Source organism: Saccoglossus kowalevskii, chromosome 7, assembly GCF_978046115.1.
Source record: "Saccoglossus kowalevskii chromosome 7, keSacKowa6.1, whole genome shotgun sequence".
NCBI classification, from domain to species: domain Eukaryota; kingdom Metazoa; phylum Hemichordata; class Enteropneusta; family Harrimaniidae; genus Saccoglossus; species Saccoglossus kowalevskii.
In genome coordinates, this window is record NC_140647.1 from 22,521,205 (window position 1) to 22,593,293 (window position 72,089).

At 36.7% G+C, this 72,089-nt stretch overlaps 2 protein-coding genes across 2 annotated transcripts in view; one reads left to right on the forward strand and one right to left on the reverse strand.

Moving 5' to 3' along the window:
- The first annotated feature begins 23,399 nt into the window (after positions 1–23,399).
- LOC100376780 (adenylate cyclase type 5-like) lies at positions 23,400–58,470 on the forward strand. Its single transcript, XM_085501311.1, has 18 exons — positions 23,400–23,561; positions 24,032–24,153; positions 25,992–26,103; positions 31,145–31,272; positions 34,302–34,460; positions 35,442–35,586; positions 36,293–36,346; positions 37,623–37,810; positions 39,463–39,619; positions 39,788–39,885; positions 44,416–44,500; positions 45,245–45,361; positions 45,625–45,786; positions 47,389–47,564; positions 51,917–52,049; positions 53,237–53,500; positions 53,654–53,858; positions 54,143–58,470. Exons 1-18 carry the CDS (start codon positions 23,400–23,402, stop codon positions 54,397–54,399), a joined length of 2,724 nt encoding a protein of 907 aa, XP_085357437.1. The 3' UTR covers positions 54,400–58,470.
- Positions 58,471–68,047: 9,577 nt separating this feature from the next.
- The window catches only part of LOC102807910 (uncharacterized), a 4,170-nt gene continuing 128 nt past the window's right edge, over positions 68,048–72,089 (reverse strand). Inside the window, exons 1-7 of the mRNA XM_006819035.1 lie at positions 72,066–72,089; positions 71,049–71,139; positions 69,498–69,622; positions 69,158–69,245; positions 68,990–69,072; positions 68,312–68,438; positions 68,048–68,116 (exon numbers count right to left, since the gene is read on the reverse strand). The exon at positions 72,066–72,089 is cut by the window's right edge and continues 128 nt beyond it. Coding sequence (XP_006819098.1) covers positions 68,048–68,116; positions 68,312–68,438; positions 68,990–69,072; positions 69,158–69,245; positions 69,498–69,622; positions 71,049–71,139; positions 72,066–72,089 — 607 coding nt within the window. The remainder of the gene's footprint in view (positions 68,117–68,311; positions 68,439–68,989; positions 69,073–69,157; positions 69,246–69,497; positions 69,623–71,048; positions 71,140–72,065) is intronic.

Consider the following 72,089-nt stretch of genomic DNA (forward strand, 5'->3'; position numbering starts at 1 on the left):
ACATGTGTATCATATTTTGTGTGTGTGTTATGCTGTTTATTCCACAGTCCCTCAACACTATATTAGAAAGGCTTTTAGCGGCCCTGACAGAAGTCGTTGCGATCGTCGTGGATGGCTGCGACTGCGACGATGCCTCCGACTCAGATTTGTCTACGTCTCCTTTCATGTACTCGGTAGCAACATAATCTGGTTCTTCTTCCAATATATCATTCCAATCGATGTCACTGTCGTCGAAATTTAAAAAATCCTCCCACATCTCGTTAAAATAAGTATCGTCTCTCACGTTGAAGTGAAAATCAAAACAAAGTGCATACGCATGCGTAGCAGTGAATCGAAAAGGCTTCTGGGTAAAAGTGATGTCATACCCTATGCTAATTTTATGTTAATAAGCTAAGTAGGCTTGTGCTCACACTCGGTTGTTGGATTAACGAATAAACAACGAATAAACAATTTTACGAAGGCGAAACGCGCATTGAGACAAAAGAAGTATTAACGTTTCCCAACCGGGTGTTGAGGGACTGTGTTTATTCCTGATGATCTTTAGCGTAACCCCAACACATACGTCTGCATGGTAACCTAGCAATAAGCGTGCAATGTACCTAGCCTTTGTTTTGCATGGACACTTCTCTTCTCAGTGAATGGCGATACATGTATACACAGGAAGTATGTTTTGAGAAATGCAGTACTGGTATTTGCTCTATTAGAAGCACATCTCTAACAGAATGTAAACCGAAAATAATAATTGTTGTATACTGAATCATTGAAATATTACTTAATTTGGCCATAGAAACTTATCTGTAATTCATGTAGCTCCTGTGTTGCTAATAGAACAAATACTCTGTGGAATCAGCGTGACAGTCTAATTTTACCACTTGTATTACTATTAGGATCTAAACATTCACATCTTAAAATACAGGAAATAGTTTTCTCAGAAACAGATCATATTCAAGTCTTGGAAGGATAAGTCAACTCTTGATTATAGAAATTTCAATGGGTCGCTTCTCTTATATGTATGTCTAGTAGCGATAAAGGAATGTGTGCATACGTCAAGAGGTAGACAGTTATGTGATTGATCCATCACTCAGTACTGTTATTTGTATTTTACTTCAACAAGTCTGCTTGCTTCACTTCATCACACAATGTCACTTTTAAGGTTAATATTGTTAATGTTTTATTTACTTTAATGCAACTGTTACATGTAAATGTAATTAATAGTGGTTACCCTGAATAGTATATTTTTTTTTCTTTCTATGTAGATTATTTCAGTTTTGTAGAATTGTTTTCCTTTGAAATTTTTTTTTTCAATTATGACATCAACTACAGAAATTCTTAATATTACTTAGTGTGCCAAATATTTGCAGTTTCTATCAGAAATAGAATTGTCTTGAACCAAAATGTCCGTTTATCTTGACAGTTCTGGTCTCGCTAAGTTTATACTTGATATATACTGCTGATTGCCTGGTTGTTATTCACGATAGTCCTTGGTGTGACGATGACGATGTTCTCATAAATCACAGATTGTCACGAGCGATGAAATAGTCATCTTTACAGCTTGATTTGTTTTGTCAATACTATTCGAGCCTTGTGTTTATCTTTTGTTGTATTCTTATGTCTTCGTCATCGGTGATGCACCATATCCTGGGTTTCCTATCACTGGGCATTGCTGATACTGCGTTAACTCGGCCCTTTAGTTCAACAACTGATTTCTTCTCTACTCGCGCTGTTACCTAATACTGACTGCACATGAACCACTGCGGCCCATCATTGACTGATTCTTGTTAACTACTGTAAACAGCTTTTGTTGACTGCTTGTAGACTTTTATCTTGCGTTTCACTGACAGCGTGCGTACTGAGTGCATACGTGTACTGTCTACGTGTGACCAAGCTCGCATTTATATAGTTACATGTACATATACTCGAAATGTTTGGAGAATATTATGACATTATCCTACTACTTTTCTATGGACAGTGACTGGCTGCCAGTTTATCTATCCTGAATGTTCTAACACATAACACAATATGCTAAAAATACAGTAAATAAATTATTCAGACAAAATGGAAATAAAATTAAATTTTTTACACCATGCAGGCAACACTTTTGTTGTGATGTTGCAACATCGCATTAGCGAATGTTTTATTTTCTAACTGCGATCAGTTGCATGAACTGACGTCAGTTTATGTATTATCATCACTAAAATTCAATGTTGATGTCAACAAATCGACACGGCTGTATATCAGTGACATCATTTACTGTAGAACCCTGGGATGGCATCACTGTGCTGAACTTACTGAATCACACGCTCGTTGGGCGGTTTATTCTCATTGCAGGAACTTTAATGGTGTTGTAGTCTAGCCATACAAAATTACTTTCTATGCAATCTCTGTCTGTGCCATCTGCGTCATAACTGTGCGGCTGTGGTCACCCACCAGGCTCTGGGAGTAATGATGTCACTGTGTATAACATCTCTATTGCCGACATGGTACCCAGTGAGAAAATTGAATTCTTGTGATGAGACGGCTTTTCTGTTGTTACAATTACACAGTACGACTCCCTGACATAAATAGGCCACTCTTAACTTTTGCAATCGAGAGAGTGCATGGGCTTTCAAAAACAGTTTGCGATGATGCAATAATTTTACTTGACTGTTTTCAAATTGTCTTGATTATCATGTTTCTAAAAATGCATTACTGTATTTGTTCTAATACATTTAGAATCATACTTAAACCAAACATTGCATTTATTGTGAATTGGATCATTAGCATATGACTAGCGTGTATTTTGACCCTGGACACGCACGTTATTTTCGTAAGCACATGTCCACTAATGGAGCAAATATCTATATACATACATGTATTCGCTATACAAAAGTAAATAACATAATTTTCGCTCAACTAGGCAGTTCATGTGTGAGTACCTTAACCTGATGGCATTTATTATAACATTTCTCTTTTGTAGCCGAGTAAGTCAGTTGTGGTTTCAACAGGAAAGAAAATGGAGCTGTTTGGTGTCAAATGTATGAAAATCTTCCTTAATACCCAAAGATAACATACAAAAGGCTGAATAATGCTAAATATGAGAGCATGTACTTCATCACGTACGGCACAATGCTTGTTGATAATCTGATTAAAACATTTTGGTCATTAACTTCAATGTGAACTTGTTGTCATGGCAGCAGTTAGATGAGTATTATGATTACCATGGTCACCATGGAAGCAAGATGAAATTTTGATTTCTTACCTTTGTGGTAGAATTTTAACTTTCAGTCATTTTTCAGTCATTTAGCGTAGTATTCCATGTTTAGTTGTTGTATTTACAATACAGAATTACTATAAACAAAAGATGAGTTCCCGTGTTATGTGTAAAATCATTATGTCAAATCATTATGACAAAAACAGGACAAACAAAGGTCATAGCGTTAGGGTGGCGTCAAACATCGCGTAGGATTTGACAAATTCAGAACTAAAGTTGAGGTATTTCCACGCCTAATAATGTGCTTTTAATACACATATGATAATGTTCAATTTTGATGACACAAGAATATTTTAACGCAATAATAGGCATACGACATTAAACTATTGAAAAGTGAAATATAAAATGTTCTCGTTGTGTCTCGTGTCATCTGTGCCTTTCGTACATTATGCAAGATCTTGCTGTGAACAGAAAATCACTAATTGGGAGAGCATTACTGTGAATTAGTATAATAATTGATAGTATCATAAACACAAGGATCCTGGGAAGGAAAATCTAATGGCGCTCATGAGGACGAAGTTCGTGAAAGTGATAGAGACTCTGTGTCAGAAAAAAAATTTACTGCTACAAGATTTCACGATTTTCACTGACGCATGAAAAATAAAATAGTATTGCTACACATGTTACAACTCAACCGTGATGTGTTTTGATGTTGCTCTTACAATTGTTCATGACAACTGATTGGCAACTATATATTTTCTGTACTTACATGTATCATTTTTTTTAGCTGTCATTCCGATGAGAATGAGTAACCAGAAAAACATCGCACATTGCAATGGTTGACAATTAAACAGCGCAAACTTGACGCATCACACTTGTCGAACAATCTCTGAATTTCCTTCTAATTTTATGTCATGAAATGTTATTGTTATTCTGACATTGTTTGATGAGACATGTTGTAGTTTTGTATTTGTAGTAATTGCAAGTCACACTGACCTTGTACATGTGATCATTCATAGTATTAAACTGAGTTACATGTACATTGTGGCGGTAATCATATTAGTATATTGTAGTAATTAACCGAGTCACACTCACATTGTACCAGTGCTCGTATTTGTATTTTTAGTAACCGAGTCACACTCACATTGTACCAGTGCTCGTATTTGTATTTTTAGTAACCAAGTCACACTCACTATGTACCAGTACTCATATTTGTAACCGACTCACACTCACATTGTACAGTACACGTATTTGTAGTAACTGAGTCACACGCGCATTTTACCAGTACACGTATTTGTAGTAACAGCCACACTCACTTTTTACCAGTACTTGTATTTGTAGTAACAGCCACACTCACATTGTACCAGTATACGTATTTGTAGTAACTGAGTCACACGCGCATTTTACCAGTACACGTATTTGTAGTAACAGCTACACTCACATTGTACCAGTACTTGTATTTGTAGTATCCGAGTCACACTCACATTGTACCAGTATACGTATTTGTAGTAACAGCCACACTCACATTGTACCAGTATACGTATTTGTAGGAACTGAGTCACACACGCATTTTACCAGTACACGTATTTGTAGTAACAGCCACACTCACATTTTACCAGTACTTGTATTTGTAGTAACAGCCACACTCACATTGTACCAGTACACGTATTTGTAGTAACAGCCACACTCACATTGTACCAGTATACGTATTTGTAGGAACTGAGTCACATGCGCATTTTACCAGTACTTGTATTTGTAGTAACAGCCACACTCACATTGTACCAGTACTTGTATTTGTAGTAACAGCCACACTCACATTGTACCAGTATACGTATTTGTAGTAACAGCCACACTCACATTGTACCAGTATACGTATTTGTAGGAACTGAGTCACATGCGCATTTTACCAGTACACGTATTTGTAGTAACAGCCACACTCACATTTTACCAGTACTTGTATTTGTAGTAACAGCCACACTCACATTGTACCAGTACTTGTATTTGTAGTAACAGCCACACTCACATTGTACCAGTATACGTATTTGTAGTAACAGCCACACTCACATTGTACCAGTATACGTATTTGTAGGAACTGAGTCACACGCGCATTTTACCAGTACACGTATTTGTAGTAACAGCTACACTCACATTGTACCAGTACTTGTATTTGTAGTAACAGCTACACTCACATTGTACCAGTATATGTATTTGTAGTAACTGAGTCACACACTCATTTTACCAGTATACGTATTTGTATTTTTAGTAACCAAGTCACACTCACTATGTACCAGTACTCATATTTGTAACCGACTCACACTCACATTGTACAGTACACGTATTTGTAGTAACCGAGTCACACTCACATTGTACCAGTACTTGTATTTGTAGTAACTGAGTCAGACGCGCATTTTACCAGTACTCGTATTTGCAGTAACCGAGTCATACTCATATTGTACCAAATACACGTATTTGTAGTAACAGAGTCACTCTCACATTGTACCAGTACACGTACATGTATATGTGCCAGTACGTATATTTGTAGTACCACCTACCACTCACCTATCCATAGAGTTCTACATGTATGCTGTCACTTGAGCAACATACTGACCAATAGCATGGCAGCAGCTAATCTCAAACTCTGACAACAAACATGTTGGTTTTTGCCAGTCGCTGGTAATTATTCAGTCAGAAAATATACTGTAATGCATTAAATATTCAATGGCTTTTAATAAAAGTAAAATCCTAAATTAAATCTAGATGGAGATGTAAAACAACAATACAACTCATCGTTTTCTTGACAAATTTGTGAATATGCTCAAAACATCAAAATAGTGAAATTAAATGTCGGTGAAAATAAATGGTTTTACATTACTTTCAATACTTAATGTGTGTCTTTGATTAAATACATTGTACTGTGAGAAAGAGCCGGCTGTGTATGTCATTTAGCATGTCAAGAACACTGTGTGAAATTTATACAAGACAACAAAAAGCGTGACTACTTATACGGCGCATTGTTGCTCTAGTAATCATATTCTAATGTTTAATTGTGGAATTGTGAATAGTAGTTGTTCCCATTGGTAATTTGGGTCTACCTAGGGAAATTAGCTAAATTACAGTGCAATGTCTCTTCAATAAATTACATAATCTTCATTGAAATTTATTCACTTCAGAGATATACGTACATTCGTGCGTGTTATATCATTTACTCAACAAAAATACAGAAATGTATCCATACCTTCTTTTATTCGTAGCTATTATGTATATGTTTAGCGCATGATTTTGTTTACAGATTTATAATCTGCCTATAATTAATTATTTTAGTAGTCATCAGTATTCATTCAGCTTTCAAATAATATTTGAAAATAACAATAATGTCAATTTAATAATGATTCTTTTTTGCTTTCAACAAGTACGTTGTAGAAATCATGTAATTTTTTTTTACCCTATTTTCCTGAGAAAATTTTGTATACATATTCTTGCGACAGCAGTAATGAAAATATACTCAAAACAAATGAATCATGCTATTCTATGCTATGTACCTCAATTCTTCAAACAGTTTATGGAGGGAGGTCCCATATCGCAGGGTTTCCAAGAAAAAACAAAACAAAAAACATCACTGTGAGCTTTAGTGAAATGAACCTGAATCATTGAGAAAAGTACATACATGTATTACTTGAAATTGTATACCTCCGCAATTTCAACGGTAGCATTCATTTTCTCATGATTACAATAGCTTTCGTAAATTTTATCTGATCTTTAATATTAATGTATATAAAGGTAGTCTAAGAACACTTTAAGTTAAAGAGATAAGAATATATGACATATTTGTTTGTATTCAATCCCAATGCTCATGAGAAATCACAAAAAACACTTACTCTTGAAATAAAGTGCTGAAGCTGTGAAAGAAATGGTTATCGGGTGAAGGTTTGTCTCAGGTTGTTTACGAGTGTCCTTGTGTAAACTCTGTGGATATAGTGTGTGTATTGCATGCTTCATTGAGAATCAGATGTCTGATAAGCCTCGGTTTTCTCAATCGAACCTTATCAAGGCTACTGCTAAGAGAGTCAACGTCTTTCTGTGGCGATATTGATCAGAATATAAAGTGGGAATGATGATAGAACTCACCTGGGAGTATGAGTTGTACACCTCACAAATTACACATGTTGTAGATCTGTCTTTTGGCAAAGTATAAAATAGATGTAGCCACAGTGGCTAGTACATAGTACTACATTGTTTTGCTTTATACCTAATTAACTATGTGTTTAATATCCACGTCAGAAACTGGGAGAAGAATTAAGCTTTATGAAAAATCTGGAAATATTTTAGATTCATGTAACAAATATACTTGATATTACCGGTATACAAAATATGCAGTCAGTGTTGTTTTATGAAATCATATCTAGGTGTAATGTAATGTAATGATATAATGTTTTTTCATGTGTTTACTTTTATGTGGGTGATATGCATGTGTAACATGCTTTTTAATTGATGTCTATTCATGGGAATAATAATTCATGGTTCAAAATTACTTTTATAATTAGCCTTGCTGTCATTGAAGATTACAAAGCGGATCATATAGGTGATTATCCGTCTTGGTCCGTCTTTCCATCCATCTGTCTGTCTTCTTGAAAACTGTCTGCCTGATTGCTTTGATGTGTAGGTACCTTGAGTGGGTTTCCTGTAGATTTGTTCATTTCGTGATGATATCATTGATTATCTATTTTGGGTAAAAAATGCTATTTTCAACCTCTTCTTGAAAACTACCAGTACAGCTCGATTGCTTTGATACTTAGTACATGGGCGGATTCTGTCAGATTTGTTAGTTTTGTGATGATATTTTAAACTCTCTATTTTTAGCCAATGTTTTTGTCATAGTGGTTTAAAAAGACTATTTTCGACAGCTCAAACACTTGGTATGTAGTGTTCATGGATTTACCTCCATGAGCTTTGTAACAAGATGATAACAATTGTTATTGCCTTGGCAACAACCAAATAAACTATTGTGGTTGTGGTATGACAAAACATTGTGGGAACATTATTAACTATTAGCAAATACAAATGTAGTAAATATCTCATTGTACAGAACATTATTAAATGTGTTTTGAAGAAGACACTACAAAGACAGTGGAGCCAATTTGACTGTAAGATCGTTGACATTATTTGTTGCACACAAATCGTAATAGGCAACTGATGAAGGGTTTAGCGGAACACTCTCAGAAAGATAACTTGGAGATATTATGATCAATTTTGCCTACTCTATTTATTCCTGTGGATTAGATGGAATGCTCTTGGGTGTGGGTATTTTGGCATAATGTTTTATCCATTAATAATTACAAAAAAAACACACATGTCCTTCTGTGTAATAATTGTGATTCATGAGTTAAATCATGTACTGTGACCTGACGAATTGATGTGATATAAACAATTGAATGTCAGTATTTATTGTGAGCGTGATTATAATTTTGTTGACTACCTAGTGCAAACGTGGCTCTAGTACATGTAAGTGTTGGAGCTGTTAACAAGGCTTTATATGGCAAACAGTATACTGTAAAGGGGTTAATTATTTACTGGGTTTTAATTTTATTTTGCCTACTGGAAAATACGCTAAATTAAAACCCAGTGAGTATGTAAAATTTAGCATAGAACACATTATCTGAATGATAAAACCATGAATTTAAGTAAATGCCTGAAATAGTAAATTAGCAAAATTTAAACCCAGTGAAAATTAATCATTTTACAGCATATATATAATGAATTCCCTGTAGCATGCAGGATATTTGTTATTTTTAAAAACCCCACAAATTTCATCATTTCAAATGGTCTTAAATTATTATACTATGAAAATTGGTAGCAGTGAATATAAAATCTTTTACAGCAAAGTTCAAGTTCAGAAAATTTATATATCCCTTGAGATGATTGTGGGAAACACGAATTGTTTGTCTTAGCTATCTCTGAGATGATACAGTGTGTTGCTCATTTGCATATTAAAATAAACCATGAAGCCAAATGCAAATGCTTGTACCATCACATGTGCGTGTGTAATAACAGAAATTCGAAGAAGGATTTTATTTAAGTTATGAGAGACTGTTGTTTCACACTAAGTAGAACGAAGATGTCAGTTGAAGATTATAAGGCACGTTGGAGGTGAAAGATCATCGAGAACCAAAAATCCTGATGTGGCTGTCAGATTGAACTGTTGACATAGTGCGGTACTCATGTCTTTGCACCTTAGGTGAAAATACTTGCTTTTAGCAAACAAAAAAATTGGATTCAGGGCTTGAAAAATATACTGAGATGAGGTTGAGATTTAATCCTTGTTTCTTCTGTTTTGGGTCAGTAATTCCAGGTCTAGAGATTGGAAATAGCTTCAGGGAGTCCATCAAGATGCATACTGTAATCACAATAACCCAACTAAGCAATCAGAAATTGCTTAATTTCTTTTTCATTGACTTTTTTGCTGTAAGACGATTGTTGCATAAATGTATATAATTTGATGGAAAAGGTGTCTCTGTTTCATCAAGAGTACTTAACGTGGCATTTCGCTGATGGGATGTTGTTTACGCCTGTTCTAGCTTCTATGTTGCGGATTCTGCAACTCAGCGCGGGGGGGGGGGGGGGGGGGGGTTGTTGTTATGCATTACTATTAAAGTGGGTGAAAGTTGGCTTGCTTTCTAGACCCCTATTACCAACCATATGGTACACACTAACGTACCAGACATTTATAGCAAAATTATACAGTCTCAATTTGGAGAAATAAATCTGATTTTATTCTGAATGTGTTGCTGTAAATTCTTTCTTACTGTTTATATAAAATGGCTACCTATTCTAATTACTTTGATATTTTATACGTTGACACCTTGAGTGGACCTCAGTCGGATTCATTCATTTTGTGAACCCCCAAAATAATATATAAATGAGAGGTCATACGAAAATACTTGCTCTGTGGATGTGGGGGCAAACGTGTTTTGTGCAATTATGGATTACAATTACGCTTTTTCACAATAACAGACTTGTTAAATGTAATACTTATTTATATGTATTTGTATGGTAATTTGCAAAACATCTATTATATTACACTCCATGGAATTTTGATAAAATCTATAGAATTCTGTAGAATTGACTTAAAAATCTTCAGATAATTTTCGTAATGGTTAGCATGGGGAAGGGTTGATAATAACTGCTTTGGTGAACATAATTTCTACTGTATTTTGTACATAGGTAATATGTTGATTTGCATAGTTTGTACCGACATGGCAATCTTGTACAGTGGAAACTGTTGCCTCCATGTGAAACCATTACAACTGTGAAAACTGGTTTTGTGATATCACTATGCTGTAGTCAGTAAAAAACCATGAGTGACAGACTGTATCACTATATCTGTTGCTGCTAAAACCGATGTCGACAATCACTGTGCTCATACTCTAGAAATACCTAGAAAATCGTCCAAATAATTTTCGCTTTCTAAGCCTGAAATCATCAAGTTTTTTTAGCTCCGCTGTCGACTTTGTCGAGCGGAGCTTATCATATGAGTGATTGTCCGTCGTCGTCCGTCGTCGTCGTCCATCGTCGTCCGTCGTCCGTGTCAATGTTTTACTTTTTCGACTTCTTCTTGAAAACTACAAGCCTAAATGCTTTGATACTTGGTGTATATGTACCTTGGGTAGACCTCTCTTAGGTTTGTTCATTTCATGTTGATATCTTTAATTCTCTAATTTTGGTGAATATTTTTGTCATTTTTGGTAAAAACTGATATTTTCGACTTCTTGTTAAAAACCGCAAGTGCAATTGCTTTGATATTACATCTATAGGTACTACATGTGGACCTCTCTCAGATTTGTTAATTTTGTAATGATATCTTTAATTCTTTAATTTTGGTGATTATTTTTGTCATTTTTGGTAAAAACTGATATTTTCGACTTCTTGTTAAAAACCGCAAGTCCAATTGCTTTGATACTACATATATAGGTACTACATGTGGACCTCTCTCAGATTTGTTCATTTCGTGATGATATCTTCAATTCTCTAATTTTGGTGAATATTTTTGTCATTTTTGGTAAAAACTGATATTTTCGACTTCTTGTTAAAAACCGCAAGTGCAATTGCTTTGATATTACATATATAGGTACTACATGTGGACCTCTCTCAGATTTGTTCATTTCGTGATGATATCTTCAATTCTCTAATTTTGGTGAATATTTTTGTCATTTTTGGTAAAAACTGATATTTTCGACTTCTTGTTAAAAACCGCAAGTGCAATTGCTTTGATATTACATATATAGGTACTACATGTGGACCTCTCTCAGATTTGTTCATTTTGTAATGATATCTTTAATTCTCTAATTTTGGTGAATATTTTTGTCATTTTTGGTAAAAACTGATATTTTCGACTTCTTGTTAAAAACCGCAAGTGCAAATGCTTTGATATTACATATATAGGTACTACATGTGGACCTCTCTCAGATTTGTTCATTTTGTAATGATATCTTTAATTCTCTAATTTTGGTGAATATTTTTGTCATTTTTGGTAAAAACTGATATTTTCGACTTCTTGTTAAAAACCGCAAGTCCAATTGCTTTGATACTACATATATATGTACTACATGTGGACCTCTCTCAGATTTGTTTATTTCGTGATGATATCTTCAATTCTCTAATTTTGGTGAATATTTTTGTCATTTTTGGTAAAAAGTGATCTTTTTGACTTCTTGTTAAAAACCGCAAGTCCGATTGCTTTGATATTACATATATAGGTACTACATGTGGACCTCTCTCAGATTTGTTCATTTTGTGATGATATCTTCAATTCTCTAATTTTGGTGAATATTTTTGTCATTTTTGGTAAAAAGTGATATTTTCGACTTCTTGTTGAAAACTGTAAGTCCGATTGCTTTGATATTACATATATAGGTACTACATGTGGACCTCTCTCAGATTTGTTCGTTTTGTGATGATATCTTCAATTCTCTAATTAATTTATTTTGGTGAATATTTTTGTAATTTTTGGTAAAAAGTGATATTTTCGACTTCTTGTTAAAAACTGTAAGTCCGATTGCTTTGATACTATTCATATTGTTCATTTTCTAATGATGTCTTCAGTTCTTTAATTGAAATGTGCATTGCTAACAGCGGAGCTATCTCAGCCGATAGGCTGCTTGTTTTCTTGATGTGCTATCCAAGTGGAGAAAAAGCATGTCGAGCGACATTAACTCACAAACTGAATCAGTGAAATCCGTTCACACTTAATTTGGTCTAGAATGGTGCTAATTTACGCAATGAGGTGTGCATATTTATCTTAAAAATGAATCAAAATTTGTGATAATGATTTTAACTGGTATGCTAAGATAAGTATAGCTAATTATGCTACAATTACGACTGGTTTGGTAATTTAGCACATATTGTATTGTTGATAAGGAGGGATTTGAAAAAAAACGTGCCGATTTGGTAACTTGAGGGTTAATCCATTATGTATAGCTACAACAAGCTGTACACAAAACTGTTAATAGCGTTACATCATTAGAAATAGGCTTTGACAGACTTTGAATATCCCATCAGCAAATTTAAATATTTTGATACATGTATGTATAGACCACACTGATGAATATTTGCATTTGAGTGCTGAGAATATATAAAATTCAAACATTTCTGCCGTTCTAGAATCAGATGTAGATTTCATTCATACTTGGTATATATATATACACGTACATAAAACGTCATGGATCCATGAAGAGTGCCATTTTGTTCTATGGTTCAAAATAATGTTTCAGCGCATGTACTTGTATAAGAAATCAACATTTGGCAGGAAGAATAGTTCATTTTACATTCAAACACATTACTTCAGTGATTTTACTTTCAAATTATCATCTCAACTTCATTAGAATAATCTTTGCCTTGTACAATTTAATTTTAACTCTGATGAGCCAGTTGTACCATAAACCGTAATTGGCAAATCTGCGCTCCCTCGACATTAGATGTTACTTATGATAAATTTACTTACGATTATAAATTGGCAGACACATAATCTGTTGAGGAGAGATTCATGGTTCTTATTCGAATGCAGTCGAGCTGAACGTTTACATCTTGTGAATTTATTATACCTGACAAATAGATTCTTTTTTCTTTGTGTTTTAATTCCATTATCCACTTTCGCACAGTCTTACAAATCAGTTTTTACGACAGTTAATTTGCCCAAAATATATTGTTGCTATCGTGTACTTTGATAACACTTACTAGTAAGTACTTAGAGGTGAACAGAGTACATGTAATCAACCTGTATTGACTCGACTTTGCTTCCGCTAAAATAATTTAATCCAAGGTGGTTTATACTATGTTAAACCAACCTATTTAGCCGCTTGGCAAATAGCAAGATAATACAGCATTATGGAAAATTGTAATATTTTTTGGAACTCATACATGTACATGCACGTTATATTATATTTATATATTTTGTTTTTCCGTATTTTTCTAATTTGAATTAGTTTTTTTGTAGATTACAGATAAATAATTTGCTGATGAACGAGGCATTATAAATTTGTTGTCTCCAAATCTAAAAGTAATTTGCATTTTATGGCTTACGAATGGTTTAGTGGAAGCCTTACTATTCTTAAAGGTGACATCAATAAATCTCTAGTGGAACACATATTTCTTTCTCTGAACAAAACACACCTGGATGGCTAAACTGTCTTGTTTTTCCTTGAATACCCTGCCTGGTAACATTATGAGGAATCTAGTAAGCATACCATGCAATAATTTTCCAAATCACATCTACCTAGTCCTGTTTGATCATAAAGTTTTGACATGCATGTATTATAATTTTGGATTAAGTCATACATGCACTTTCTGAGCTGATTATAATTATAGTTTACTGGTACATGTACCTAGGACTGTCTCAGCGAATGGATTTAAATTAATAAAACATCAGTGAAATAACTAACTACATGTAACCTTAACTACGGGTATGAACTTGGTTAAATACATATATATTTTGGGTGGATACCAAACTGTATTCAGTATGTAGTCCGGTTGTGTTAAAAAGTTCAGAATATGATAGAATTGAATAATATCTCTGGTACGTCCTCTCATATGAGCAAGTTACAAAAAGCAATTCACACTCAACGTTTTCAATGGTATTTGAAGTAATGTAACACCAGCTGCTCCAAAACTATGGCATTAATTTTGAATCAAGATTATATTAAGTATGTATACCTCAAGACTGGATTCGACCAATGCTGCATGGCAGGAGTGGAAGCGTGCTGAAGAGGGTAAATTATGACTTGTGATCGAGAACAAAAAATACTGACTTCATTTCATCAGAGATATTTTTTTTTTTTTTGAATTAGCGAGGAGATTATATCAGAATGAGTGTTCCAAGTATTTGCCTTTAATGTTAATAAATCAGTATGATACATATTGCTTATCATCTTTGCTCTGAAGCTTGGATCAATATCCCCTAGTCATGTGATCATAGTTCCTCATTTGAGGATTACCGGTATAGTATTATATACTGTTTATAAACGTGTGTTTCATTTAAAAGTAAATAACGATTGTTACAGGCAATGTTCTTTTGGATTAGAAATGAAAGGGGGTATAAAATTTATTTTGTTTTAGTTGTATTAATTGCTCTTCATTTAAATGTTGATATAACTTCATACGTCCATCATAACTTGCAGTTGCCAGGTGCAAATAAACTTAAATCTGTTTTCTTTATCTTTCTTTGGTTCTCTTTAACCTTGCTTTAAAATCCAATAAGGCACCTGGTTGTCTGTGTTATTGAAAACCTAATGAACATTTCATTGGCTTGCTTGTAGGCTTGTTTAATTTTAGGTTTTAATCTTCATTAATGCGTATTTTGTATCATGGAAATGGCATTGCATGTTAATGTCCTGAAAGGCCAAAGTCATTTCCTGATTAAATAAGAACAAATAGGTTTTTATTGATTTAAAATTCATTTAACATAGATAGTCTGAATCTAATAGCCATCTGATTGGCTGAAGCAAGGTCTTACTTATATCTGGGACTATTATAAAACCTGTGTCCTGGCTGGAAACTGAATAAACTGGCTCTGTGAGAATGTGTGTGACATCAGCATCGTTGCATTCGTCAGAATTATCACGCGATTTGGTGTTTTAAGAAAAACATGGCTCCTTATCACCCTTTGCAATAGTAGTATAATCAGAATTAGAAATTAGAAATTATAGTAGTATAATTAGAATTAGAAATTTACACACAGCAATGTGTAATAAAAAAAATATTTTGTGGCATATTTTTTGTATATGCATGCATGTTATTAGGAGGTTGTAAATTGTTTGTAAATGGTACGTTCATGTGTTTGGTAGTAGATATAAAACCTCTATTAGGAAAATTATCGTATTTGGAGCAGATAATCTTCGCTTTATGCACGGTTATTATTTCTCACCAAATATGTTTATGCCTAAGATTTAATGGTTCTATGAAGACAAACTTTAATCAAAAAAAGTCACTGACACTTTGTCTTCTAATAGCCCAGAGAAATTGTTACTGGTACTTTTTATAATTTTCACTGACACGCGAAATTTGTGTAAATTTGTTATTTGCGAAATCAAAGTAGTGCACAGTATATGTGGAACAAATATGAATTTCAGATGTTAGCATCCATTTGTGTCATCTTTTTTGCAACTGTATTATCCTTTTCACTACCAGACTTTCTTGCCCAAATTTGTCTGCACTTTTTTTTTTTAAATTCTTCAATATTTCTGGAAATGAACTCTAATTTTGGAGCCAACCGACAAAATTTGAGTCAATTTTCAGTTTTTACTTAAAAAAATTGGCTATTTTTGTCCCAATCTTCTGAAGGATAAAGTGCAGACTATAAACAAGACTATTTTGTGAATTTGTGATGAGAAGTGAACACTGGTGATGAAAAGGTTAATTCAATATTGATGAATTAGGTATGTTTGTATTGTATCACATACATAATTTAATAATTTATCATTACCAGCTTAGCCTGAGGGTATGGTTTTTTACCAAGTGCTTTCATTTTAGCCTGAATTAGCAGAACAATATGATCTTAATAGCTAGCAACAAATTACAGGGTATGAACTAGTAATCAGAACATTGAGATTAAGATTGGCCATTAGCTTTCAATATAGCTCCTATCTACTACTTAAAGGACCACTTGAAAGCTGTTTTGTTTGTAAATACACCCGATTCATTTATTTCCACTTGTGCTGGATAAAAGCGTCACTGATGTGCTAAGTACTCACTTTGACAAGTTTGCATCATACCTCATTCTTCTTGTACACAACTGATAAATATTGATTATACTCACTTTAAAGATCAAGATACAAAGCATGCTTTAATCGCCGATCGTCATATTGAACATTGGTTTTGCATCAATTTAAACCATTTAAGAACTGATCAGATGTTATGCAGTGGTTAATGGTGTCATGTGGTGTATGTCACTTGTATTGACAAGCAGTGCAGTCATTGGTTAATGATGTCATGTGGTATATGTCACTTGTATTGACAAGCAGTGCAGTCATTGGTTAATGATGTCATGTGGTATATGTCACTTGTATTGACAAGCAGTTTGGTCATTGGTTAATGATGTCATGTGGTATATGTCACTTGTATTGACAAGCAGTGTAGTCATTGGTTAATGATGGCATGTGGTATATGTCACTTGTATTGACAAGCAGTATGGTCATTGGTTAATGATGTCATGTGGTATATGTCACTTGTATTGACAAGCAGTGCAGTCATTGGTTAATGATGTCATGTGGTATATGTCACTTGTATTGACAAGCAGTATGGTCATTGGTTAATGATGGCATGTGGTATATGTCACTTGTATTGACAAGCAGTGCAGTCATTGGTTAATGATGGCATGTGGTATATGTCACTTGTATTGACAAGCAGTATGGTCATTGGTTAATGATGTCATGTGGTATATGTCACTTGTATTGACAAGCAGTGCAGTCATTGGTTAATGATGTCATGTGGTATATGTCACTTGTATTGACAAGCAGTGCAGTCATTGGTTAATGATGTCATGTGGTATATGTCACTTGTATTGACAAGCAGTATGGTCATTGGTTAATGATGGCATGTGGTATATGTCACTTGTATTGACAAGCAGTGCAGTCATTGGTTAATGATGGCATGTGGTATATGTCACTTGTATTGACAAGCAGTATGGTCATTGGTTAATGATGGCATGTGGTATATGTCACTTGTATTGACAAGCAGTGCAGTCATTGGTTAATGATGGCATGTGGTATATGTCACTTGTATTGACAAGCAGTATGGTCATTGGTTAATGATGTCATGTGGTATATGTCACTTGTATTGACAAGCAGTACAGTCATTGGTTAATGATGTCATGTGGTATATGTCACTTGTATTGACAAGCAGTATGGTCATTGGTTAATGATGTCATGTGGTACTGTAAAGGGGGTAATTATTCACTGGGTTTTAATTTAGCTTATTTCGCTGACTGGAAAATGCGCTAAATTAAAACACAGTGAATATGTAAAATTTAGCATAGAACACATTATCTAAATGATGAAACCGTGAATTTAAAACCCACTGAATATGCCTGAAATGGTAAATCAGTGAAATTTAAACCCAGTGAAAATTAGTCATTTTACAGTATATGCCACTTGTATTGACAAGCAGTATGGTCATTGGTTAATGATGGCATGTGGTATATGTCACTTGTATTGACAAGCAGTATGGTCATTGGTTAATGATGTCATGTGGTATATGTCACTTGTATTGACAAGCAGTATGGTCATTGGTTAATGATGGCATGTGGTATATGTCACTTGTATTGACAAGCAGTGCTGTCATTGGTTAATGATGTCATGTGGTATATGTCACTTGTATTGACAAGCAGTATGGTCATTGGTTAATGATGGCATGTGGTATATGTCACTTGTATTGACAAGCAGTGTAGTCATTGGTTAATGATGGCATGTGGTATATGTCACTTGTATTGACAAGCAGTATGGTCATTGGTTAATGATGTCATGTGGTATATGTCACTTGTATTGACAAGCAGTGCAGTCATTGGTTAATGATGGCATGTGGTATATGTCACTTGTATTGACAAGCAGTATGGTCATTGGTTAATGATGACATGTGGTATATGTCACTTGTATTGACAAGCAGTATAGTCATTGGTTAATGATGGCATGTGGTATATGTCACTTGTATTGACAAGCAGTACAGTCATTGGTTAATGATGTCATGTGGTATATGTCACTTGTATTGACAAGCAGTATAGTCATTGGTTAATGATGACATGTGGTATATGTCACTTGTATTGACAAGCAGTATGGTCATTGGTTAATGATGGCATGTGGTATATGTCACTTGTATTGACAAGCAGTACAGTCATTGGTTAATGATGTCATGTGGTATATGTCACTTGTATTGACAAGCAGTGCAGTCATTGGTTAATGATGGCATGTGGTATATGTCACTTGTATTGACAAGCAGTATGGTCATTGGTTAATGATGTCATGTGGTATATGTCACTTGTATTGACAAGCAGTGCAGTCATTGGTTAATGATGGCATGTGGTATATGTCACTTGTATTGACAAGCAGTATGGTCATTGGTTAATGATGACATGTGGTATATGTCACTTGTATTGACAAGCAGTATAGTCATTGGTTAATGATGGCATGTGGTATATGTCACTTGTATTGACAAGCAGTACAGTCATTGGTTAATGATGTCATGTGGTATATGTCACTTGTATTGACAAGCAGTGCAGTCATTGGTTAATGATGGCATGTGGTATATGTCACTTGTATTGACAAGCAGTATGGTCATTGGTTAATGATGTCATGTGGTATATGTCACTTGTATTGACAAGCAGTGCAGTCATTGGTTAATGATGGCATGTGGTATATGTCACTTGTATTGACAAGCAGTATGGTCATTGGTTAATGATGACATGTGGTATATGTCACTTGTATTGACAAGCAGTATAGTCATTGGTTAATGATGGCATGTGGTATATGTCACTTGTATTGACAAGCAGTACAGTCATTGGTTAATGATGTCATGTGGTATATGTCACTTGTATTGACAAGCAGTACAGTCATTGGTTAATGATGTCATGTGGTATATGTCACTTGTATTGACAAGCAGTATGGTCATTGGTTAATGATGACATGTGGTATATGTCACTTGTATTGACAAGCAGTATAGTCATTGGTTAATGATGGCATGTGGTATATGTCACTTGTATTGACAAGCAGTATAGTCATTGGTTAATGATGGCATGTGGTATATGTCACTTGTATTGACAAGCAGTATAGTCATTGGTTAATGATGGCATGTGGTATATGTCACTTGTATTGACAAGCAGTGCAATCATTGGTTAATGATGGCATGTGGTATATGTCACTTGTATTGACAAGCAGTGCAATGAACCAAACCACTCAATTGCCTTATGTTGCTTGCATTAATTCTTTTGCCCAATGTCTGTAAATTCATTGTCAATATATAGACTGGCATTACCGTTTCTCAGTTTTTATGTTTTGGCTAAACTTCCAAGAAAAATCTTTGTGGAAAGACGCTGTACCATCTAATTGGCAGAGACCCTAGAAGTTTTTTTTGAGAAATTTAATATGTTCAATCTCTACAAAATGTCAGAGCTTGCAATGCAGGGAAGCATGAAGGCAATTACCTTAATGTCCTACCCGATTGCCTCGCATGGTTCCCTTTAAAAGTTCACATTGCAGTTTCATTTTCAAAATATTTTGCTTGAAAATGAAATGTTTTTCTGTTCTTCGTCACATACCCTTGTCAATCAGAAAACCAAAACTTGCATTTACTGAATCATTAAAATATGATTTAATTTAAATGTATGCTTTACTAATAAAGTGAATCTGAGATTTATTGTACGAGTACTTATGTAGCATGATAATTTTCAGACAATAGATGTAGCTTAAAGATAATGGGTATAATGTACAATAAACAATAAACTTTTTGATATTATAGACAATTATGAAATTTGAATATTTCAGCACCTAATTATCATTGATTCAGTTTCAATACATGATCCAATATGAAATCAACATCATGTTTCATTTCTTCTTGTTGCTATGGTTATGTCAATTCATCTGTAATATAAGTGTCACTGCAAAACATGTAAGATTAAAATATTTCTTGTGTATGCCTGTGAGGGCAGTATAGCAAGATTGTTTTAATGTATGGGGGCTGAATTATTCACTGGGTTATAATTTTGCTTATACACTGAATTGAATTAAAACCCAGTGGATGTGTGAAGTTAACAACAGAATGTATTGTTTCCTTCACAAACCAGTGAATTTAAAACCAGGTGAAAATCCCTGAAACATCAAATCCATGCATTTAAATTAAACTCTCCTTCTCGTACACTTGTTATAAGAAAAACCTATTTCTAGAATAAGGAATAATGTCTGATTTGCTCAAAATACAATTAAAATGTTATATCAGTGCATATTTAACTATACATTGTAGACTGGGATGCATATGTTGGTATTAGTAAACTTTTTATGCATCCTTGTCTTTTACTTGCAGGAAAGCTTGATTATATTTGTGAAAGATTAAAAAAATGGCAAACAATTTTTGTTTGAGATCTTGAATGTCTACATATTGATTATTTACATTATGGTGTCCATAGCAACCACTTCAAAATCTGATATTTCCTTAGCATTAAACAAATCTTACTGCAAATCATAAAACACATGAAACAGTATCAATCTCAATGGTGTTAATAGGTGATTTTCCGTACAATTGCGAGATCTCGCGAGATGCATGAAAGACGCGCGTTGAACGTCTGCCGCAAAAATCGAACGATTTGATTTTGAACTAGAATTTCTTTATTTCGTAGCTTACATTGACCGGCCGATCTTCGACAGAGGAATATTGCTTCCGAATACCCTTACTTAATCGAAATTGCCTATCATCAAATGTGGACAGCACATTATTAAGCATGGAAATGTCCCCGAAATACTTTCGTGTTTGTCGAATCCCACGCGATGTTTGACGCGACTACGACGCTATGACCTTTGTTTGTCCTGTTTTTACGTTCGATTTCACACATAACGCGTGATTCTCGCAGTGAACGGAAAATAGTCTATTCACTGTGGTTTTTCAGCGAATTCTTGTGAATCACATGGTTCTTTATTGTCCTAACATAGCCTTTGAGAAATTATTTCAATACCACAGTTATAAGTTGTAAATGCTATTATCATTTTGTTCACTTATTTATTAATCTGAATCAAATGCCTTCAGCATTATGTCATTTTTAGTAATGAACAAACTATCGTACTCATACATTCACTTGGAACATACACTGATTACCTCAATGGCTTTCTTGTGGGCGTGTCCCTAGTAACCTCTAACATGTCCCTAGTAGCCATACAGAAAAACAACACTCTAGTGTATCATCAACACAATTCATTAATTGCCTGTAGCAAACGTTTTATGTTTGTGATCAATTCGATTAATACCAACTGGTGTTTAAAGAATCATTCTCAGATACAATGTAGTGTCTCTTTTCATCATTTGATAATGTTATTAATCAGTTTAATCAAGCTTGATTGTGATCAAGAGGAATGTGCATTAATGTTTATAATTAGAATAAATATACATACACTCATGATCCTCCTATTATTTCAATTCAAATTCATTGGAGTCTGATTGGAAAATATATCTGATACTATCGTTTGAAGGTTTTTCTCTTCACAAAGACTTTTTTTCACCAGAGAACAACAATGAAGGGTCCTTGCGAGAAATGTGATTACTAAAACCTATTACTGTACACTGATCAGCATCAATCTTGTCAGAATGCGAGTTTCTTTACATTGTTGCGTGCTACTTTGAAAAGATTCAGCAGAAGGTCATTCAATTACGGCTTGCTGTTAAAATGCTTGGGAATTTGGGAAAATGGGAATCTCTCAGAGCTGACTGTGTTGAAGAGAACTCACGATTTTTATAAAGGTCTTGGAAAGAGCAGTGTGTAAGGAGTAGATATGATACATGTATTATGGAGGCAGTTGCTAGGAGACCGATTGAAAGTAGATGGAGCGTGTTCTCAGTTTTGCTTCAGTGAGAGAATGTTGAACTATGGTAGTTATTTATAGCATAGGTATTAATTGTTTTGAAATACCACTAAAGATTTAAAATGATTATGATTATTTTTATTTATGTATATGCAGCATTTAATGTTTCAAAAATATTGACAATTAAATAAAAATATGGGATTTCTGTATCTGTATTTCTGCGAAAATTGATGTATAATGTATGTATAATAATAATAATAATAATAATAATAATAATAACTATGATAATATTTATCTCAAGAACAGTCTATATATAAATTTAAAGTATTAAAAAAAAAACAATGAGCAAAAGAGGTTTTATTTTATGTTTTTCCATGTCAAAGAGATATAATTTGTCCTGATCCAGTGTCTTTAAGATACATGTATTAATTTAAAATAAATGACATCATTTTCAGTTGGTTTTTAATAACAAAATGTATTTTCATTGTCCATGGAAGCTACAGTTTAATTGTCGTTTTTTACTTATTATTGTAAGTTTTCTCAGAAAATAGATTTTATATAGCAAACAAAAGGATCACATGCTGATGCCAGCTAATATGTATTATTGCTTGACATCCAATTTGTGTTGTTTGCAGGCTACACTATATATAGTATCATGTTATAGTTACTCTCAACTGTCTTCGTTGATGGTAATGCCCTGATTGACTGGATGGCATTTACAATGACATCTCTGTTCTGATGAATCTGCAGGGATCTTTCAAATTTCCATCTATTACCTGACATTAATTAACTAATTATTTAATTGAAAAAAAAAAAAAAAAATCATGAAAATTCCCATCCTCAAAGTATCCTTATTAAAGTGAGAGATTTCAGTTTGCGTATGGTATCTCACATGTAAACTTGCCAATGATCTATTGTTAGTAATTTCAGAGGGGATCCAGAATTTTATTTTACCTGGTTCGTTTCTATGCAAAAAGAATGTTTGCGGATTTATACAAGCCCAATAAATCTTCCCATGGATTTGAAGGACGTTGATTGTACATAATTTCTGGTTTGATTTGTGCTACGTGAAATGAGTTTCTAATTTTGATATTAAATATTATAATGAATAATAATATAAACATAGCAATGTTAATTTGTTTGTTCTATATTTACAATCGTATCATTTTATGTTTTTTCAGATTGTAGCCAATGTCTTGGTGTTTGCCTGTGCCAACTTAGCAGGTATTTTCACACATTATCCAACAGAAGTTGCCCAGAGGCAGGCCTTTCTGGAGACAAGGAAATGTATAGAAGCCAGATTAAACTCGCAGAGGGAAAACCAGCAACAGGTATGAAGCTCTCATTTCATGTATCCGTTGTCAGGTCATGTCGTGTAGAGTACATGTCAGTTGTACTTCTTAATAGTATTAATATTTGACTGAAGATAAGGTGGATTTGCAGAATACAAGCTGAAACATACATGTAGCATTAGCGCAACATAATACAGTTTACCTGGATTCCTTGTTTTAGTTCTTGAAAAAATGTAATCTTTTAATAATTTATTGGATTTCATTTGTGTATTTATTGGCTTGCATATTAATTACTTAATTTGCATATTTGCATATTTTCTATTGTATATTCAAATACTTTTGTTAATTTGGGGTCAAAAGCATATTTGTTTTTTTTTGCATGACAGTGCCCATGATTCTCTGCTTCCAATAACTATTTTCACATGCAACTACAATCTAGGGGGACCTCAACCTTTTTGTTAAATGCCAATTTGTATACTTCTTTGAAACATGTTATGTTATCCATATAGGAACGATTGTTGCTGTCTGTGTTGCCACGTCATGTTGCCATGGAAATGAAAGCTGATATTGCCAGTAAGCAAGAAGATATGATGTTTCACAAAATTTACATTCAGAGGCATGAGAATGTCAGGTAAGGTACAGCTTGGTTGGGGGAAGATTGGGTTTGGGAGAATGTCAGGTAAGGTGCAGATTGGTTGGGGAAGATTGGGTTAGAGAGAATATCAGGTAAGGTGCAGATTGGTTAGGGGAAGATTGGGTTAGAGAGAATGTCAGATGAGGTGCAGCTTGGTTGGGGGAAGATTGGGTTAGAGAGAATATCAGGTAAGGTGCAGATTGGTTGGGGAAAAGATGGGATTAGAGAGAATGTCAGGTAAGGTGCAGATTGGTTGGGGGAAGATGGGATTAGAGAGAATATCAGGTAAGGTGCAGATTGGTTGGGGAGAAGATTGGGTTAGAGAGAATATCAGGTAAGGTGCAGATTGGTTGGGGGAAGATGGGGTTAGGGAGAATATCAGATAAGGTGCAGCTTGGTTGGGGAGAAGATGGGATTAGAGAGAATGTCAGGTAAGGTGCAGATTGGTTGGGGAGAAGATTGGGTTAGAGAGAATATCAGGTAAGGTACAGATTGGTTGGGGAGAAGATTGGGTTAGAGAGAATATCAGGTAAGGTGCAGATTGGTTGGGGGAAGATGGGGTTAGGGAGAATATCAGATAAGGTGCAGCTTGGTTGGGGAGAAAATTGGGTTAGAGAGAATATCAGGTAAGGTGCAGATTGGTTGGGGGAAGATGGGGTTAGGGAGAATATCAGGTAAAGTACAGCTTGGTTGGGGGAAGATTGGGTTAGAGAGAATATCAGGTAAGGTGCAGATTGGTTAGGGGAAGATTGGGTTAGAGAGAATGTCAGATGAGGTGCAGCTTGGTTGGGGGAAGATTGGGTTAGAGAGAATGTTAGGTAAGGTGCAGATTGGTTGGGGAGAAGATTGGGTTAGAGAGAATATCAGGTAAGGTGCAGATTGGTTGGGGAAAAGATGGGATTAGAGAGAATGTCAGGTAAGGTGCAGATTGGTTGGGGGAAGATGGGATTAGAGAGAATATCAGGTAAGGTGCAGATTGGTTGGGGAGAAGATTGGGTTAGAGAGAATATCAGGTAAGGTGCAGATTGGTTGGGGGAAGATGGGGTTAGGGAGAATATCAGATAAGGTGCAGCTTGGTTGGGGAGAAGATGGGATTAGAGAGAATGTCAGGTAAGGTGCAGATTGGTTGGGGAGAAGATTGGGTTAGAGAGAATATCAGGTAAGGTACAGATTGGTTGGGGAGAAGATTGGGTTAGAGAGAATATCAGGTAAGGTGCAGATTGGTTGGGGGAAGATGGGGTTAGGGAGAATATCAGATAAGGTGCAGCTTGGTTGGGGAGAAAATTGGGTTAGAGAGAATATCAGGTAAGGTGCAGATTGGTTGGGGGAAGATGGGGTTAGGGAGAATATCAGGTAAAGTACAGCTTGGTTGGGGGAAGATTGGGTTAGAGAGAATATCACGTAAGGTGCAGCTTGGTTGGGGAGAAAATTGGGTTAGAGAGAATATCACATAATGGTGCAGCTTGGTTAGTGAGAAGATGGGATTAGGGAGAATGTCAGATAAGGTACAACTTAGTTAAGGAGAAGATTGGGTTAGGGAGAATGTTAGGTAAGGTACAGCTGGCCCTTGAAGAACATTTCTAAACATGTTTTATGATGAATGAGCTTCAGAATGGCACTGCACACTGACGAAAGTGCACTATTTACAAACTCTTATTGATTTCTTCCAACTTTTTCCTGTATACCCGGTAGGCTTTGAGCTCTAGAAAAACATTACATGTAGCTGTAGTTTCCTCTGGTTACCGGTAATTTATATTGGACAAACCCGGGGATTGTCCATTTTCCCTTTATTGCACAGAGCTTCATATTAATTTTTGCATACTATTTTATTGCAGTATCTTATTTGCTGATATTGAAGGGTTTACAAGGCTATCATCACAATGTACAGCTCAAGAACTTGTGAAAATTCTTAATGAATTATTTGCAAGATTTGACAAACTCGCTCAAGTAAGTTAAACCATTTCATTGTGAGTTATGTATGACTAATTTATTATTTTCAGAATTCATTCTTTAATTTTTTTTTCCAATACAAAGAATTTAAAGAACAAAAAAATTGATATTGGTGCCAATGTGCCCAGATTTGCTGCCTTGAATGCTTTACATGAATCAAAATCACACACTCAGTGATGAACTTAAGAGAACATATAATAATTATACTAGTATGACATGACGAGGCAAAATCCTTTAGTAATGAATAAATTTAATGCAGAACATTATCGGTGGCACATATTTATGTGTTGCTGCAACTGGTTTCTTCTTCTGCTGTAATCCCTCTCCAAACATGAAGGATTAAAAATGTTGGCACATGCCGAGAACTCGTAAGGTGAACGTAGCTATTGTTTATGCTACATTCTGCAACTTGATTGCGGCCAGACTTAGGGCTATAATCACTGAATTTGATTGCAGCCAAATACCACATATGGTCAGTAAGCTTGATTGCAGCCAAACCTCATCTGGTCTGTGCATGCTAAATCAATGTTTTGACTGTTTATTTTATAGCTAGGCACCAGTCCTTAATGAGCTAAATGGTTTAAATCTCAACATTTCTACTTCTCAGAGCTAAAATTAAATGAAGATAAAACAAATGACGCGTTGCATACACTAACCAAACAAATTGTAGTAATGATCAGATGGCCATACAAGTAGTTTCCCATTAGTGTAATCGACTTCCTCCTTGTAGTTGTACATTGTGATTATTCTTGGAGCATGATTCACATACATCAATTTAGAGTTATATCATGTCATATTCGCCAATTGGAGATGAGAAAATTAAACTGCCGATATTAATGGAAAATGTGTTAGAAAATATTGAAAACACTTCAGATTCTTGATATTCTTTTATGATTTATAAGACGACTCTTAACATTTGTTGCTGTTCAAGCAAATTTTGAACATAGAACATTTTGCATTTCGTAAGTTACAGTTGTGTTAAGCTTGTTCCAAAACAGATGCAAAACTATGTTGCACGATTGGAATTCAGGTTTTCCAGGTAAAAAATAAATTGGCCACTGAGTTCAGACCTGCATAACTCGTCAATTCCATAAAGTACTGATCATGATTATTAAAAATATCGTAAATGATCAGAATCAATATCAAGTGTGTTTATGTGCAATTGAAGTCATTTGCATAGGATGACCTCAGTTCCATTTTTATTTTTGAGAAAATAAAGGGTATTTTCAGTTTCTTGTTGAAAATCAGAACCAACTTGAGCTGCTTTGATATTTGAATGAACCTGTATCAGATTTGTTTATTTCGTGATGGTATTTCTAATTTCCCATTATTTGTAAATTTGCTTGTTGTTTGCCCTGTTGCGTGCATCAGATTTCAACCACTGCCTTCTAACCATCGCCTTCTCACCTGCAAGTGAGAGCTGTTTCAAACGTTGGTTCAATTGTATTTCATTAACTGACATTTCCCATGACACAGATTCACAGATTTCTGACTTGATCATAAACGAAAACATCAATCACGAATAATTAAATGGAAATATCCCAAAAATAGTATTTCAATTTATTTTTATAATTGCTTTGTAGATAGAGATTTAAATCGTGTGAGTTGCTACATTTATCAATCACAGATAACAATAATGCAATCTAATTCTATTCATTATTTTCAATTCAGACTCCTGACTGATATTATTTCCACTGTGTACTTCACTCGTTATTGTCATTATGTTATTGTATTTGTTTTAATTCTACATTCCATGCGTCTTTGTCACTGTTGTCCAATTGATAACATCATAGCAATATCTATCAGTTGTGTAATTTTTTTAGTTCTCAGTCAGACCCACTTGGACTGCTCATGCTCAAACTAAACTTGTACTTTGTGCATCATATCGCACATGTCATGCCTATGCATTTGTTTTGCAATCTAATTCAAGGTTGCTGACTGGTGGTCATTTTATTAGTAAAAATACACATGTCTACCAATTTCGAGAAGTTGATCCTGGGCTTTGATGTCTGTTTAACCACTCACATGTTCACCATGCCTGTGGTTCTGCCGCAGCCAGACCTTGATGCACATTATTTTGTTTTATGAATCTTATTAAAAATGTCTTATTGGTGGCCATTTTATTTTCAAAAATGATGTTCCGGATATTTGTCAAGATATTGTTGAATATAAGGATTAAAAATGCCCTGACTTGTTGTGGTTACAACAACACAAACATTTTTTATCTGATCATCTTCAAACTTAGAAACCTTATCAATTACTATGAATCTCTATCTATCTCTATAAGGCCATGCATCCAAATGTCCTATAGTTTATGGTCCCCCTAGGAACTATCAAACCTAAAGGGTTCATGACCTCCTAAACATACCCAGATGTATGATCCTATAAACCATCAGACCTTTAGGTGCAATGACCCTAGGATCTACCAGGATGTATAACTTTTAAGTGTCATGACCCCAGAACATACATGTATGTATGACTTTAAGGGTCATCTCCCCCTAGAAACTACATTTGTATTAGGCATCTAAGGGTCATGACCCCAGAACATACCAGGATGTGTGACCTTTAATGGTCATCACCCGAGGAACTATCAGGGATCTAAGGGTTATGACCCCAGAACATACCAGGATGTATGACCCTTAATGGTCATCACCCGAGGAACTATCAGGGATCTAAGGGTCATGACCCCAGAACATACCAGGATGTATGACCCTTAATGGTCATCACCCAAGGAACTATCAGGGATCTAAGGGTCATGAACCCAGAACTTACCAGGATGTATGACCCTTAATGGTCATCACCCAAGAAACTATCAGGGATCTAAGGGTTATGACCCCAGAACATACCAGGATGTATGACCCTTAATGGTCATCACCTAAGAAACTATCAGGGATCTAAGGGTCATGACCCCGGAACATACCAAGATGTATGACCCTTAATGGTCATCACCCAAGGAACTATCAGGGATCTAAGGGTCATGACTTCAGAACGTACCAGGATGTATGACCCTTAATGGTCATCACCCAAGAAACTATCAGGGATCTAAGGGTTATGACCCCAGAACATACCAGGATGTATGACCCTTAATGGTCATCACCCAAGAAACTATCAGGTATCTAAGGGTCATGACCCCGGAACATACCAAGATGTATGACCCTTAATGGTCATCACCCGAGGAACTATCAGGGATCTAAGGGTCATGACCCCAGAACATACCAGGATGTATGACCCTTAATGGTCATCACCCAAGGAACTATCAGAGATCTAAGGGTCATGACCCCAGAACATACCAGGATGTATGACCCTTAATGGTCATCACCCAAGGAACTATCAGGGATCTAAGGGTCATGACCCCAGAACTTACCAGGATGTATGACCCTTAATGGTCATCACCCAAGAAACTATCAGGGATCTAAGGGTCATGACCCCAGAACATACCAGGATGTATGACCCTTAATGGTCATCACCCGAGAAACTATCAGGTATCTAAGGGTCATGACCTCAGAACGTACCAAGATGTATGACCCTTAATGGTCATCACCCAAGAAACTATTAGGGATCTAAGGGTCATGACCTCAGAACGTACCAAGATGTATGACCCTCAATGGTCATCACCCGAGGAACTATCAGGGATCTAAGTGTCATGACCCCAGAACTTACCAGAATGTATGACCCTTAATGGTCATCACCCAAGAAACTATCAGGGATCTAAGGGTCATGACCCCAGAACATACCAGGATGTATGACCCTTAATGGTTATCAGCTCAGAAACTATTAGGGATCTAAGGGTCATGACCCTGGAACATACCAGGATGTATGACCCTTAATGGTCATCACCCAAGGAACTATCAGGGGTCTAAGGGTCATGACCTCAGAACGTACCAAGATGTATGACCCTTAATGGTCATCACCCGAGGAACTATCCGGGATCTAAGGGTCATGACCCCAGAACATACCAGGATGTATGACCCTTAATGGTGATCACCCAAGGAACTATCAGGGATCTAAGGGTCATGACCCCAGAACATACCAAGATGTACGACCCTTAATGGTCATCACCCAAGAAACTATCAGGGATCTAAGGGTCATGACCCCAGAACATACCAGGATGTATGACCCTTAATGGTCATCACCCAAGGAACTATCAGGGATCTAAGGGTCATGACCCCAGAACTTAACAAGATGTATGACCCTTAATGGTCATCACCCGAGAAACTATCATGGATCTAAGGGTCATGACCCCAGAACATACCAAGATGTATGACCCTTAATGGTCATCACCCGAGGAACTATCAGGGATCTAAGGGTCATGACCTCTGAACGTACCAAGATGTATGACCCTTAATGGTCATCACCCAAGGAACTATCAGGGATCTAAGGGTCATGACCCAGAACTTACCAGGATGTATGATCCTTAATGGTCATCACCCAAGGAACTATCAGGGATCTAAGGGTCATGACCCCAGAACATACCAGGATGTATGACCCTTAATGTTCATCACCCAAGGAACTATCAGGGATCTATAGGTCATGACCCCAGAACCTTTAGGGGTCATAACTATATGGATCATTTTCAGGGCTCATACCACTAATTGAAACTCCATAGACAACAATGTTAACTTATGATGAGATTCCTAAACAAAGTTGAAAACATGGCTCTAAAATGGGAATCAACATGCTTGTAATCAACCACATAAATAAAACACACATGTTGGCCAGCTCAAACTCTTCCAAAACTCAGGTAAACAAGACACACCTACTGTATTTTGGACTGCACCTAGAGAAATCACTGGAAAAACACCAAGATTAGAACATCCAAATACACACAGAATAAACCCACAGGTACACAGCCGCTAAGTAGTAAACGAAAGATCACATGTTAGTCTCACCTCAGACCCAGGTGATCGCGCCCTCAAACAGGGAACATCTGAGAAAAAAAATATTAAATATTAACAAAATTTCATTGGTTCTTGCTAGGCATTGGTTGATTAGTGGCATGAGACCTTTAACAGTAGACATTTTGTTTGTAATTTTCTAGGAGAATCACTGTCTACGGATAAAAATCTTAGGTGACTGTTATTATTGTGTGTCTGGCTTACCAGAACCAAGACCAGATCACGCACACTGCTGTGTAGAAATGGGACTGGATATGATAGATGCCATAGCGTAAGTACCATATTTTCACTTATAAAGTATTTCTGTTTGTTTCTCTGATTCCAAGTGCTCAAACTATTTTGAATGATATTTTTATGAACCGCATATCAGATAAATTTCTTGATTTACTGACTATGTAGTATAAAGAAATATCACAAACTCTTGTGATTTAAGCTTGAGTTGGCAGAAGTCAAACTTTTTATTTCATACTATATGAAGTTGGATGTAAAATTTTAAAGTGAAAAGATGGAATTATAGTGATTTTTTTCCCAATATACAAGATTAAAGCATACTTTTCTCAGAGGGAATTGACTATTGAATTGAATTGGTAGCCCTTTAATGTAGACAGCTTGCACGACTAAATCATATTAAATCATTCTAGAATCGTATAAAATCATTCTCGTTTCTGAGCAATTTAGTCAAGTGATTTATTATTGAGCTTTTCAAAATCCACCACCCCAGGATGCAGTTACCCAGGGTTCATTGCAAGGGGATAGGAATTAGTACGAGAGTAGTTACCTCTAGGGAGTTGAATATACATAGCGTTTCTGAGGAATGGTTCATCCATGGGGAGTTATTTAATTACATTTGAAATATAGTGTTCTATTTAAAAGTGATGAGTAAGGAAATAGAGTTTGCTGTCGTGAAACCAACAAGTAATTACATGTCCATGTCTGGTCGCCGCTGAATAGATTTCTCAATAATAGGAAGATAACTTTTGATTTACTTGAGCCATGGATCACAGGTGAAATTAATTGCAGTATTATTTATGGCTCTGGTTTTTGATTATTTTGTTGATTGTCTATATAGACAATCATTTTACGGCTTGTTCATCTATCTTTTCTTTGCATTTTGCACAAATACATTGAAACTTGGTTTGTGCATACTGTTTGCGTAGTATGACAAACAATGATAGGAATATGCACATGTTAATTAGCTAATTTGCATAATAATTAGCATGTTTTATTAATATTAAAAATAGTTTTCTTCAATAGATTAAAACCTAGTGCATGCATACTGTTACATGCCCGGTGGCAATTGGTTGGAAAATGCACATTTTAATTAGCTAATTTTCATAATAATTAGCATGTTTTATTAATATTAAAAATAGTTTTCTTCAATAGATTAAAACCTAGTGCGTGCATACTGTTACATGCCCGGTGGCAATTGGTTGGAAAATGCACATTTTAATTAGCTAATTTGCATACTGATCAACTACATTCAGCATGTTTTATTAATATTAAAAATAGTTTCCTTGAATAAATTAAAACCTAGTGCATGCATACTGTCTGTACTGTTACATGCCTGGCAATTGGTTGGAAAAATCTGTGCATTTTAATTAGCTAATTTACATATCAATTTTATTTTTTCCTTGTGTACCTTTCATGCAATAGAACTTTGTATTTTCTTGCTGTCTGTGTAACATCTGTAACATCAGTGTGTGCATATTAATTAGCTAATTTAAACTTTTCAGCTTGTTTATTTAATATTATAATAGTTATTTTATACATGTAATTGATATCTTACACTAGTTTAGAATCAATTTGTGAATATTAATTAACTATTTTGTATAACAAGAACAGTTTGGTAAAATGGATTGAAGCATGGTTTATCATTGGTTTCACACAGGAACACTTTCTTAAGCATCTCTAATAAATAAATTGGATAGGATCTATGTTTTCCATACATGGGGTTCAAATTAGGAAATTGGTAGTAACTGCTAGTACCAAAAAATAATATATACAAAGTGGTTGTTGGTATTAATGATATGTACTGTAGACCTCTTTAACTCGCAAGTCTGTGAAAATCATGACATTTTGTAGCTGTGAAAGTTTCTCTAGTATCAGCGATTTACACAAAATTGTTGTTTTCACGATTGCCACAAAATGATCTAGTCATGAAAATTCGAAAATTTAGTGATTTACGGTATTATAAGACTCATGGGTGATAGGCATTACCAAAATGCTTCTCTATCCAATGAAAATGTCTTCTTTGCATTTGAATACATTTGGATACATTTCCATAAAAAAAAACGTTTATGTCAAAGTAAATATGGTAGAAGATACTGGATGTTTTGGATTGATTGATTGATTGTCAACAGCCATTATTAATTATTTTCAACCCAAATCTAAGTAGCAATTTGCACACGAATCTTTCAAATAATTGGATATGAATTAATTTTACTTGTCGGGCTAACTCATTAATAAAGTAATCATCTCTGTAATTCAGTCAGTTATTTTTTAGGTTTGTGTGTCATCTTTATCATTGTTCATCCTTCATGTCGCCATGCCGACTTTATCGCTGTTTGTTATCCCTGTCATGTTTCTACCTGCAGGAGTGGTTCTTCATCTGATTAATATAAAAATATGAATGTGCATTAAAATATGAATCTATTTTAGTTCAGTGAGCATCTGTCTGTCTGACTTTAGTAAAAATAGTATCTTCTTAAAAACCATCGTCATGATTGCTTCGGTCTGATGCATGCTAGTACTTAGTTTTAATGGTTGTCTTTCAGATTTTCTTTTCATTTATTTTAAGAAATATTTTTGACATTTTGGGGATGAAGAGTGGTTGTTTCACTTTTTCATATAAATCACCGGTCTGATTGCTTTTAAATTCAAAATGCAGATGCCTGGACTGGTTTTCCCCCAGGTTTTTTGGTTTGCGTATTTAGGGGTTTAATATTTGATAAAAACTAATATATCTAAACCGTGAGCCATAATGATTTCCATTGCTTGTATGTGTGTACCTCGGAGTGGGTTTCTCCCTGAATAGTTCATTTAATTGACATACCTTCTTATAGGTTATTAATTTTGCCCAAAACTGATATCATTTTAAAATTAGTCAATATTTTAGGTAATAAGTGATGTGTGGCAGGCCATTATACTTTTGTTAACACATTGCAACAGATAATGTGTAATAATTTCAGTAAGTTTATTTTGTTTGATCAGTCTCATTTTTCATTTTTTTATCATATTTCTAATTTCATCATGATTATTATATGAAATAATGTTTTTTTTTTTAATTTGCTGTCATTTCAGTGTTGTGAGGGAAGTAACTGGAGTAAATGTCAATATGCGAGTAGGTATTCACAGCGGTCGTGTCCATTGCGGTGTTCTGGGACTACGTAAATGGCAGTTTGATGTGTGGTCTAATGATGTTAGTTTGGCAAACAACATGGAAGCTGGTGGTAGGCCGGGGTAAGTTCCTAAAAACAAAAGTTTAGCTGTTTGGTGAGTGGTCTAATGACATTAGTTTGGCAAACAACATGGAAGCTGGTGGTAGGCCGGGGTAAGTTCCTAAAAACAAAAGTTTAGCTGTTTGGTGAGTGGTCTAATGACGTTAGTTTGGTAAACAACATGGATGCTGGTGGTAGGCTGGGGTAAGTTTCTAAAAACAAAAGTTTGGCTGTTTGGTGAGTGGTCTAATGACATTAGTATGGTAAACAACATGGATGCTGATGGTAGGCCGGGGTAAGTTTCTAAAACAAAAGTTAGACTGTTTAGTGTGTGGTCTAATGATGTTAGTTTGGCAAACAACATGGAAGCTGGTGGTAGGCCGGGGTAAGTTCCTAAAAACAAAAGTTTGGCTGTTTGGTGAGTGGTCTAATGACATTAGTTTGGTAAACAACATGGATGCTGATGGTAGGCCGGGGTAAGTTTCTAAAACAAAAGTTTGGCTGTTTGGTGAGTTGTCTAATGACGCTAGTTTGGTAAACAACATGGATGCTGGTGGTAGGCAGGGTAAGTTTCTAAAAACAAAAGTTTTGCTATTTGGTGAGTGGTCTAATGGCGTTAGTTTGACAAACATCATGGATGCTGGTGGTAGGCCGGGGTAAGTTTCTAAAACAAAAGTTTGTCTGTTTGTTTATTTTATAGCTCAAATTCTGATCATTGAGAGGGGGATACTGTGTTGAGATATACTTACTTCATTAAAATTGACTTCAACAAATATGTATAGCACATTATTAAGATGTTCGATTTCACAGAAACCATGGAATTTCACAGTGAATTAGAAATTGTCTATTAATGAACACAATTCAACTTTTGTTGTAGGTAATTTTGCTTAAAAAAAAATATTTTTTTTAACAATTTTGCACCAATATTTCAGTAGGAACAAATATAACATAATAACGTTTGAAGAGTATCGAATTGAAAAACAATTTTTTCTTCTGCTTTCAGACGTGTTCATATCACGGAAGACTCATTGGAATGCTTGAACGGTGACTACGAAGTGGAACCAGGACATGGAATTGAAAGAAATAGTTATCTAAGAGATAATAACATTGATACGTTCCTCATTGTGGCCCAACATCCAAGAAAAAAGGTAAAGCTACCACTCAATTAGCAGCTGTGGGAAAAACTTGTAAATCTCAATCGTGCTCAGGAAAATTTGATATGTGATTCCTGATATTGAAGCATGGCAGTATAGTAGACATACATTGACAGTGATGGTTGTTGTGTTAACGTACATATTCAACAGGTTGACTAGTTTGAAATGTAGGGCACTCGGCATATCATCAATTAATGTTCTTTTTGGAGATGCTGAATTGTTCGAGTTACGGCTATTGAGTTACAGATATCGGAATGTCAAACGTCAACATAGATTTTTTGTTTTGTTTAATGTTATATATTTCCAGTAATTCAAAGTAATTCAAACTGATAATTAAATATTGAGTTACTAAATTTGAACCTTAAACAAAAATAAAAATATTAGTATGTTGCCCGTAACTCAAAGTTTGGTTAACTGTTATTTAAAGTTTGAGTTACTGAATGTGGATGTTCAATAAAAACCAAAATGTAGGTTGCCTGTAACTCAAAGTTCTGTTAACTGTTAATTGAACATCGAGTTACCGGTACAATTTATGCGTGGTTTCACAACAGCAGGCATGGTTTCAAAAATATGGGCATGGTCATTTTTGTAACTCGATGTCCGTAACTCGAACAATTCAGCATCTCTTCTTTTTGTGGGCATCCTATTGTTTTCAGTCCTGTAGAATTCAGTGGTTTTCATAACTATGTTTTATCTGTAGATGCAGGATACCATCAATTTTGACTGGCCAGTCAGTGGAGAGGATGGCAAAAAGGTGACAATTGACATTTCTTATCAGTCTCTCATGTTGGATGGTTAATCCATGTTATAAAATTAACCCGTCAGTCTGACAGTGTCAATTATTGGTCTATCCTACCTTATTAACCTAACAGTGTCCACTGTTAATTGGCTCACCTTACCTTATTAAACTGACAGTGTCTATTATTTGGTCTCCCTACCTTAATAATCTAACAGTGTCAATTTATTTGGTCACCTTACTTTATTAAATTGTCAGTGTCAATTATTCGGTTATTCTACCTTGTTAAACTGACAGTGTCTATTATTTGTTTCCCTTACCTTATCAAACTGACAGTGTCTATTATTTGTTTCCCTTACCTTATCAAACTGACAGTGTCTATTAATTGTTTCCCTTACCTTATCAAACTGACAGTGTCCATTATGTGTTCTCTCTACCTCATTAAACTGAAAGTTCTTTTTATTTGGCCATCCCACCTTATTAAACTGACATGTTGCATTGTTGAGTCATCCCGCCTTATTAATCTAACAGTGTCCATTGTTGGGTCACCCTACCTTATTAAACTGACAGTGTCTATGATTTTGTCACCCTAACTACCTTATCGAACTAATATAATACTGCAAGTCCTTTTATTTCTTGTATCTTTTGAAAGTACTAGTGAGTCATCAAAATATGGTTCAAACAACATCGAATGAATGAAAAATCAGCTGACTCTGACCTCATGACCTTCTTTCATAATCGCTTGTATAAAACTAAAAATAGAAAATTCTCATCAGTTTTTAATTGAAGCTGCAGGGAAACCGTAAATGTGTGAAAATAGGCATCACCAACTCTGTCAACCGAATCTGAGAAGTTATATATATATATATACACTGTAATCACTCAATTTACGTCACAGAATAACACCTGATGAAATTACAACAAGGGTATTAAAAGATGTATGGTTAGATGCAATCTCTCAATCTGTCAGTTGGACAGCGCAATCTCATGTGTTATGATATATATATATATATGTATATAAATATAGTGGAAAACTTAAAAGCACCTCTTGCTGTCTGAGTACACGCTGTCTGAGTATCCGGAGCTAAAAATAACTCAAGACTTGAGCGTATAACTAATGCCACATTTGAATAATTGGAGAATGATTGCTACGATTACGTTGATATTCTTCTCAGACTTCTTAACGAATTGTGCAATGTATGACAACTGCAGATGAGAATATATCATAACATTCTATGAATATTAACCAAAACAATTGTTTTCATCTTTTTCTCTCTCTCCTTCCCTATAACAGAACCAATTGAACCCTTGTAATTCACCACTTTCCAACAACAGAGGGCGATCTTCATCTGTGGCTCAATTGGAAGGGTGGGGTGCTGAAAAACCATTTGCGAACTTCATGGCCAGTTCGGGAAAGGAGATTCGACAGATGGGCTACGTTGAGAATGATCTTCGACCAGGAGAAGCAAATATCCATAACAAGTGAGTAGCCTGCGTACGAGTAAATTCAAATTCTATACTTTGATAACACAGACTAAACATGGGTTTTTTACTGAGTGTAACTGTCATTAGATTTAGAAGTTGACCATTAAACATTCTGGAATTGAAGATGCTAGATTTTGAATAAAAAAATACTGCATAACTTAAAAAAAACAAAAAAACAAAACAAAAAAATATTACATAAAGGAAAGCAGAGAACAAATTTACATCAACATCGTCTAAACAAAAAAATCTAGCTCAAGATTTATTGAAGTAAAAACAATTATTCAGCTAGTTTTTCTACCATCTTCTAATAGTTAACATTGTTTGTAGCGTAATTTAAATCTGATTTGAATTGCATTTCATGAGTGACAAACTACCCGTAATTCATCAATTCCCACACCTGTTCAGTCACTGCTTAAATTCAAACTCATTTATTTGATAGGAAATTGAGCTACTAAAATTCTAGATATGACGACTCCTATGAGTTATATTTCGTATCCCAAAACTTGTTACATGTTTATCCAGTCATTTAAATAAAATCATTTGATTTGCAAATTATAACAGGATCTCTTGATGCTTCCATTTGGTACAGTTATTTTATGCAGCCGTGTTTAATTTATTAGTCCCCGTTCGGACGAAGTCCGAAAACGGGGACTTATAATTCGGTCTTCGTCCGTCCGTGCGTCCGTGCATCTGTGCATCCGTGCGTCTGTCCGGAGTCATATCTCAGAATCCCTTGGACCGATTCCGTTCATTCTTTGCATGTGCCTAGTACTTTATGTGGGACATATGCACATGCAGTGGTTTAGCGATTCGATTCAAAATGGCCGACTGGCAGCCATCTTGTTTTTTGAAAATGTTGTATTTTTGACATGCTCTGTCAGTTTTCATTCAAATTTGGCACATACATGTACTTTATACATGTTAGGATGCATGTCCATGACAATTTGTTTCAAAATCTGGTCAAGGATGGCTGATTGACAGCCATCTGATTTTTTGGCCTACTATATTTCCACAATTTATGTACCATTTTCATTCGTATTTGGCACATACATCATACATATCAGTGTGTTTCATAATCAGATCAAAGATGGCTGAATAACGGCTGTTTTTATTTTGGCCATATTACTATGATGTAAATAAACAATCTGTTGTATACACCACTTGGAACTCAAGTTTCAAGGACACGCTCGCGACAACCCCTCCGCTTTAATATGACGAGCACAAAGAGAACTTAACGGGGACTGTTTCATTTTCAATGACTTGTTCCTCAAAATTCCTGAAACTGACGTGATGCCCACAAAATTAGGACAAATGCATATTTATATACCAGCTAAGCAAACACACATTACAGAGTGTCACTTTATACATTATAAAACAGTATTGATCTAATACAGAATTTTAATAACTGTGGATTATTAGGTAATATATGTGTTTAGCGAGGCAAGTGAAAGCAGATACAACACATCTGATTATGTTATATTCAGTGACAGAACCAGACATATGACCACTTACATTTACACTCATACAGTAGTCAGATCTAAGGTCAATTTGAACAGATGCACAAACAAGGCACCGCTTTAATTAAGAACCAAGAAAACTCGTCTTGACTGTTAAATGTTTTATCGTCATATCTCGTCTCCTGTACTCAGACTTGGATTGGGTGATTATCAAGATAAACAAGACCCAGATGATGAGGTCAACGAATTCCTTGGCCGTGCAATTGATGCTCGAAGTATTGATAGATTAAGGTCTGAACATGTGAAAAGGTTTACATTGGCATTCAGGAAAAAAGATCTTGAAGACAAGGTGTGTTTACATGTTAAGATATTAATATAATTGCCTCATTACGGAAAAGTGGCACATCACATGGTTGTCACATGACCTACTTTATTGGAAGCTCTAGATATTAAACCCTTGGGCAATCATCGCCTGCCTGATATAATTGATACTATTTCTCTATTTATTTTTTTACAGTATTCTAAAGTACGAGATCACATGTTTAATTCATACATGGTTTGCGCACTAGCCATACTAGTGTTTATTTGTTTAACACAACTCAGTATCTTGCCATTGTAAGTACTATCCTAAATTGACTTCAGAAGATGTGATAGGATATGTGTGGGGTGGGGTGTGTGTGGTTACACTGCAGTCATTACTTTATTACAGAATGTAAAGGTTCCATTTATGTTGGGAGAAGTTAGGATTCATGGTGGGAGAGGCAATATTTATGGTGGGAAAGGCAGGATTTGTGCTGGGAGAGGCAGAATTCATGGTGGGTGTGGCAGAATTTATGATGGGAGAGGCAGGATTCATGGTGGGTGTGGCAGGAATTATGGTGGGAGTGGCAGGATTTATGGTGGGAGAGGCAGGATTTATGGTGGGAGAGGCAGGATTTATGGTGGGAATGGCAGGATTCATGGTGGGAGAGGCAGGATTTATGGTGGGAATGGCAGGATTCATGGTGGGAGATGCAGGATTTATGGTGGGTGTGGCAGAATTTATGGTGGGAGAAGCAGGATTTATTGTGGGAGAGGCAGGATTTATAGTGGGAGAGGCAGGATTCATGGTGGGAGAGGCAGGATTCATGGTGGGAGAGGCAGGATTTATGGTGAAAGAGGCAGGATTTATTCGGAGGGCAGGATTCATGGTGGGGAGGCAGGATTCATGGTGGGAGTGGCAGGATTCATGGTGGGAGAGGCAGGATTTATGATGGGAGAGGCAGGATTTATGGTGGGAGAGGAAGGATTCATGGTGGAAGAGGCAGGATTCATGGTGGAAGTGGCAGGATTCATGGTGGGAGAGGCAGGATTTATGGTGGGAGAGGCAGGATTCATGGTGGGAGAAGCAGGATTTATTGTGGGAGAGGCAGGATTTATAGTGGGAGAGGCAGGATTCATGGTGGGAGAGGCAGGATTCATGGTGGGAGAGGCAGGATTTATTTGAGGGGCTAGATTCATGGTGGGGAGGCAGGATTCATGGTGGGTGTGGCAGAATTTATGATGGAAGAGGCAGGATTCATGGTGGGTGTGGCAGGAATTAAGGTAAGAGTGGCAGGATTTATGGTTCGAGAAGCAGGATTCATGGTGGGTGTGGCAGGATTCAAGGTGGGAGGGGCAGGATTTATGGTGGCAGAGGCAGGATTTATTCAGGGGCAGGAATTATGGTGGGAGTGGCAGGATTCATGGTGGAAGAGGCAGGATTCATGGTGGAGGTAGCAGGATTCATGGTGGAGGTGGCAGGATTTATGGTGGCAGAGGCAGGATTTATGGTGGGAGTCGCAGGATTTATGGTGTGAGTGGTCAGATTTATGGTGGTAGAGGCAGGATTCATGGTGGGAGAGGCAGGATTCATGGTGGGAGAGGCAGGATTCATGGTGGAGGTGGCAGGATTTATGATGAGAGAGGAAGGATTCATGGTGGGAAAGGAAGGATTTATGGTGGGAGAGGCAGGATTCATGGTGGGGTGTCAGGATTCATGATGGGAGAGGCAGGATTCATGGTGGGAGAGGCAGGATTCATGGTTGAGGTGGCAGGATTCATGATGGATGAGGAAGGATTCATGGTGGGAGAGGCAGGATTCATGGTGTGAGAGGCAGGATTTATGGTGGGAGAGGCAAGATTCATGGTGGAGGTGGCAGGATTCATAATGGGAGATGGAGTATTCATGGTGGGAGAGGAAAGATTTATGGTGGGAGAGGCAGGAGTCATGTTGGAGGTGGCAGGATTCATGGTGGAGGTGGCAGGATTTGTGGTGGGAGAGGCAGGATTCATGGTGGTGGCAGGATTCATGGTGGGAGAGAAAGGATTCACGGTGGGAGAGGCAGGATTCATGGTGGAGGTTGTAGGATTCATGATGGGAGAGGGAGGATTCATGGTGGAGGTGGCAGGATTCATGGAGGTCGCAGGATTCATGGTAGGATTGGCAGGATTCATGGTGGAGATGGCAGAATTCATGGTGGGAGTGGCAGAATTTATGGTGGGAGAGGCAGGATTTATGGTGGGAGAGGCAAGATTTATGGTGGGAGAGGCAGGATTCACGGTGGGAGAGGCAGGATTCATGATGGAAAGGCAGAATTCATGGTGCAGGTGACAGGATTCATGGTGGGGCGGCAGGATTTATGGTGGGAGAGGCAGGATTCATGGTGGAGGTGGCAGGATTCATGGAGGTGGCAGGATTTATGGTGGGAGTGGCAGGATTCATGGTGGGAGTGGCAGGATTCATGGTGGGATTGGCAGGATTCATGGTGGAGATGACAGGATTCATGGTGGGAGTGGCAGGATTCATGGTGGGAGAGGCAGGATTTATGGTGGGAGAGGCAGGATTCATGGTGGGAGAAGCAGGATTTATTGTGGGAGAGGCAGGATTTATAGTGGGAGAGGCAGGATTCATGGTGGGAGAGGCAGGATTCATGGTGGGAGAGGCAGGATTTATTTGAGGGGCTAGATTCATGGTGGGGAGGCAGGATTCATGGTGGGTGTGGCAGAATTTATGATGGAAGAGGCAGGATTCATGGTGGGTGTGGCAGGAATTATGGTAAGAGTGGCAGGATTTATGGTTCGAGAAGCAGGATTCATGGTGGGTGTGGCAGGATTCAAGGTGGGAGGGGCAGGATTTATGGTGGCAGAGGCAGGATTTATTCAGGGGCAGGAATTATGGTGGGAGTGGCAGGATTCATGGTGGAAGAGGCAGGATTCATGGTGGAGGTAGCAGGATTCATGGTGGAGGTGGCAGGATTTATGGTGGCAGAGGCAGGATTTATGGTGGGAGTCGCAGGATTTATGGTGTGAGTGGTCAGATTTATGGTGGTAGAGGCAGGATTCATGGTGGGAGAGGCAGGATTCATGGTGGGAGAGGCAGGATTCATGGTGGAGGTGGCAGGATTTATGATGAGAGAGGAAGGATTCATGGTGGGAAAGGAAGGATTTATGGTGGGAGAGGCAGGATTCATGGTGGGGTGTCAGGATTCATGATGGGAGAGGCAGGATTCATGGTGGGAGAGGCAGGATTCATGGTTGAGGTGGCAGGATTCATGATGGATGAGGAAGGATTCATGGTGGGAGAGGCAGGATTCATGGTGTGAGAGGCAGGATTTATGGTGGGAGAGGCAAGATTCATGGTGGAGGTGGCAGGATTCATAATGGGAGATGGAGTATTCATGGTGGGAGAGGAAAGATTTATGGTGGGAGAGGCAGGAGTCATGTTGGAGGTGGCAGGATTCATGGTGGAGGTGGCAGGATTTGTGGTGGGAGAGGCAGGATTCATGGTGGTGGCAGGATTCATGGTGGGAGAGAAAGGATTCACGGTGGGAGAGGCAGGATTCATGGTGGAGGTTGTAGGATTCATGATGGGAGAGGGAGGATTCATGGTGGAGGTGGCAGGATTCATGGAGGTCGCAGGATTCATGGTAGGATTGGCAGGATTCATGGTGGAGATGGCAGAATTCATGGTGGGAGTGGCAGAATTTATGGTGGGAGAGGCAGGATTTATGGTGGGAGAGGCAAGATTTATGGTGGGAGAGGCAGGATTCACGGTGGGAGAGGCAGGATTCATGATGGAAAGGCAGAATTCATGGTGCAGGTGACAGGATTCATGGTGGGGCGGCAGGATTTATGGTGGGAGAGGCAGGATTCATGGTGGAGGTGGCAGGATTCATGGAGGTGGCAGGATTTATGGTGGGAGTGGCAGGATTCATGGTGGGAGTGGCAGGATTCATGGTGGGATTGGCAGGATTCATGGTGGAGATGACAGGATTCATGGTGGGAGTGGCAGAATTTATGGTGGGAGAGGCAGGATTTTTGGTGGGAGAGGCAGGATTTATGGTGGGAGAGGCAGGATTTATGGTGGGGTGGCAGAATGTATGGCGGGAGTGGCAGGATTTATGGTGGGAGTGACAGGATTTATTGTGGGAGTGGCAGGATTCATGATGGGTGAGGAAGGATTCATGGTGGGAGAGGCAGGATTCATGGTGGTGGCAAGATTCATGGTGGGAGAGAAAGGAATCACAGTGGGAGAAGCAGGATTCATGGTGGAGGTGGTAGGATTCATGATGGGAGAGGGAGGATTCATGGTGGAGGTGGCAGGATTCATGGAGGTGGCAGGATTCATGGTAGGATTGGCAGGATTCATGGTGGAGATGGCAGGATTCATGGTGAAGGTGGCAGGATTCATGGTGGGAGAAGCAGGGTTTATGGTGGGAGAGGCAGGATTCATGGTGGGGTGGCAGGATTCATGGTGGGAGAGGAATGATTCATGTTGGGAGAGACAGGATTCATGGTGAAGGTGGCAGGATTCATGGTGTGAGGCAGGATTCATGGTGGGAGTGGCAGGATTTATGGTGGGAGAGGAAGGATTCATGATGGGAGAGGCAGGATTCAGAGTGGGAGAGGCAGAATTCAATGTGGGAGAGGAAGGATTCATGGTGGGAGAGGTAGGATTTATGGTGGAAGAGAAATAATTCATGGTGAGCCAAGCAGTAATCATGTTGCGATTTGCTATGGGACCCAGTTGAGACTAATGTGTAGGAATTTTCAGCTTCCTAGAATTGCATCTGTATTCTCACAAATTATAAAAAATATCTAATATTTAGTTCTCATTTTTTTCAGAACATTTGTGATGCTGATAATATTTCTTCTTGCACTGTTCACCGTAGTCTTTCTTCTGATACTGGTCTCTGCTGAGAAATGTTCAGTAAGTACATGTACAGTATAGCCTGGACCAAGTAGTAGCCCAGTTTTCAATATGCCGGGTGAAATATGTTCTACAGTAAAACACAGCATTAATGAGTCCCAGTCAGATGTAGTCTGAAACAAGGACTTGTGTTTTGAATTTTGTCCCATACATCGGACATCATATCTCAGATATGATATATAGAAGATAATATTTGGTAATCGTAGTCCTAAATAACTATTAAAAATAGCTAGACGTTTCGAGCAATGGCTCTTTATCGATAGCATAGACATGCCTGGAATGATTTGACAAAACAAAATATTGCAGTGTACATATGATTGTTTGGTAGCCATTTTCATTAACCATTTCTGAAGCATGCCTGGGCCAATTTCATTTAAACATGATGCGATACTGATGCACGTATCATGTTTGTTTTGTGATTTCATTTGAAATGGCCGACTGGCAGCTATGTTTTTACTTTCATGTGTTTTTTTTTATACCATTGTAAATCAAAACCCAGCACAAATTAATGTGTTCACAGTGAATTTTTTCATGTGGAACAAACTTTCAAATAAAGTAGATTAACCCTTATTTATCCTATATAATGTGTGATTAACACAAAAACTGATTTTCAAAAATTTTGGATGGCAAACGAATACAGTTGCCTCAGTTATGGTAGATTTGTTTTCCATATACAAGCCTTGACAGACATATCAATTTCTTATTTTAATGAATAGTGATATATTGCTGAACTTGTATTTACAGTGTATGCCCAGATCCTTGAAGAAAGTCTCGATGACCATCGCAGAGAGTCGCTGGAGGGGTACAGCGGTTGCTACAGTTACACTTCTGTCTCTATTCGTGGCAGGATTTTGCACAATTGTAAGTCTTTCAGTAAATGTTCATTTTATCTAGTTTTCTTTTCATCTATTTCCATTTGTGTGTTTTTCCCTGATCTTCTTGAGGTCGGATTGTACCCTTTCATACATTCTTTCCGGATTTAGCTTACATAACCCTCTGTATGTGTTGATTCCAAGTGTGTTATAAGTAAATATCAAGAATCTGTAGTGGTTTTTAAATTTGCCTCCTTTTTTTGTTGCTAGTTGACTGTGTCTATCCTTAATGCTCATTTGTCTACTTTACAGTTTGCTTATGACACCACACTTCTTACTGAATGCTTATCGGATATGTATAACATATCAGAAGATGATGTTGGTCCGGAACATGTTGACAATGCATCCATTGAATACGGAGACGCTTACCATACTAACTGTCGAGGTGACCAACCAGCTTGTCATTTTCCTGAAGTAAGTCGAATCCTAATTACAGTAATCGACACAAGACTGTACTGCGAAATCTATGTTACTAATTACAGTAATCAACACAAGACTGTACTGAGAAATCCATGTTACTAATTACAGTAATCAACACAAGACTGTACTGAGAAATCCATATTATTAATTTCAGTAATTGACACTAGACTGTATTGAGAAATCTATGTTACTAATTACAGTAATGAACACAAGACTGTACTGAGAAATCCATGTTACTAATTACAGTAATCAACACAAGACTGTACTGAGAAATCTGTTACTAATTACAGTAATCAACAAAAGACTGTACTGAGAAATCTGTTACTAGTTACAGTAATCGACACAAGACTGTACTGATAAATCTATGTTACTAATTACAGTATTCGACATAAGACTGTACTGAGAAATCTATGTTACTAATTACAGTAATCGACACAAGACTGTACTAAAAATCCATGTTACTAATTACAGTAATCGACACAAGACTGTACTGAGAAATCCATGTTACTAATTACAGTAATCGACACAAGACTGTACTGAGAAACCCTGAGGCATCAGCCTGTTTTCATATTAAACATTGTATTAAGACTCTTTGGGTGGTTCTTGATTAATCTGATGTTTCTTGTCAATTTGTATGATTTTCTTCCTTTTTTGAATATTTTCACATATTAAAGTGAGATGGTAGCAAGCATTCTTAACAATGTATTTTAAAAGCTTTGTAGTTGTCACATGGAACCCATATTGACCATGGTGACCACCTCCTTTAAGGATATATTTGCGCTATTAGAAGCGCATCTCCAATAGAGATGCACATAACCTAACAGTGGCATTTAATACGTGCTATATCATTAAACTATGGCTTAGTTTGATCATAGATGCACCTGTCTCAATACATAAGCACATACATTACTAATAGAGCAAGCAAATATGTATATATGGGCTACTTCCATAAAAGTGCAATACGGGTATATGCCGCCCGACTGGGGTGTCATTTCACGTTATTTTGTTTACAAGTGGGTAGTCATTTATCAATGGTTTGGTTTAGAAGTGTGTAGTCATTTATCAATGGTTTGGTTTAGAAGTGTGTAGCATTTATTTACTTTTTCACAGGTCCTTATATTCAAAGCGAGATAACGGAAAATGCTGAATAAAATGCGTCGCCCGGATGCGCTCACTGGTTGCGAAAGTTGTGAGCTGGGTGTTTTTTTTTTTGCTGAAAACACTTGTGTTTAGAAGTGGGTATATAAATAGAAAAAATGGTTTAGAAGTGACTAAGGGTTACGAGAGTTGGGCTGCACTCCCTTAAACACTTAATGTGGAAGTGACCCCCCCCAGGCCTCCATCCCTAACCCCATTTGTATATGCCCCCTCTAGATAACTATAGATGTCCTTAGGAGGGGCATGTACAATTAAATGGGGAGTGCTGGAGGGTAGGGGTAGGGTTAGGGTTAGGGATGCAACAGCAACTTATAAATTAAACTTAGTACATAGGTGCCACAGACTGCGAGCCGATGCAAAAAAAGAGACAAACAAACAAAATGAAAAAAAATGTGTGCGTGGTGTTTTTACTAAAAGTATTTTTTTTTTATTCTTCAGTACTTCACTTTCTGTGTCTTTTTGGTGATGCTGGCTTGTGCAATGTTCCAACAGATGAGTTCAATTGTCAAGCTGTGTTTGATGACAACGCTTGGTCTCATCTATGTCATTATAATAGAGATTCCATACTCCAGTGTCTTGGATAACAGAGATCTCCTGATACAGTCACATGTAGAGTAAGTATATCATTTCCAAACAAATACTACGCAACCCCTTTCACTGCCATTGTCATTTCGGCAAAATAGTTTCTTCTATAAAATCTGATGATCAAATTTTTGTTATTAGTCCCCGTTCAGGCGCAGCCTGAAAAGGGGACTTATAATTCAGGTTTTGTCCTTTTTCCGTCTCCAACATTTTCTCAGAAATTCTACAGCAGGTATCAGTGAAACTTGGCAGGTTGATGAACAAGTGTCTTCCGAGTATGCACATAATTTTTTTTCCAGATCTGAAAATCCCAAGTGGGTCTTTTTCACGATTTTTATCAAAAATTACCTCTCCCGGCAACATTGACAGAACGTCTGCGCATGCTCAGAATAAATTAATTACTGTAAAATACTTTATTTTTGCTTGCAACATTTTTTTGCTATTTTCGCTGAAGGAATGTTTCAGTTAAAATAAAATCCAGCGAATATTCCCTTTTTCCTATATTTTACAGTCAAACTTGTCAAAAATCAATGAAAATAAATTCAATACAAAAACAGCCAGAAAAAGTCTTTTCAGCGAATGATAATTCCAGCTGAAATAAAATATTTTACAGTAGATTAGATCTGTGAGTAACGCTAGCGCGTGATTTCTCCATTGCGTGCAATTTATTATAGTACTGTTTATACATGTATTCTGTTCGGCTCAGTGGTCTCATTCACTAGTTACTAGAAGAACTAGTAACCTTATTTGATTTCAAGAAGGCGGCATAAGAGACGTGTTTGCAAAGGTAAGTTCTCCAGTTTCTACAAAATTGAATGTATTTTGGGGTACGATTGGTGTACATTCCGTGACGTACGTACGGACGTGAATATTATGATGATTACCAGCTTTATATTCTTGTGAAAAGCCAAAAAAGCAAACAATTGTCTCCAATCTACGAAACTAGTTTGTAAATTGTATACCCTGTCAAATTATTGTACACGGACGATTAATTCATGGGGACATAGTTTCAAGTTAGTAAATCGTTATCCGGTCTTTTGCTTGTGTCGCGATTTCCGAAATATCCACAACTCGGGAGGGGGGGGGATGTCCCTGTGTCGATCAATTTATTCATTATATAATAGTACCAGTAGGTTGCATATGATTATATTCGTATTTTTATGTTGTGAAGATTTTGCCGATCTCGTACGATTCAACATGGCCGATGTGCAGTGACAACACGTGTATGGACGTTCGGTCGAGTAGTCTGCAACGGACCATGAAATCGCCCGGCGTTTTTTCGGCATTTTTTTTTAGTTTTTTTTTAAATATATTAGATATTTCATTCACTCCTGGCGCCTAAAAGAGTCTACTTTAAATTTTACCGTAGTCATTGACACCTATTGTGAATAGCCCGAATGGGTAAGCTTCGTTTCGACAATGAGCTGTTATTTCTGCGAACAATGTTAAATTATTCTTTGAATGCTCAGTTTATAATTTGAAAACAACAAATTTTTTGATTAAAAAAAAATCATGCCGTTTTCCCTGTCAAAATCAAAGCATAAAGATCTTGCCAGAACATCGGTAAATCTACTACCGCGTTGCGTTCACCACGAGGTCACTGAACCGTCATTAACATATTTAAATGAGCCACGTGTAAATGAGAACAAGGTTGATATCTATCGCTTCGCGCATTTACATTCGACCGAAATCATTCGTTTACGATGAAACTAAGTTGAATATTACTTCCAATTTATAAAAATTCAACGAATTAAATTTTTGTGCGTTATTATAATCATTACTGAATAATAATCAACAATTGCAATACTTCGAAAACAAGTAAGTTATTCACTTGTGAAACACAGAATGACCAGATTGTGCTACCGTGATCATTCGCTACCGGTACTAACCACTAAGCAATGTATTCGTGTTTGTATTTATTCGAAACTTCTTTTAGAACATACTTTACTTTTCGTTATCAACAAGATTATAAAAAAAATAATGGATGTTACAGTATGTGAATTTTTTGGGGGGATTCAATTCCAACATTTCGCGATGCCTATGAACCAAAGGCCTTTCACTCTTCTCTGAGTGTGACACCTAAACCAGAGGTTTTATGGTGTATAAATTGGCACTAAATGAAAAGGCCGTTGAACCTTATTCAAATTTATAAATACATGTTATTATGTATTTCATTATGAAAACTGACTAAATTAAATGTGATCTTATTTTTAATTATGATTATGATTTATATCGGTAATGACGTTTTCATCCAATATTAATTGTGCAATTGTTAAAATGCCTACCTACACATTTATTGTTTTTGTTTCTGTGCCCTGAAATAGACATTTGTAAAAAAAAAAAAAAAAATTAAAAAAATCATGCTTGATTAAAATTCAAAAAAAAAAGATGTAGTCATGTAGCCCCTTCCTGTTACCTGTTTTCAACTTCTTCCAAAGTAAAACTGGCGAAGCCTTGTAATTGCCATACAATCATCAACTGTGGGAAAACTTGTATGTTATTGAAAATCTTTATTTTGTTGTCTGTGAATTAATATAATATTTGAAATGGTGTAATGGTGCAAAATATTCTCAAACAATCAGTCTTCTGATGACACTACACTGCACATTTATGCACAGTCAATATCCCAATGCGTGATCACAGCTTACTAAGTGATGATTGTGGTTGAAATGGAAAACTGAATACAAAAATCCAGTAATATCTCAAACGAATTTCCGTCTGCTGTGAATGCATGTTTCGTTGCATCAAATAAATAACCCAATTTTATGATAGAAGCTTGCAATCTTGTGCCATACAGGGTCAAGTGATTGAGCAGAAACAAATGTAATTTTATGTATTAGGTCATTGAATGTATCCAAAAACATGGTACCAATGATCTGAAATTTCAGGAGTGCTCGCGGAAGGTTTATCAATCCTGCGTATTGTCTTGTTCTTTTTCAATCCTGCATTTCAGTTACTAGAATTCATACTAAAAAAATAGTTTCTGTTTTTCTTCTAATAATTCGTCCACTTTCAAAAACAAATATTTTTCCATAGTCGAAATGCTAGAAGAATACAAAACTACTGTGATTTCATAGTATACCTGTAGGGCCATTGTCAATTAGTTCGCCTGATCAACACAGCGTTATACATAGGACTGATATTGAATCACGGAGAGTAAAATCTGGTGATACTAATCCCTAGAACCACTCAGATTGGGACATATATCTTATGAATCCACATGTGTATGTCTTTGACTATACTCATTTTAACCTATTTTTTTTTTTTTTTTTTTTACAGTGGTGCTGTGAACTGCTTCAATTTCGCAAGGCAATTTTTTCTGGGTTCCTACAACATGGAGTGTCAGGGACTTTATTGAAATGTTGTACACAAATTTCACAAAATCCTGAAGTGAAAATTAAATGGTTTACAGTATTTTATACCCATTAATAATGATTGAAATGCAATAATATCACTGCACTAAAAAGACTTCAAACAATTATTTGTTTCTTCTCCATTGAAGGGAATGAGCAGACCAACCTTTATCGCAACTGGCTTTCTTAATTATTACATGTACTTGCTCTGAAAACATAGCTTTTACAATTGTTTAAATTAACAGATGTTGTTCTATGTACAATGAATACATTTTAAATAATAAACCTTACTGTGTTAATAACAAATTGTATTTGACAACATGAGAATGATTCTGATGCCCAGTGGTGATGTTGAAACAAACCCAGGTCTTGGTAATATACTAAGACCTGATTAACAAAGAAGTCATGTACTGGTACATCAAGGTTCACTCAGATTTATGAATGCAGTTTCTTGAGCAAGTATACATGTATGACAAATAGTTTTGTTGCACTTGTGTACTCTGAGATTCTGAACATGGGTCAGTGGAAGTTTTTAGTTGTCAATACAAAACTAGATCATCGGAAATCACTTTATGATGAGTTGTAACCACAAAGAGTACATATTTATTCACCTGTTTGCAGATGTTCCTTGTACAACTTTATAATCAAATAACGGGGACTGTGACATTTCATGTCTTGTTTTAGTTCAAACTTGAATTGCAACTTTTGGACCAAAACCATGATTGTGAAAGGAAACATGATGTAAACTGCTTTCATTTTGCATGCGACAAATTTTAGCAACTTTCGCAAGTCTTTGAAAAACGCAAAAAAGTTCTGAGCCGCTGCTAGATGTATAGTTATATTGTACATTTACATTTTCTATGACAAAAGTTTTTACAATGGGTGCCAAAATTATTATATATTATATTGCAAGATATATTGATGAGCATAGCAATGGTACTTCCAAGGTTTACTTGACAACCAACTTCAGTCTTATCACCACCACCACCACCACCACCACCTCATAATATTTCCTATATTTTTTTTTATAGAATGGACGAACAGTTATTTGTTGACTTGAGAATATTGACTCCATGTGTCATTGTTCTTTACATTGTTGCACTGTGGTTACATGGCATGCAGGTGGAATCAACAGCACGGTTGGATTTTCTTTGGAGGTTACAGGTAAATATGTTCGCATTCATCTTATAATGATTATTGGTGAAATATATTGACGAGGTATGTGTGCATATTGAGGAGGTATTGTGCTTATTGATATTGTATGTATGCATACTGATGAGATATGTGTGCATATTGACATGGTATGTGTGCATATTGATAAGGTATATGTGCATGTTGATGAGGTATATGTGTATATTGATGAGGTATATGTGCATATTGATGAGGTATATGTGCATATTGATGAGGTATATGTGCATGTTGATGAGGTATATGTGCATGTTGATGAGGTATATGTGTATATTGATGAGGTATATGTGCATATTGATGGGGTATGTGTGCATATTGATAAGGTATGTGTGCATATTGATAAGGTATGTGTGCATATTGATAAGATATATGTGCATATTGATGAGTTGTGTGTGTATATTGATGAGGTATATGTGCATATTGATGGGGTATGTGTGAATGTTGATGAGGTACATGTATTGTGGATATTGATAGGGTATTGTGCATATTGATGAAGTATGTGTACATATTGATGAGGTATATGTGCATATTGATAGATATATGTGCATATTGATAAGATATATGTGCATATTGATGAGTTGTGTGTGTATATTGATGAGTTGTGTGTGTATATTGATGAGTTGTGTGTGTATATTGATGAGGTATATGTGCATATTGATAGGGTATGTGTGAATGTTGATGAGGTACATGTATTGTGGATATTGATAGGGTATTGTGCATATTGATGAGGTATGTGTGCATATTGATGAGGTATGTGTGCATAATGATGAGTTATGTGTGCATACTGATGAGATATGTGTGCATATTGACAAGGTATGTGTGCATATTGATAAGATATATGTGCATATTGACAAGGTATGTGCCTATTGATGAGGTACATGTGTATGCATATTGATGAGGTATGTGCATATTGATGAGGTATGTGTGCATATTGATGAGGTATGTGCACATTGATTGAAGCATCACATGTCAGGTCACAATCAACTTGTAAGTATTTTTGCTCTATATATTTTTGTTACTTTGATTTCAATGTCAATAATGTGTGTGGCTGCCATAATCATAGGTTGCCAGCAAATGTACAATTAAAAGTAAATGTGCATGTTTTCTTCATGTGATAAAAAATTACAAATATTTATTTGAGCTTTCTTCTTCTAATTCCCAAGGCCAAGGAAGAAAAAGAGGAAATGGAAGATCTGCAAGCATACAACAAACGTCTTTTGAATAATATACTGCCTTCATTTGTAGCGGAGTACTTTCTGCGACATGATACTAAGGATTCAGATCTTTACTACCAAGATTGTGAATGTGTCTGTGTCATGTTTGCATCAATTACGAACTTTTCAGAATTTTATGTTGAACTAGAAGGAAACAATGAAGGGGTTGAATGTCTTCGGTTGTTAAACGAGATCATTGCTGATTTTGATGAGGTGAGTTACTTTACAAAGATGCTGCTGTGAAATTGACAAATAAAATCATAGCTGATGACCACTAGAGGGATGCCATTATTGTCACTAGAGGGGGGTATAAGCTATATAGCATGGCTCATGTGTTTGTTTGTTTGTTTGTTCTTCTCTCCACAGATTATTGGTGAGCCTCAATTGAGCAATATTGAAAAGATCAAAACTATTGGTTACACGTACATGGCAGCGTCTGGTCTGACGGATGAAACAAACGACAAAATTGGCAAAACTCATGTGGCTGCGATGGCGGAATATGCTTTCCGAATCAGAGATCAGCTGGCCTATGTTAATGAACATTCATTTAATAATTTCAAAATGAGAGTGGGTAAGTTTCGAGTGATTGCTGTATGGTCAAAAATAAAATAAAATTTGTTGTTTTTTAAAGAGATCTCATATAATTGTGTTTTTATAATGATTTTTTGTTTTTAAATCAAACGTGGTGCACTTTATTGGTAAATTGAGACACAGGTTTTGACGTACATGATGAAGAGAAGCACCATTTTTTCGTCCTAATTTCAACTGTGAGACGCTTTTGATTTTATCTTTCCTTCATCAATTACAAAGCAGTCTATTTGCACTCTGACATTCTTTGTATGTCTCTTTAACTAGGATTAAACGTAGGCCCTGTGATAGCCGGAGTGATTGGTGCTCGTAAACCACAGTATGACATTTGGGGAAATACCGTAAATGTCGCTAGTCGTATGGACAGTACGGGTGTCTCTGACAAGATCCAGGTGACGCAGGAAACTTATAACATACTATCTCAAAAAGGATACACATTGGAATGCCGAGGGGTCATCAAAGTCAAGGGCAAGGGTGAAATGTTGACGTATTTCTTAACAGGAAGACCCAAGGAAAAACATTGATATTTATACTTTAAAATAACAGCTTATTGTATTTTTTCAACTCTTTTAAAAGATGTATATATTACATAAATATGGTGTAATTTTCAATATTTTGTTGTTGTTTTTTTTAAAACAAAAAGGTAGATCATTCATATATCTTTTATTCAAGTCCTCTTCCATTGCAGACATGTTTGCTTCCCGTCTACTCTATTGCTTCAGTATTTGAAATAAATTAGTGATCACAAAAATTTATTGAATCTATTTCGGAACTGGAAAAGAAACATCTGTGTATATTTTTTGATTATGTACCATATATTTGGATGCTCAGTCAGATATGTTACTATATAATAATACTTGCTCATATTTCATGGCCAAGTACATTGTATCTCAGGAGGTTATTTTCCGTAACTTATAGGACACTTAGTCTTGTATTATTGGTATTGCATTTACATGTAGTCGGCATTAATGTACCCTTAGTAACCAAAATAAACAAAGTTACTTTGTAGCATTTACAGTTAAGCCAGCGTGTATTCTGGTATCTTAGCAACAGGTATCAGGGTTGAAATTTCATTTGTTTTAATATGGATTAAATACCAATTATTTGTTGTGAGATTTGACACTCTTTTAGTTGCCTACTGGGTCTACATTTACTCTTAGGCTGGTAAGCATAGTTTTACAGTACGGTGGTCAAATGGATGAAATTAAGTTACTTAAAATTTAATTTATATCTTACTATTTGTGTCTTTTTCACTTTCTTATTTTCAAGTCAGTTGTGCAAAGTATTATGAGTGATAGTCATTACAAAGAATGAATTTTGTGTTTAAAACAATGTATTTTGCATCCTATGGGTCTATGTCAAATTCACAGCACAAAATAACTGCTCGAAGTCCTCGTTAAATTTTTGCTTTCTATTTTACTGCGGGCTAAGAAGTGTATTGTGTGGACCACCCCTTACTGGAGACCTTTTTGCTATATGAACGAAATTGCTTGACTAATTTAAAATTTAGTAGACAGTGTCTATGCTATTTAAGATGGGGAAGGTGGGTCCCTTCAAAACTATCACAAACTCAGAGATGTACCTTTTATCACAGACTGTAAATAATTATTTTGAAAATCTGTATTCTGTAAATTTTGGTGTCACCATATTTTTGTTTCCGTTAGATGAATATTTTATAGAAAAGGTTGTATATTTCCTCTGGTATGAAGACTTCCATTCTGAGTGTAGTATAGTAATCTTGGTATAACTACGATAACAGATTTTATTTATTTGTGCTATGTCTGTTTCATCTTACAGGAACGATATCTATTATTTCTGCCGAAAAGATATTTGTTTTTGAAATATGTCCATTTTCCCCCAAAAAACTATCTTTGTAACTACCACTTTAATATATAAAGAACCACTGCATGAAGATGATAATAATAATTGTTTTCAAAACTAATATTTTCTAAATTACAGCTGTTCAAAATGGCCTCCGATCAAAACAAATTATAGTTACCATAGACAGACTAACAATTTTTTTTTTAATATTTGGGATCAATCATATTTGATAACTTATTTCATATTTATAAATTCCTCCATTTTAATTGTGCACGTAGAAATAAACTACCGCAATAAGGCAATGGAAACACAGGCATGCAGATTTGCTGGTAAGAACATTCGATTAAAATTGGATGAATTGATTGTAAAATGTACACATAAAGCATTTGTTGAGACAAAACTCAATCAGATCAAATGCTGCACCTCTGTAGTGGAGATCACTACTTGAATAATGACAGGGATTGGAGATGCACAGCTTCTGAAAATTGTTTGAAATGGGTCTTTATCCCCCTCCCCGATTATTTATTTTTTCATAATGCAATACAAGACACTGTTTCATCACCTCTACTTGCACAGGTCCTGTTTCACTATTTCCCCAATGTACATGTATTAATTCTGTAATCCACATAAAGTAATATCACGTTTGTCTAAAAAAAAAAGGTCTGTACCCTCATTTTCACATATGATCTTGTATAGCAATAAGCAATCTGTTCGCAAAATATAAAAAAAATTCCAAAGAATTCTACTGAACTGTATTAAACCAACTTAAAAACAAACATTAAATTATACAATGTCTGTATAACTGTGCGCTTATGTAGACTGTAGACCTGATTTTGTGGAGCATGTTAATTTAATTGTCTACGACAAGGTGCAACATTAATCATCTCAATCACTGGTGTTATTGTCGTGGCTTTAATATAATGTTGTGTTGGAGCTGGGTGTGCATCACAACTTTCAATTCTGAATGCCTGCATTTCCATTGCTGTATGTGAATTAACATTTCGAATGCCAAAGTCAATTTTTGTCACCTTTCACAGAATAAATCTACATAATTTTATCAATACTTTGATCATAAATCAGACAATGGGAAATCTATTTTGTCCAAAGTTACCAAAGAAATTGTAGAAAACTATAAGTGTGCCAAACTTTGCACCAAGATTTTTAGGGACAAATATGGAATAATAAGCTGAAATCAATTTGCTATCAAGGAATAATACTATATCAATATGCTTTATGAGATGAGATGATGATGAGAGGTGCAATCAAATATGTAAATTAAGCTATTAATATGCAGTTGATCCAGATGGTGAATTCAGATGAGTCGATTTAACATGCGTCTCATCGAATGCATGGCTTGACAAATCAGAAGGTCCATATATTGAATAAGTGTGTCAGGAAAAGAGATGTAAATATTCAAGCAATGAGAAGCTCTTACCAGGACATACTTCCCAGGTGACCAGCTTTGGATTATTGTTAAGCCCTGGTTTGCAGTTATTTATGGGACTGTCATTGTTTATTAGTATATAGTGAGTTAGAGAGAGAGCCAGAGATCATGACTGGCAGAGTTTCTGCCATGTACTTGTTGGTCACACCTATCAAGTAGAGAATTTTACAGGTTTTTTGGGAGATACCTGTTACATTTTTGGAATAAAATATATATATTTTGTATGATAGTCACAAGATAAAATTGCTAAGACACTGCGGTCAATGCGACCTTGAATCATATTGGGTTCATTGAACTGTATATGTCATGACAATCTGAAAAGTACCAGTCGGTTTCCATATTTTATATTTATCAATAAGTTAAAGGAAATAGAAATGTATTTATTTTAGCAACATAGATTTATTAAATCACTCCTCATTTTATGTTTATATTACAGAAAAACAAATCGGAAATTATTTTTAGGTTGAATTTAAAATGATTATTGTTTATCCTGTTTCATCAACTCAAAATATGATAACCCCGCATTTGGAAAAAGTCACCCATCATATATTCCATCGGATTTTACTTTGTTCATTAGTGTCGTTATTTATTTATTCATACATACCAAAGATGGAGTAACATACCATTATGTACTAGAGAGTTAAAAATATGTTTTAATAATCAAAATAATCATCGAATATATGATGCCAAATTGGGATTCTTTTGAGCATACATACATGCACAGTGGAAGGTCCTAATCTGTGATGCTGTAATGGTTATGTATATTATTGATATAAGCCGTGCTTTCCCTGGTCATATAAACCTGCTTAATTATCACACATCATCCAAAATTTAGATAAAATAATAACTAATTTGAAAAAAAAAAATTCTGAATATCCTGATAAGTGTTATTTATATTTCGGATTTAAGTCTTTTCCTGGATAAGAATCTAAATCAAGTTTTGTTGGTGGGTCTCATTATTATAGAAATTACATAACACTCAGTGCTCTTCTTGCTAGGCCACAGATAGTCTTTAGATTTCATCATGCCCATGATACTGTTCAGCTTAAATAAAAATAAAATTTTATGTGACATGCTTTAACTTTCCAACAAAGTATTGTTGATGGGGAGGGGGGGGGGCAATCAGAATATCAAACCTTGCCAAATCAAAATTTGAAATCATTGTCAAATCAGCATCTAATTATTTTACTCATGAGGACAATTAATTGTAGTGATGACTTTGACTAGATTTAATTCATAAAATTATTTATTTATTTATGTGCATGTTTGTAAATCTTTTAAATTCATGTGCTGTGACATGTTGTAAATACATGGTACTATTTCAATGAAATTGATGTCTTTTTTTTGCTTCCCTTTACAAAGCATAAATGGAAGTTGTATGTCAGTATACGTGTGTCTTGATTTTGATATTCTCAAAAGCTGCTGAACAAATCTGACTCTGATGTCATGTCATTACATGCTTGCACTCATTTATACAGTCATAGCCATTTATGGCCATATATCATAGGCATTCACAGACATAGCCATTCATGGCCATATCATAGGCATTCACAGACATAGCCATTCGTGGCCATATATCATAGGCATTCAGTCATACCCATTTATGGCCATATCATAGGCATTCACAGTCATAGCCATTCATGGCCATATCATAGGCATTCACAGACATAGCCATTCGTGGCCATATATCATAGCCATTCAAAGTCAGAGCCATTTATGGTCATATCATAGGCATTCATGGTCATATCATAGCCATTCACAGTCATAGCCATATATGTCATATCATAGACATTCACAGTCACAGCCATTTATGGCCCTATCATAGCCATTCACAGTCATAGCCATTTATGGCCATATCATAGGCATTCATGGCCCTATCATAGCCATTCACAGTCATAGCCATTTATGGCCATATCATAGGCATTCATGGTCATATCATAGCCATTCACATTCATGGCCATATATGTCATATCATAGACATTCACAGTCATAGCCATTTATGGCCATATCATAGGCATTCATGGTCATATCATAGCCATTCACAGTCATAGCCATATATGTCATATCATAGACATTCACAGTCATAGCCATTTATGGCCATATCATAGCCATTCACAGTCATAGCCATTTATGGCCATATCATAGGCATTCATGGTCATATCATAGCCATTCACATTCACATTCATGGCCATATATGTCATATCATAGACATTCACAGTCATAGCCATTTATGGCCATATCATAGGCATTCATGGTCATATCATAGCCATTCACATTCATAGCCATATATGTCATATCATAGACATTCACAGTCATAGCCATTTATGGCCATATCATAGGCATTCATGGTCATATCATAGCCATTCACATTCATGGCCATATATGTCATATCATAGACATTCACAGTCATAGCCATTTATGGCCATATCATAGGCATTCATGGTCATATCATAGCCATTCACAGTCATAGCCATATATGTCATATCATAGACATTCACAGTCATAGCCATTTATGGCCATATCATAGCCATTCACAGTCATAGCCATTTATGGCCATATCATAGGCATTCATGGTCATATCATAGCCATTCACATTCATGGCCATATATGTCATATCATAGACATTCACAGTCATAGCCATTTATGGCCATATCATAGGCATTCAGTCATAGCCATTTATGGCCATATCATAGGCATTCACAGTCATAGCCATTTATGGCCATATCATAGCCATTCACAGTCATAGCCATATATGTCAGATCATAGCCATTCACAGTCATTGGCATATATGTCATATCATAGGCATTCACAGTCATAGCCATATATGTCATATCATAGACATTCACAGTCATAGCCATTTATGGCCATATCATAGGCATTCATGGTCATATCATAGCCATTCACAGTCATAGCCATATATGTCATATCATAGGCATTCACAGTCATAGCCATATATGTCATATCATAGCCAATCACAGTCATAGCCATTTATGACCATATCATAGGCATTCACAGTCATAGCCATTTATGGCCATATCATAGGCATTCATGGTCATATCATAGCCATTCACAGTCATAGCCATATATGTCATATCATAGCCAATCACAGTCATAGCCATTTATGGCCATACCATAGGCATTCACAGTCATAGCCATTTATGGCCATATCATAGGCATTCATGGTCATATCATAGCCATTCACAGTCATAGCTATATATGTCATATCATAGCCAATCACAGTCATAGCCATTTATGACCATACCATAGGCATTCACAGTCATAGCCATTCATGGCCATGTGATAGGCATTCACAGTCATAGCCATTTATGGCCATATCATAGCCAATCACAGTCATAGCCATTTATGACCATACCATAGGCATTCACAGTCATAGCCATTCATGGCCATGTCATAGGCATTCACAGTCATAGCCATTTATGGCCATATCATAGGCATTCGCAGTCATAGCCATTTATGTCCATATCATAGACATTCACAGTCATAGCCATTTATGACCATATCATAGGCATTCACAGTCATAGCCATTTATGGCCATATCATAGGCATTCATGGTCATATCATAGCCATTCACATTCATGGCTATATATGTCATATCATAGACATTCACAGTCATAGCCATTTATGGCCATACCATAGGCATTCACAGTCAGCCATTTATGGCCATATCATAGGCATTCATAGTCATAGCCATTTATGGCCATATCATAGGCATTCATAGTCATAGCCATTTATGGCCATATCATAGGCATTCATAGTCAGCCATTTATGACCATATCATAGGCATTCACAGTCATAGCCATATATGTCATATCATAGCCAATCACAGTCATAGCCATTTATGGCCATATCATAGGCATTCATAGTCATGGCAATTTATGGCCATATCATAGGCATTCATGGTCATATCATAGCCATTCACAGTCATAGCCATATATGTCATATCATAGCCAATCACAGTCATAGCCATTTATGGCCATATCATAGGCATTCATGGCCATATCATAGCCATTCATAGTCATAGCCATTCATGGCCATATAATGGTCAGTCACAGTCATAGACATTTATGGCCATACCATAGGCATTCACAGTCATAGCCATTCATGGCCATGTCATAGGCATTTACAGTCATAGCCATTTATGGCCATATCATAGGCATTCGCAGTCATAGCCATTTATGTCCATATCATAGACATTCACAGTCATAGCCATTTATGGCCATATCATAGCCATTCACAATCATAGCCATTTATGGCCATATCATACCATTCACAGTCATAGTCATTTACGTCCATATCATAGCCAATCACAGTCATAGCCAATTATGGCCATACTATATAGTCATTCGCAATCATAGCCATATATGTCATATCATAGCCAATCACAGTCATAGCCATTTATGGCCATATCATAGGCATTCATGGTCATATCATAGCCATTCACAGTCACGGCCATATATGTCATATCATAGACATTCACAGTCATAGCCATATATGTCATATCATAGGCATTCACAGTCATAGCCATTTATGGCCATATCATAGGCATTCATGGTCATATCATAGCCATTCACAGTCATGGCCATATATGTCATATCATAGTCATTCACAGTCATAGCCATTTATGGCCATACCATAGGCATTCACAGTCATAGCCATTTATGGCCATATCATAGGCATTCATAGTCATAGCCATATATGTCATATCATAGCCAATCACAGTCATAGCCATTTATGACCATATCATAGGCATTCACAGTCATAGCCATTTATGGCCATATCATAGGCATTCATAGTCATAGCCATTTATGGCCATATCATAGGCATTCATAGTCATAGCCATTTATGGCCATATCATAGGCATTCATGGTCATATCATAGCCATTCACAGTCATAGCCATGTATGTCATATCATAGCCAATCACAGTCATAGCCATTTATGGCCATATCATAGGCATTCATGGCCATATCATAGCCATTCATAGTCATAGCCATTCATGGCCATATAATGGTCATTCACAGTCATAGCCATTTATGGCCATAGCATAGGCATTCACAGTCATAGCCATTCATGGCCATGTCATAGGCATTCACAGTCATAGCCATTTATGGCCATATCATAGGCATTCGCTGTCATAGCCATTTATGTCCATATCATAGACATTCACAGTCATAGCCATTTATTGCCATATCATAGCCATTCACAATCATAGCCATTTATGGCCATATCATAGCCATTCACAGTCATAGTCATTTATGTCCATATCATAGCCAATCACAGTCATAGCCAATTATGGCCATACTATATAGTCATTCGCAATCATAGCCATATATGTCATATTAAGCCAAACACAGTCATAGCCATTTATGGCCATTCATAGGCATTCATGGTCATATCATAGCCATTCACAGTCATGGCCATATATGTCATATCATAGGCATTCACAGTCATAGCCATATATGTCATATCATAGCCAATCACAGTTATAACCATTTATGACCATATCATAGGCATTCATGGTCATATCATAGCCATTCACAGTCATGGCCATATATGTCATATCATAGCCAATCACAGTCATAGGCATTTATGACCATATCATAGGCATTCACAGTCATAGCCGTTTATGGCCATATCATAGGCATTCATAGTCATAGCCATATATGTCATATCATAGCCAATCACAGTCATAGCCATTTATGACCATATCATAGGCATTCACAGTCATAGCCATTTATGGCCATATCATAGGCATTCATAGTCATAGCCATTTATGGCCATATCATAGGAATTCATAGTCATAGCCATGTATGACCATATCATAGGCATTCACAGTCATAGCCATATATGTCATATCATAGCCAATCACAGTCATAGCCATTTATGGCCATATCATAGGCATTCATAGTCATAGCCATTTATGGCCATATCATAGGCATTCATGGTCATATCATAGCCATTCACAGTCATAGCCATATATGTCATATCATAGCCAATCACAGTCATAGCCATTTATGGCCATATCATAGGCATTCATGGCCAAATCATAGCCATTCTTAGTCATAGTCATTCATGGCCATATAATGGTCATTCACAGTCATAGCCATTTATGGCCATACCATAGGCATTCACAGTCATAGCCATTCATGGCCATGTCATAGGCATTCACAGTCATAGCCATTTATGGCCATATCATAGACATTCGCAGTCATAGCCATTTATGTCCATTTCGTAGACATTCACAGTCATAGCCATTTATGGCCATATCATAGCCATTCACAATCATAGCCATTTATGGCCATATCATAGCCATTCACAGTCATAGTCATTTATGTCCATATCATAGCCAATCACAGTCATAGCCAATTATGGCCATATCATAGGCATTCATGGTCATATCATAGCCATTCACAGTCATGGCCATATATGTCATATCATAGGCATTCACAGTCACAGCCATATATGTCATATCATAGCCAATCACAGTCATAGCCATTTATGACCATATCATAGCCATTCACAGTCATGGCCATATATGTCATATCATAGCCAATCACAGTCATAGCCATTTATGACCATGTCATAGGCATTCACAGTCATAGCCATTTATGACCATATCATAGGCATTCACAGTCATAGCCATTTATGGCCATATCATAGGCATTCATAGTCATAGCCATATATGTCATATCATAGCCAATCACAGTCATAGCCATTTATGACCATATCATAGGCATTCACAGTCATAGCCATTTATGGCCATATCATAGGCATTCATAGTCATAGCCATTTATGGCCATATCATAGGCATTCATAATCATAGCCATTATGGCCATATCATAGGCATTCATAGTCATAGCCATTTATGGCCATATCATAGGCATTCATGGTCATATCATAGCCATTCACAGTCATAGCCATATATGTCATATCATAGCCAATCACAGTCATAGCCATTTATGGCCATATCATAGGCATTCATGGCCATATCATAGCCATTCATAGTCATAGCCATTCATGGCCATATAATGGTCATTCACAGTCATAGCCATTTATGGCCATACCATAGGCATTCACAGTCATAGCCATTTATGACCATATCAGAGGCATTCACAGTCATAGCCATGTATGGCCATGTCATATGCATTCACAGTCTTAGCCATTTATGGCCATATCATAGGCATTCGCAGTCATAGACATTTATGGCCATGTCATAGGCATTCGCAGTCTTAGCCATTTATGGCCATGTCATAGGCATTCACAGTCTTAGCCATTTATGGCCATGTCATAGGCATTCACAGTCTTAGCCATTTATGGCCATGTCATAGGCATTCACAGTCTTAGCCATTTATGGCCATGTCATAGGCATTCACAGTCATAGCCATTTATAGCCATGTCATAGGCATTCACAGTCATAGCCATTTATGGCCATGTCATAGGCATTCACAGTCTTAGCCATGTATGGCCATGTCATAGGCATTCACAGTCATAGCCTTTTTTGGCCATGTCGTAGGCATTCACAGTCTTAGCCATTTATGGCCATGTCATAGGCATTCACAGTCATATGCATTTATGGCCATGTCATAGGCATTCACAGTCTTAGCCATTTAAGGCCATGTCATAGGCATTCACAGTCAAAGCCATTTATGGCCATGTCATAGGCATTCACAGTCTTAGCCATTTATGGCCATGTCATAGGCATTCACAGTCTTAGCCATTTATGGCCATGTCATAGGCATTCACAGTCATAGCCATTTATGGCCATGTCATAGGCATTCACAGTCATAGCCATTTATGGCCATGTCGAAGGCATTCACAGTCATAGTCATTTATGGCCATGTCATAGGCATTCACAGTCTTAGCCATTTATGGCCATATCATAGGCATTCGCAGTCATAGCCATTTATGTTCATATCATAGACATTCACAGTCATAGCCATTTATGGCCATATCATAGCCATTCACAATCATAGCCATTCATGGCCATATCATAGCCATTCACAGTCATAGTCATTTATGTCTATACCATAGACATTCACAGTCATAGCCATTTATGGCCATATCATAGCCATTCACAGTCATAGTCATTTATGGCCATACTATATAGTCATTCGCAATCATAGCCATATATGTCATATCATAGCCATTCACAGTCATGGCCATATATGTCATACCATAGCCATTCACAGTCATAGTCATTTATGGCCATACTATATAGTCATTTATTGTAGCCTTTCATGGTTGTATCATAGTCACCATATTATAGGTATCAATGGTCATGCCATAATCTTTTATGCTCATGCTAGTCATTTATTGTCATATCATGAAATAAACTCAAGCAATGATTTTCAACACGCTCAACTGACATTGCTTCTGGCGCCATCGGTGTCAAATATCGTATTAATGAGGTCATTGAAAACGCCCTCAGTGTCAATCTACGCGAAGCGACAATTTCGAATGAGACTTGTTTTACTTGTAGTGAGAACACTGCCAGGAATTCACAAATTTTCGCTAGATGATGCACTGTGGGAGTTTATATGTCAGGCACCTTGATGAGTTACATATGTTAAAATACATGTTATACTGTACATATTGGATTGAACGTAGAATAGTCTCAAGTGTGCAAATACTATCTCAGAATTGGACTTAATAATTTCCACCGAACAAGGAAATAATTATGCTTACTTGATTGAACTGAGTTTTGTTCATTCTGTTCTTATCATGGACTTTGCAGCCTATGACTAGTGATGTCGATATTCACGATTTCCGGATCTGGGACCCAAGTAATGGTCAGATGGCCAAACATCTTTAACAGCTAAGTTCGATTTTTAATTCACAGCTTTAGTGTTTCTTTAAAACTCCATCATGGACTCAATTATCAAAATGGTGATGAATTTTTCGTGATATCGTCATCAAACTCGAAGGGAACAGTTACAGGTTTTTGAAACTTTACATTAGAATTTATTAAACACTTGCCGTTGATAGATCTTTAGATGTTTGCACCGCGACATGTATTATCCATGCATCAACTGAACGCTCCGTCTCTCTGAAATTGGACTCTGAACCACGCCACCAACGGCAGAAATCAGTCGAGATGCCATGTAAAATACCGTTTTCATTACTTACAACCTACATGCAATGTCCACGATTAAGTCATATCTTCCTTTAGAATCAACCATGAAATCATAATGTGCCCTTTTCACCCCAAGACATGGAAAGACAATTAAACTGCAAAAGGTTCAGAACTCTGATCGTAGAGATTAATATGACCATATGACAGCCATCATAGAGATTCTATATTGACTGTCAATCAGAGACTATACATACATGTATTTTAATTATCACTCTCTATAAAATCTTTGGCTTTCTATTTTTTTTTTTTACCCGGGATTGCTTGGAGGCATATGGCACGCCGAATCAATGAAAGTGCACTCATTATCTACTAGAAAACAACAAGAAAACCGAACCGAATAATTTAGTCAGTTTGTTTTGGTCAAACGAATACTATTTACATGTATATACGAAAGCACTTTCATGTGATAGAAAGGTAAAATGAAACTAATTCCCGTTTTTCACTATCAAAAGGGAAGACATCCGGAAACATGGTGAGTGAGAGATTGAAGTCATTGTAATGGAAAAAATGCTTCTCATGCTGTTTGAGAAAGAATGTGTTCTTTAAACTTTCATAGTAATATATGATGTTTCACCAACATTTTATTCTATCATCATATGCAGTACTTTCTCACAAACTCTGGAAACCTTCCAAAGTGGGAATTTTCGCGGTCCGCGACTTTCATGCATTATGCGAGATATCGCAGTGAACGGGAATCGCCTATTGCCACAGTACGAGACAAAATATAGACTAGCACACTGCGGTAAGAATATCGTGTTACCCCAAGGAGGGGTTATACAAAATGTGTGTTGGGTTGTATGAACGCAATTGTCATTGTGTGTTGGGTTGTATGAACGCAATTGTCATTGTGTGGTGAGTTGTCTGTTCACGCGTTCCAGTGGCGGATCCAGCAAAATGTATTGGGGGGGGGGGGGGGCAAGCTTCGCTTAAGATATACGGAGCGAAAATCGCAGAGAAGCTATGCGTAATCCAGATAATATGAATCGTCATGCGTTGGGGGGGGACATGCCCCCCCCCCTCTGGATCCGCCACTGACGCGTTCCTGTGTGGTGGGTCGTCTGTTCACGCATTTGTCCCTGTGTGGTGAGTTGTCTGTTCACGCATTTGTCCCTGTGTGGTGAGTCGTCTGTTCACGCATTTGTCCCTGTGTGGTGAGTTGTCTGTTCACGCGTCCCTGCGTCCCTGTGTGGTGGCTTGTCTGTTCACGCGTCCCTGTGTGATGCGTTGTCTGTTCACGCGTCCCTGTGTGATGGGTTGTCTGTTCACGCGTTCCGGTCGTCGGTAAGTTGTCGGTGTGCTTAGTTGTCTGAATAGTTTACACCATGATTACTAGACAGACAGCCGGGGCCTCGAGCTCCTAACATGTACAGTTGTTTGCGGATTCAAGCAAGGTGGCTGAAACTGAAACAGAGTTTAACTTTGACCATGGATGTACTTAGTACATCCATGCTTTGACAGACTGTTGTTTAATAATAACCAAAACAAACTATAAAATAACCGACACCAGTTTTAAGCCAACAACAATCGTGTATGACCCAATACATTCCTTCATATTACGCGTATCAGCAGTGACTTGATAAAGATAGCCAACAAAACATCTTGATATACGAATATGTTCTCCACAAAGTTAAGCACAGAGAGATAAACGAAAAATACAAGATATACAAGATATATTGTAATATCTTTTAATCGGAAAAATTGCACAGATTTAAAAAATATATATATATATATAGTACAACAACCGGCCTTTGGTCACTAGTAGTCAATAGAAGAATATGGACTCGAGCCTTTTCTACACGGAGAGATTGCAAACAAGAAACCGTCCTATAAGAAAACAAAGGCAATATGTTATTTACATAGTGCTGTGTGTGATTACCACTGGGTGGCTAGGATGAATGTAAAACAGTTGTAACTGAAACCACGGTTACTAAAACCGTGCTGAAACCGAAGAGAGCAGTGGCCAGTCGAACCCAGTAAGTAGCGCCCTCCGCCGGTTAGTATGAGTTTTCTTATTCTCACCTTGATTAATGCAGGCAGGGCTGCCCAGAATTGTTTGTTAGGGATGACGTCACTTCCTTCAGCGTGTCGAATAAATTTGTTGAATAGAATTCCACCAATCAGGTAGACGACTACCAGTACGACGGCACTGAGTAAGAACAAGAATTACGTTACAATTATGTTGTAATTCTCCTGTGAGTGTAACACAACTCTTTTAATACACACACACGGGAACGTTATTAAATCACATTATTCCATTTTTATTTGCTAGCTACAACTACAATGGCAACAATTTAAATTCCACCAGTCTGCCGGTCCAATAAGAGAAAACGTTTTCTTGTCACTCGAACTTGAGATGTTTAGGTATTTTATATTTGGAAGTGACGACTCATTCAAGTTGCCGAATCCACCAGTTTGGAGGGGTGACCCGAAACAAACGTTCCTTGGCTGGCGAAGATGCTCAAACTTGTTTTCTGTGCTGAATTGTCGAAATGTTTTGAAATGATCATTATTTAGGGACTTTTCGTTGAAAATGTTCGCTTATGTGGCTCTTCCACGAATTTAAAGACCGACGTTGACGTGCTGTAAACAGACATTGCACGTTACATTGGTTGTATATGACGTTGCATAGGGCCCATATTTAACACGACACGACGCAGCGACCAAAAACCTTTAAATGAAACTATTAGCAGTACTTACATAATACAAAGAACGGAACCCGCACTAAGACCACCATTGCCACCATCAATTGGGCAGCAATATTTTGATGACAAATCGAAATCCTAAAAGCAAACAATGACAAATTAACCACGCAGTTACTAGTATGAAGCGCATGGGCGACACGTTTTCAATATACGCTCAACTTACGTAGTTTGTTGAAAAATCCGCACTACCGTACGCATGGAGTGTGTCCGTTATTCCCCCAGGTGTGCAAATCAGTTTCACTTTACTAGTTCTGTAAATATTACAATATATGAATTATTACGTGTATGCACTACGATCTGTTGTATCCAATACACATTTTCGATAAGTGGCGCCCTCTGGTGACGATTTAGTCTACTAGTATGGCGTACTTTGGGAAATAGCGGTTCTAGTTGAAAGGAAGGTGGTTCAAAGTTAGGTGTCGATATCTTCCGCAAAAGCAAAGTAAAAAGTCGATCAATACTCCACCCTGTGCCGATTATCACATAATGGCGTACTCGCTTACCTCTCCAATGGATCAACAGTGCCCGTTCCTTTGTAAGTTATGGTGACGTCATTACCTTGCATGCTGAATGAAGCTGAATCTTGGGTACCGCAGTTGTAGTACAACATATAAGACTCCTGACAACACTGTTACAGTACGAACAGAACGATGTTACTGGGGTAGCAATCCCAGGGGGTAACCCTATATTAAAACCTTACACAATGTGCATTCTTGCTAAAAAAAAATAATAGGCCCCTGGGGCTGGCAGCACATTGGCAAACCATACCTCCTATTGCGGACGCAATGTAAATTTAGTACCCCCTAGAGCAGACATATTGAAGAAAAAACACCCCCTATTGCAGACATATATTGAGAACATCCCACCCCCTATTGCGACCATTTTCTGTCGTTTTTTTGTACTCAAGTGGAGTGTGATCAACTCAAACAAGCTACTTATGGTTGCTGTGTATGCAATTCCTGTTGGTGTCATTCATTGTTTTATGTGCCCGGGGCCGCAAATTGGGGATCTAGGGCGGTGTATGGGAGTGGTTGTTGCAAGAGGGGGGCGACAGCGGGAGCAGCAACCCTGTGTGTTTATTCCCGGGGACCTATTCGGCCTATTGCATACATTAACATTTTAAAGGGGGCATATTTACCTCCCGCGCGGCCCGCTTTCGAATGTGAAAAACACCGCCCTTTCCCGCTAAATTTGGAACGCACATGGGGTAGTAACGGCATATAGAGTGCCCCCGGGGTAACAATATAGTAAACAAATCGCGGCAATCGTCGCGCCGTCTCCTATTTGACATGGGACTCATAGCAACGTACACAAGACGTGCGGAATGGATTGTTGATATTTTTTTATTGAATTGTCAAAAATCCATTTTGTGGATAAGGAATAGTTTGTTTTTTTCCTTCGCGAATGGACAACGAGAAAGAGCAACGAGAATTTTGTGTATATCATTCTCTGTCCTCATCGTCATTGCATTTGGATCAGAGTGGAACACGATTGAGAATGTCAAGTCGCGCGTCTCTCTCGGTCTCAACGAGAACTCAGCGCCCATTTGCGAATAAACTACTGAATTATAATATTTGTGATATTCTGTTTAAACACCGTCCCTCAGGGACGGTGGTTTAAACTAGAGAAAATTCCTGTGAGTCTTATTTTAAAAAAATCCAGTTATCGTTGGTTGCTAAATCACTCTGAATAATATCTTTAACGGCCAGGGCAAGGGTTGTGGATTTTAGCTAAAACCAAGGACAGAATAGTGCGCCCGCATGCGCGAATTAGTATCATGTAGTTTCTTGTACGCGTTATTACAGAAATCCATGTGAAGCGAGGTAAATAAACAAAAATAAGACTAGGCGGTAAATAACAAAACACAAGGACAGTAAACACACGTCTTCATCCACGCAGCCACAGTCACTCAGTTGAGGGACTGTGACGCAGCGTACAATGTACACGCCACCCTGTCTTCGAATGTAACAACATACGAATGTAAATCCCTATTAACCACGGTTCTCCTAGTAACTTTCCCCTTTAGTAGAGAGTACGTTGAATCATGTACTTACAGCTACGTCGGTACAGTCACTTTCTTCTGTAAAACCAAAACACGGATTGTAACTGTAGGTGTTCAAGTCATCCCCTAGAACATTGGCAAACCTGAATCATATGAATATAAAATACAGTCATACACTATTCTAATAAGAATATATTGATCATATGTGTGTTACTGTACTCTCAGTGCATTCAAACAAATGCATTCCTTTCATCTTTATAAATATTTATAAATTTTACATTTCAAAATGAAACGAAAGGTTTTTATTGGCCAATTTAGCGCACTGTACTCGTCGATCGGCTGGTTTGATTCATCTGCTATATATTTATTTTGATCTATTTTCGACAATTGGTGACGGGCGCCGCGAAATGATGACGTACACGCAAACGTGGTCGAAACCAGTCTAGATTGTAAGCGTCATTCAAACAGTCACAGTGCCCGCCAGATGAAATTTTACGCAATTGTGCCAGAAGGAACAAAATCAGCTTAGTAAGGGTATCCCAATACCCATAGATCAGTCGCCTACTTTGAATGAAGTTCATTAATCCACATTGTTTAGAATAGAATAGAATAGAATAGAATAGAATAGAATAGAATAGAATAGAATAGAATAGAATAGAATAGAATAGAATAGAATAGAATAGAATAGAATACAATACAATACAATACAATACAATACAATACAATACAATAGAATACAATAAAATAGAATAGAATCTTTTTGCACTATCATGTCAATTCCGGAGCATGAAGTTCACCTTGACCGTGCTTTGTTGGTATTGAAATGTGATTTCGTGGTGTAATCTATCGTTTCACTGTGAATGAATTATATCTACAACGATATCAACCATTTTCCCTTTTGCAGGTGACGCAGTTTTTACTAGCCCATATATCATATTTTCGTTTGTCTAAAACCGTGATGTTGGCCATACACTATAATACTCAATGACACAGACATGGACATGGATCACGAGTTCCCCCAACGGTAAATAAACATGATAACGATATTATGAATAGTCTATAACGTTACCTCGCGGTACCGTCGGTGTTGGCT

What these genes read in the sequence shown, in the direction of transcription:
- LOC100376780 (XM_085501311.1), top strand. Translation starts at nt 23,400, where the DNA reads ATGTTTTTTCAGATTGTAGCCAATGTCTTGGTGTTTGCCTGTGCCAAC. An exon ending in TGGCAGGATTTTGCACAATT is followed by an intron (nt 45,362 to 45,624) that starts GTAAGTCTTTCA and finishes TCTACTTTACAG; the next exon opens with TTTGCTTATGACACCACACT. An exon ending in TAATTTCAAAATGAGAGTGG is followed by an intron (nt 53,859 to 54,142) that starts GTAAGTTTCGAG and finishes CTCTTTAACTAG; the next exon opens with GATTAAACGTAGGCCCTGTG.